This window comes from Zalophus californianus, chromosome 2 (genome assembly GCF_009762305.2).
Source record: "Zalophus californianus isolate mZalCal1 chromosome 2, mZalCal1.pri.v2, whole genome shotgun sequence".
Taxonomy (NCBI): Eukaryota; Metazoa; Chordata; class Mammalia; order Carnivora; family Otariidae; genus Zalophus; species Zalophus californianus.
The window spans coordinates 154,151,724-154,223,812 of NC_045596.1; the positions used below are offsets into that span (position 1 = coordinate 154,151,724).

At 39.7% G+C, this 72,089-nt stretch overlaps 2 pseudogenes; both read right to left on the reverse strand.

The window, feature by feature from the left end:
• Nucleotides 1-16,476: 16,476 nt before the first annotated feature.
• Nucleotides 16,477-16,745, reverse strand: LOC113925423 (annotated as a pseudogene).
• A 9,743-nt stretch (nucleotides 16,746-26,488) lies between these two features.
• Nucleotides 26,489-48,406, reverse strand: LOC113925422 (annotated as a pseudogene).
• Between the last annotated feature and the right edge of the window lie 23,683 nt (nucleotides 48,407-72,089).

A 72,089-nucleotide genomic window follows, 5' to 3' on the forward strand; every position in this document is an offset into this window, starting at 1 on the left:
ACACGCACAGCTTTCTCCTGGCACTGAACAGTGGAATGCGAAATGCTCTGAAATACAGATTGTAATTTCCATTAAGAGAGAAAAGAATTCATGTCTTTGAAGATAAGCAATCTGCAATATAAATCACAAGGTTACTGCATTCGGAATGCAATGCTACTGTAATTTCAGTGAAGAGAGGAAAATATTACAGCTTGCTTTCTCAGGGAGCTTGCACTTTCCAGCAGACTTTCACTTACATACATCAGCAGTTCATTTTAAGTCTACTAATATGTACTAAGTACCTATGATCTGCTGAATTTCACACCAGGCACTGGAGCTATGGACATAAACAGAAAATTAAAATACGATGCATTCAATGCAAGATATGTATGGTGTGTTGTGTGAACAACAGAAACACTTAGTCCAGGAGAACTTAATCTTTTGAAGTAATGTTGATATTTCTACTTAATAGAGAAGAAAACTGAAGCCGAGGAGTTCACGTGAGTACTTCCTAAAGAGCAGGGCCTACAGGGGAATCCATATGGAGATGAGTCCACACTCTTTGCAATGTCTCTGTACCAAATCTTTCTCACTTTCACTTTTCACTAAAAAATTACCAAATGCAATGAGCTCAATCATTTTTTAACAGTGAGAATCAATTTCTTTTCTCCTAAACTCCTCTCCCATAAGCTTTCTCGTCTCAACAGTATGCTCCCGATTGAAAAATCTCACCCATCAAGAAAATAGAATAATCTGAACATCTAACAATATTAGCTCTTCTCTGTATTCCATCAGCATAGAAAATCTTCTAAATGTTTTCCTCTGGAAATAGCAGCCTTGGGGCTGAACATCAGCAGTGCCCTAGTGTTCAACCTTGACCTGTGAGGACCTAGACTACTGAGTGAGTGTAAGGAACAGGTCTCAGCTGAAGTTTGAGGCATACATTGTGCCAGATGATAGTCTTTTAGGAGAAGACCCTTCACACTGGAAATAAGGGGACTTTAGTCAGTTGGCATGACCGGAATTTCTTTGACCATGAATTTTAGTGTGATAGGTGGGGAAAAGTAGAGATGTGCCTCCCATACATTGACAACCCAGCAGGTAGATGAGGAGAATTCCAAATAAAGGTCTATAAAGTGTATGAGTCCCTTGGAGCTAGAATGTATCTCAAGCTACAGTATTAAGAATAGAATAAAGCTTGTAGGAATCAGCCCATCCTGGGGCACCTTGGTAGCTCAGTCAGTTAAACATCCATCTCTTGATTTTGGCTCAGGTCATGATCTCAGAGTCCTGGGATGGAGAGCCCTCTGTCAGCTCTGTGCTCAGTGGGGAGCCTGCTTGTCCCTTCCTTCTGCTCTTTCCCAACCCTTCTATCTCTCTCAAATAAATAAAGATCCTAAAAAAAAAAGAATCAGCCCGTTCTGTATGCAGGCTATGGATTTTCAGATGGTAGCTTAAAAATATTGCTGTTTTAGGACACAAAAGGGAAGTACGGAATAAATTAGGAAGAGTAAGCAGAATTTATAAGTGTTAGTGCTAGTGTTAGAAACATGCCATGATCGTGCAGCCACTCTGGAAAACAGTATGGAGGTTCCTCAAAAAGTTGAAAATAGAGCTACTATATGACCCAGCAATTGCACTACTGGGTATTTACCCCAAAGATACAAATGTAGGAATCTGAAGGGGTATGTGCACCCCGGTGTTCATAGCAGCAATGTCCACAATAGCCAAACTGTGGAAAGAGCCAAGATGTCCATCGACAGATGAATGGATAAAAAAGATGTGATATATGTACACACACACACACACACACACACACACAATGGAATATTATGCAGCCATCAAAAGGAATGAAATCTTACCATTTGCAATGATGTGGATGGAACTGGAGGGTATTATGCTGAGCAAAATAAGTCAGTCAGAGAAAAACATGTATTACATGACCTCACTGACATGAGGAATTCTTAATCTCAGGAAACAAACTAAGGGTTGCTGGAGTGGTGGGGGTTGGGAGGGATGGGGTGGCTGGGTGATAGACATTGGGGAGGGTATGTGCTATGGTGAGCGCTGTGAATTGTGCAAGACTGTTGAATCACAGATCTGTACCTCTGAAACAAATAATACGTTATATGTTAAAAGAAGAAGAAGAAGAAGGAGAAGAAGATAGCAGGAAGGGAAGAATAAAGGGAGGCAAATCGGAGGGAGAGATGAACCATGAGAAACTATGGACTCTGAGAAACAAACTGAGGGTTCTAGAGGGGAGGGGGGTGGGGGGATGGGTTAGCCTGGTGATGGGTATTAAAGAGGGCACGCTCTGCGTGGAGCACTGGGTGTTATACACAAACAATGAATCATGAAACACTACATCAAAAACTAATGATGTAATGTATGGTGATTAACATAACATAATAATAAATAAAAACAAACAAATAAATAAATAAATAAAAAAGAAACATGCCATGATCTTTAGGGAATTTCTAATTGGATGTAGAGCAACTGGATCTGAACTAAAGAAAGGCACTCTCAGGAATTCTGGGAACTATCCATGTCTCAGTTTTTGCCAATGTTGAAAGAAGGAGAATTAATATCTACTAGTTTTAACTAGCAAACTCTTGGACTACAAATGAGAGTATTAATGTCTGGCAGTCACTGACTGATCTTTTCATTGTCTCTACAGTTCTGGGTATCCAGAATGTCATACAGTTGGAATTATACAATAGGTAGTTCTTTCAGACTGGCTACTTTCACTAAGAAATATGCATTTAGGGTTCCCCCATGTCTTTCCGTGACTTGATAGTTCATTTCTTTTCAGTGCACATAATATTCCATTGTATGGATATACCACAATTTGTTTATCCATTCACTCACTGAAGGACATCTTGGTTGCTTCCAAGTTTTGGCAATTATGAACAAAGCTGCTAAAAAACATTTGTGCACAGGTTTTCATGTGGACATAAGTTTTCAACTCATTTGGGTATATCAAGAAGTGCAATTACTGGTTTGTATGATAAGAGTATGTTAAGTTTTGTAAAAAGCTCTCCAACTGTCTTCCAAAGGGGCTGTATCATTTTGCATCCTCACCAGCAATGAGACACCACATCCACCACACCATTTAGTGGTGTCAATGTTTTAGATCTTAGCCATTCTAATATGCATGCAATAGTATATCGCTATTGATTTAATTTGCAGTTCTCTAATGACAGATGATGACATATGATGTGGAGCACCTTTTCAAATGCTTATTTACCATCTCTATGTATTCTTTTTTTTATTCGTTTCAGAGGTAGAATTTAGTGGTTCATCAGTTGCATGTAACACTCACTGCTCTTTACATCAAGTGCACTTAGTGATGTAACTGTTCAGATCTTTTGCCATTTTTCAATTGGTTGTTGTTGAGTTTTAAATTTCTTAAATATATTTTGGACACAAATCCTTTATCAGATAAATTTTTGCAAATATTCTCTCCCAGACTGTGGCTTGTCTTTCCATTCTCTTAAAAATGTCTTGGGAGAAAAGGGGTTTCTAATTTTAATGAAGTCCAAATTATCAAATTTTTCTTCATGTTGGTGGTGTTGATAAATGAGCCCAAGATAGTCACACTGGCTTAAAATGGCCCCAGGTTGTTACTGTTTCACAACAGGCTGAGACCATCAGCTCAAAGCCTACTGGCACAAAACACGAACTCTTACATATCCAATTGCTTTAAACACAATCCAAATAAACATTATTAGCCTTTCGGAGCCTACCTATTTTGCATACCCTGTGAAACTGCATCTAACATCTGCTAATCATAATTAAGACAAACCCTGTAGCTATAAAAGACCAAACACTGCTGCTGCCCTTCAGAGATCTCTGACCCAGAGACTCCCCACCTTGCTGCTGAGCAACATCACCTGGACATGTAGCCCCCTCTCTGATGTCCCCTTTACTCCCAGGAGGACCCTTGCCTCATTCCTTTTCTGGGTGATGACCTATGCCACTGGCTCTGGAAAGTCCCTTGTTGGGAAGGACTTCCTCTCTAAGGCTGTCTATGAATGACTTCTTGTGTGTCACTGCTTCTTATTACCCTGTCTCTTCCTTAATTACCCCAAATCCTCAAATTTACCATGTTTATCCAAAAGCTCCTTGTCAAACCCTAAGTCAACTAGACTATCTCTTGCTTTATTTTCTGGAAGTTTACAGGTTTGATTTTAAATTTAGGTCTATGATCCATTTCGAGTTAATTTTTATGGAAGGTGTAAGTACAGTCTGTGTCTACACTAACGCTTTTGCATGTGGATGTCCAGATGTTCTAGCACTCTTTGTTGGAAATACTGCCCTATCTCCATCAAATTGTGCTTACTCCTTTGTCAAAGATCAGTTGACTGTCTTCATGTGGGCTTATTTCTGGGCTCTTTATTCTGCTCCATTGATCTACTTGTCTCTTCTTGCCCCAGCGCCACACTGTCCTGATTACATTCTTGAAGTCAGTGTGAGTCCTGTGACTTTGTTCTTCTTTAGTATTATGTTGGCTCTTCTGAGTCTTTTGTCCTTCCCTATAAACTTTACATTCAGTCTATCATCCACAGAATACCTTCCTGGGATTCCAGTATGCTTTTGTCCACAACATCTCTCATAATGTGCTTACCCAAGCAATCAATACTCCAGTGAGGTGCAATCGTTTTCCAGTTACTTCTCAGGTTTTCCTGTTGTCTCCTCCTTTCTGATATTAACTGCTCTTTTTTCAATACCTTTGTCTTGGCTGGTCCTTCCAGAGCAATATTAAATACAAATTGCACATGTAGACATCCCTACCTTGTTTCTCTATTTGATTATAATGTGTTTATTATTTCACCTCTAAGTTTAGTGTTGCTGTTAGTTTTAGGCAGACCTTTTATCCTGTTTTGTCAGTTTCTTTTCATGCTTTCCTGAAAGTGTTTCTTCTTGATCTCCTCTACTAAATGTTGCCTTTTATCAAGTTCTGCTTTTGCATCTCTCAAAATGACTGTGTGATTTATGTTGTCATGTTAACATAAATCAGATCTCTCAACCTACCTCTCCATCTTGAATTCTCCTTGAATTCCTAGTTTAAACCTTTCTTGCATTAATCTGGGGGAGTTCTTTATTTTAGTAGACCCAACATTTAACTTGTTAAAGTTTGATTTAATATTTTTGCACTTACATTCATATGTGTGATTGAATGTTATTAAAAAAATAATCTTTGCCTTTGTCTATACTCTCAAGCACTTTAAATAAGGATTGTCTATTTCTTGATGACTTGGAAAACGTTGTCTATGAAAGTGTCTGGACTTTTGCTTTTGTAGGGAGTCATCCTTTGATAAAACTCTTCCAATTTATTGTCTGATTAATGTCTTATTTAAGATTTTAAGGCATGAGTTTGTATTCAACTTGGGGCATTTGTATTTTCTAAGAGGCTGCTCATTTCAATTTTATTTTCAAATATTTAAATAAGGAATTTTGTGGAGAATTATCCCATAGGCTAGAAAATCTGTTTTTATATGTTGTTACCCTTGCTGTTTCATTTTTTAATATTTAATTTATTTTTATTGGGGTATAGTTGACAGGCAATGTCATATTAATTTCAGGTGCACAACATAGAGATTTGACAATTCTACATGTTACACAATGCTCACCATCATAAGTTTAGCCACCATCTGTCACCATACAGAGTTATTACAATATTATTGTATATTCCTCATGCTGTACATTCTCATGACTTATTTATTCTCGTTATTCTTTCTATTGCTATGTTTACTGTCTCTTTTCTTGATGAAATTTCACAAGAACCAGATTTTATGACCATTTTAGGTCAATTTTAGTATATTTCCCCTTTAAATTCATTATAATTAGTCTTTCCTTTCACTGGGCTAGCTTCTTATTTCATTTTCTTTCTTTTCTTTTTTTTTTTTTTTTTGGTACCTGAGGTTGAATGTCCATTCACCTACACTCATTAGTTCATGTTTAAGAAGAAAAGCACCAAAAGCTATAATTTCTTCTGATACAACTTTATTAGCATTTAATTTTCTGTATGTAATGTTCTCATTGTGACTGATTTCTTTTTCAATATACACCAAAAAAGTGTATTCTTTGTAGAAATATGAGAAAAGGAAAAAAAACAAATCACTCGTAGTTTCACCAGATATAACATCTGTTACTTAGTTTTGACAACACATTTTGGTGTTAAAATGCCTGAATGTCAAAACCCATAATGAACAGGGTTAAGAGGGCAAAGTGGGAGAAAATGTCTGCAATATATATGAGGAAGTTGAATAGTTTTGGTATAAAATCAACTCTTGTAAAGCTCTAAGAAGGAGCAGAGTACCTGTCAGGCACTTCAAAAAAGAAAATGTATGTTGGTCTAAAATAGATTTTTAAAAACTCAATTTTATCTAGTAAACAAAAAAGTGCAAATTACAACCACAGTGGCACATCTTTTTTGCCTATAAATTAGCAAAGACTTTTTTTCCCTCTAGTTATAATCTCCAAAGTTGCCAAAGTGGTGGATAAATTGGCTGTTTGTCAACTTCTAGTAAAAGCTGAAAATAGTGGCACCTGGGTGGCTCAGATGGTTAAGTGTCTGCCTTTGGCTCAGGTCATGATCCCAGGATCCTTGGATCCAGCTGGCATCAGACTCCCTGCTCAGTGGGCAGTCTGCTTCTCCCTCTCCCTCTGCCCCTCCCCCAGCTCCTACTGGCTTTCTCTCAAATAAATAAAATCTTAAAAAAAAAAAAACACTGAAAATATATTTAAAAAACCTTAAAAATTGACATATCCTAAGAAAATTACTGCCGATGTACCAAGGATTTAGCTACAAAGATGTTTATTGTGGCTAAAAACCATAAACAACCTAAATGCTACATAATGCTAAACAATGAGGGTTGGCTGATTTCACTATGATAGACTAAATGAAGGAAATAGACAATTATTACAAATGACAGTGCAGAAAATATTCAAAAAGGGAAGGATTGTCATGATATACTGACATATCCAAATGTATTTGTTGCATGATTTCATTTTGGAAATATAAATATACTGTGACTTGTTTGCATTTGAAAATGCTTATGCACACATATATTATGGGTAATTTTTCTCCTCTTCTCTATTCCCTCCTCTTCTTCTGCTTAATGTAAAATTTAGGAAAAAGCAAAAATTAGGTTATATAAAAATTGCCCATGACATCTTTAAAAAAATGTTTTCATTAATATTCCAAGCTTTTTTTCCTGTTGTTATATATTATGTTTTGCTTGTTTGTAAAAAGACTTTCTTTTTTTACAGCAGTTTTAGGTTCACAGGAAAATTAAAAGGGAGGTGCAGAGAGTTCCCATATACCCCCTGCCATGCACATGAACGATCTCTTCCATTGCCAACATCTCCCAACGAAGTGGTACATTTGTTACAATTGATGAAACCTATTCCAGGCTTTTTCACATAACATCTTTTGTTTTGCCTTCAGATTTCGCAATTAGAAAGTCACTGTGATCATTTCTACCACAGATATTTCGGAAGAAGTGTGAGGACAGAGTCTGTTGGAACTGAAAAGAGCTCTGGACACACAAGGGCATACAACCCAAGAGCAGATAACTATTTGAAAAAGTTTAATAAGAAAAGATAAAGATGTAAAGATAGAATCATTGGTAGAGAAGAGTCATTGAAGGCAAAAATCATACCCAATTTGTTGCCTATGCAATTTTTGGCTCATTAAATGTTGACTTGGTTTAAGTTTATTTCATAAGACTTAAATGTCTTTCAAAAGACTTAAGCTAGCTGAAGGTAGGCAACATTTGCAGTTTTCTTTATAACCTCCCAGAATATCTACCATGTTTTTCTTTTTTTTTTTAATGAGTGCTTTTATTTTTCATTGAATTTTTTATCGATATAATTGCAGATTCACTTGAAATTTAAGAAATAATACAAAGGGGTGCCTGGGTGGCTCAGTTGGTTAAGCGACTGCCTTCAGCTCAGGTCATGATCCTGGAGTCCTGGGATCGAGTCCCACATCGGGCTCCCTGCTCAGCAGGGAGTCTGCTTCTCCCTCTGACCCTCTTCCCTCTCGTGCTCTCTATCTGTCATTCTCTCTCTCAAATAAATAAATAAAATCTTTTAAAAAAAGGAAATAATACAAAGATCCCACATACACTTCACTAAGTTTCCCCCAATGGTAACATTAGCATAAAATAATAGCATAATATCACAACCAGGATATTGACCTATACATAATTTGCTGGTTTTACTCAGATTTCCTCAGTTTTACTTGAACTCATTTGTGCACGTGTATGTGTTCTATACAACTTTATCATCTATTTAGCTTTGGGTATCCATAACCACAGTTGAAATACCATGAATATCCCTCGTGTTGCTTTTACAGCAAAGCCGCTTCCCTCCTGCCACCCCCCCATATGCCCGAAGTTCACATATCTGAAAGCCACTTGTCTGTTTTCCATTTTTAAAATTTTGTCATTTCAAAATGTTATATAAATGGAATCATACAGTATGTAACCTTTTTGGATTGGCGTTTTTCTCCTCCAGCATAATTCACCAGAGATTTTCTATATTATTGTGTTGTGCGTATCAGTAGTCATTCTCTTTATTGCTGAGTAGCATTCCATGGCATGGGTGTATCGCATGGTTTACTGTTTACCTGTAAAAGGACATCTGGGCTGATTCCAGTTTGGGACCATTATGAATTAACTGCTACAAATGTTTGCGTATGGGTTATTGGGTAAACATAATGTTTTATTTCTCTGGGATAAATACCCAAGACTGCCATCACTGGGTTATATGGTAATTGCATTTTTAGTCTTGTAAGAAACTGCCAAACAGTTTTTTCAGAGTGGCTATACAATTTTACATTCCTACCAGCAACGTGTGAGTAATTTAGCTTCTTCATATTCTCACCAGATTTTGGTGTTTTCATGATTTCCTATTTTAGCCATTCTGATAGGTATGTAGTGATGATATTGCATTGCAGTCTTGATTTGCATTTCCTTGAAGTCTAGGGATGTTGGGCATCTTTTCATTTGTATATTCTCTCCAGTGTTCATGAGTTCTGCCATTTTCTAACTGGACTTTTTTTTTAATGTTGATTTTGAGAGTTCTTTATATATTCAGGATATTAGTCCTTTTTCAAATAGATGTAGCTCATCTTTTCATTCTCTTCACAAGGCCTTTTGCATAGCAAAAGTTTTTAATTTTGATGAAGTCAAGTTTATCAATTTTTTTCTCTCATGAATTGTGCCTTTTGTGTAAAGCTTAAGGACTTTTTTACTTAGACTTAGATCCTGAGAATTCTCTTTTCTCTTCCCTAAGCATTGAATAGTTTCACATTTTGTGCTTTGTCCTAGATCTATTGTGACTTTTTGTATAAAGTGTAAGGTTTAAGTTGAGATTCATATTGTTTGCCTTTAGATGTCCAATTGTTCCAGTACCATTTGTTGAAAGGCTGTCCTTTCTCCATTAAATTGCTTTGAATTGATGTCAAAAATTAGGTGAGCATATTTATGTGGATCTGGATTCTGGATTCTCTATTCTGTTCCATTGATCTCTGTTGCTATTCCTCCACCAATACCCCAATGTCTTGATTACTATAGCTATACAATAAGCCCTAATTTTGGGGACAGTGATTCCTATACTTTATATATATATGTTTTTTTGTCAAGATCATTTTAGCTGTTCTAGAGCCTGCACATATCTATATAAATTTTAGAATAAACTTGTCCATAGCCAAAAAAACCTTGCTGGGACTTTGATAGAAATGGCATTAAACAGATAGACAATTTGGGGATGATTGATGTCCTTACACTGAGTCTTGAACTCAAGATGCCTTTCCATTTTTTTTTAGCTTCTCTTTGATTTCTTTCAATAGTATTTTGTTATTTTCAGCATACAGATTCTGTACATGTTTTAAGTTTATACTTAAGTGCTTCATGTACTTTGGAGCAACTATAAATGGCATTTTGTTTTAAATTTTTGGCAACTTCATGTTTATTGTAAGTATTAGAAATGAGATTGACTTTTGTCAGTTCAGCTTTTATTCTGAAACATTGCTGAGCTCATTAGTTTTAGTTCATTTTTTTTTTTGTAGATTCCTTGGGATTTTCTGTATTCACAATCACACCATCTGCATATAGAGACAGTTTTATTTTTTCTTTTCCAATTGTAAGACTTTCTTTCTTTTTTTCTGGCATTACTGGAATGGCTAAATCTTCCATTATATGTTAAATAGGAGTGATGAGACATCCTTGCCTTGTTCCTGATCTTAGGGGGAAAGTATTCAATCTTTCACCATTAAGTATGATGTTATCTGCGGGTTTTATCCAGTTGAGATAGTTCTTCCCCTCTACTTCTATCTTGCTGAGATTTTTTTTTTTTTTTTGCTTAAATTTTGTGTTGGACTTTGGCAAACACTTTTTCTGCCTCAATAGATATGATCACATTTCCTTAAAAACGTGATTTGGTGAATTACATCAGTTGGCTCTGAATGTTGAGCCAGCCTTGCATACTTATAATAAATACCACTAGGTCATGGCACATGATTCTTTTTATACAGTGTTGTATTCTCTTTGCTAATAATTTGTTGAAGGTTCTTCCAACTCAGATTATGAGGGATTTTAGTCTATAGTTTTGCCTTCTGTACTGTCTTTGTCTTTTTGTTATTGGGGTAATATTGACCTCATATAATGAGTTGAAAAGTATTCCTTCCTTTTCTATTTCGTGGAAGATGTGTAAAATTGATGTTAATTCTTTTTAAGTATTTGGTGGAGTTTCCCACTAAAATCATTAGGTCCAGGAGATTTGGGAGGCGGTTAATTACAAATTCAACTCATTTAATGGTTATAGTTATTCACATTACCTGTTTTATCTTAACTATGTTTTAGTAGTGTGATTTTTGAGGAGTTGGTTCATTTCTATTCAGTTGTCAAATTTATGAGTATAAAATGGTTTGTAATATTCTTTATTAGCTCTTTGATGTCTGCAGGATGTGTAGCATAACCTTACTTCAGTTTTTATATTGGTGATTTGTATCCTCTCTTTTTAAATTTTTGTTAGTCTTGTAGTAACTTATCAATTTTCATGATTTTTTTTGAGGAAACAGCTTTTTTATTTTTTCTATTATTTTCCTATTTTCAATTTCACTTACTAGCTCTTATCTTTATTTCCTTCCAGCTGCTTGCTTTGGGTTTATTTTGCTTTTCTGTTTCCAGTTTCAGGAGGTAGGACTTTGAGATATTGGCTTGAGATTTTTTTTACATTTTTTCATTTAAGCTTCTGTGCTATAAACTTCCCTCCTAGCACTGCTTTAGCTGCATCTCACATATTTTGATATGTTGTATTTGCATTTTTATTTATTTCTATGTAATTTTTATTTCCTTTGAGATGTCTACTTTGACCTGTAGATTACTTAGAAGTGTATTGTTTCATTTCCATGTTTTCAGATATACTCCTTTTTTCTTTCTGTTACTGATTTCTAGTTTGATTTCATTATGGTCAAAGGACCCACTCTGTATGATTTTAATTCTTTTAAATTTGTTGAAGTTTGTCCAGTCAGGTATGATTTATCTTGGTGAATGTTTCATGTGAACCTGAGAAGAATGTATCTTCTGCTGTTGTTGGGTGGAGGGTTCTATATATGCCGATTAGATTCTGTTGGTTGATGGTGTTGAAATTTCTATACTCTTGCTGATTTTTTTGTCTGATACTATTATTAGTTGCTGAAGAGAGCATTGAAGTTTTTAACTGTGAGGATTTTTATTCTTTTTCTGTCAGCTCCATCAGGTTTTGTTTCAATATTTTGAGGCTCTGTTTTTTGGTGCTTACCCATTTAGGATTATTACATTTTCCTGGTGGATTATGCTTTTTTTCATTATGAAATATCCCTCTCTACTTCTAGTGATTTTATTTACTCTGATGTTCACTTTATCAAATATTAATATAGCCATTCCCACTTATTCTTCTTAATATTTCAATATTATTATTCATTTTTATTTTAAATTATTGTTTATGTCATATATCTTTTTCTATCATTTTCCTTTCAACCTAACTATGTCATGGAATTTTAACTTTCCTTTACTAGCATATAATTGGGTAATTCTTTTAATTTTTTGTAACCGTATTTATATTTTGGTAATTAAACTATTTACTTTTAAGATAATTATTGATATGTCAATGCTTAAGTCTGCCATTTTCTTCTTTTTTTTTTCTTAACGCACCTCCACTACTTTTATTGGTAGAAAAACACACATGATGCATCACACCTTCTAATTGCCTCAGAAGGGATTAATCCACAATTCATCTTTTTTTTGTTGTTAGCAAAATGCATCTTTATTTTGTTAACAAAGCTGTTTCTATTGTTTTCTTTTTCCACTTTTTTTTATTATGTTCAGTTAGCCACTGAATAGTACATAATTAATCCTTGATGCAGTGTTCAATGACTCATTAGTTAAGTATAGCACTCAGTGCTCATCACAGCACGTGCCCTCCTCAATACCCATCACCCTGTTACCCCCTCCTCCCCTCTGAAACCCCCAGATTGTTTCTCGGGGTCCATAGTCTCTCATGGTTCATTTCTCTCTCTGATTTCTCCCCTTTTGGATTTCCTTCCCTTTCCCTATGGTCCTCCGTGCTATAGCTTATGTTCCACATATGAGTGAAACCATATGATAATTGTCTTTCTCTGTTTGACTTCACTTAACATAATCCTCTCCGGTTCTATCCATGTCAGTGCAAATGGTGGGTATTCATCATTTCTGATGGCTGGATAATATTCCATTGTGTATATGTACCACATCTTCTTTACCCATTCATTTGTTGAAGGGCATCTCGGCTCCTTCCACAGTTTGGCTATTGTGAACATTGCTGTTATGAACATTGGAGTGCATGTGCCCTTTCTTTTCACTACATCTGTATCTTTGGGGTAAATTCACAGTAGTGCGATGGCTGGGTCATAGGGTAGCTCTATTCTTAACATTTTGAGGAACCTCCATACTGTTTTCCAGAGTGGGCTGTACCAACTTGCATTCCCATGAACAGTGTCAGAGGGTTCCCCTTTCTCCACATCCTCGCCAACATTTGTTGTTTCCTGTTTTGCTAATTTTTGCCATTCTAACTGGTGGTAAGGTGGTATCGCCATTTTCTTATATGTTTTCTCTGGTGCTCATTCTTTTGTGTCTTTTTTACCTTTCATTGGGTTAGTTGAATATTTTTTAGAAATCTATCTTGATTTATACATAGTTTTTTTCTTAAGACTTAAGTTTTTTACTGTAGTCTAAGGTTCACCACAAAATTGAGAGGGAAGCACAGAGATTTTCTTTCCCCATTCCCACACAAGTATAGCCCCCATTATCAATATTCCTCACTATGGGGCACAGTTGTTATAATTGACAAACCTACACAGACACATCATAATAACCCAAGCTCCATAGTTTATTTTATGGCTTACTCTTGGTGTTGTACATTCTATGGGTTTGGACAAATATATAATGACATATAAATATCATTATAATGCCATGCAAAGTATTTTCACTGCCATAAAACTGCTATTTGCTCTGTTATTCATCCTACCTGCCAACTCCTAATTTCTTTTTACTGTCTCCATAATTTTGCCTTTTTCAGAATGTCATGTAGCTGGAATTATGTAGTATGTAGCCTTTTCAGATTGGCTTCTGTCACTTATTAATATGTATTTAAGGTCCCTCCATGGCTTTTCATGGTTTGCTAGCTCAATTCCTTTTAGTACGGAATAATATTCCATTGTCTGGATATACCACAGTTTATTTGTCCATTCACCCACTGAAGGACATCTTAGTTGCATCCAAGTTTTGGCAATTATGAATAAAGCTGCTATAAACAAATTTAATGTAGTTTTTTTGGTGTATGGACATGTTATTTGTTTGTTTGTTTATTTATTTATTTATTTTAGAGAGAGAGGGAAGGGGGAGGGGCAGAAGAAGGGGCAGAGGGAGAGGAAGAGAATCTCAAGCAAACTCCTCACTGAGCATGGAGCCTGACACAGGGCTCTATCTCACGACCCTGAGATTATGACCAGAACTGAAACCAAGAGTTGGACACTTAACCAACTGAGCCACCCAGATGCCCCTGTGTGGATATAAGTTTTTAATTCATTTAAGTAAATGCCAAGAAGTGAAATTGCTATATCATGTGGTAAAAGTAAGAGTATGTGGTAAGAGTATGTTTAGTTTTATAAGAAACTGCCAAACTGTCCTCCTAACTGGCTGTACCATTTTGCATTCCTACTATCAATGAATGAGAGTTCCTGTTGCTCCCTATCCACCACAGCATTTAGTGTTGTCAGTGTTTTGATTCTTAATCATTCAAATACATGTGCAGTGGTATTTTATTATTGTTTGAATTTGCAATTCCTTAATGACATATGATGTCAACATCTTTTCAAGTGTTTGTTTTCCATCCATATATCTTTTTTGGTGAGGTGTTTGTTAAGGTCTTTGGCCCATCTTTTATTTTTTAATTTTATTTATTTTATTTTTTTAAGATTTGTTTATTTATTTTGGAGAGAGAGAGTCCACACAAGCAGGGGGAGGGGCAAAAAGGGAGTGTGAGAATCTCAACCAGGCTCCAACTCCTTACTGAGTATGGAGCCCAATGCAGGGCTTGATCTCACCACCCTGAAATCATGACCTGAGCAGAAATCAAGAGCTGACTGCTTAACTGACTGAGTCACCCAGGTACCCCTGGCCCATTTTTTAATTGGTTGTTGCTATCCTTTATTGTGGAGTTTTAAGAGCTCTTCATAGGGGCGCCTGGGTGGTTCAGTCGTTAAGCACCTGCCTTCGGCTCAGTTCATGATCCCAGGGTCCTGGGATTGAGCCCTGCATCAGGCTCCCTGCTTGGTGGGAAGCCTGCTCCTCCCTCTCCTATTCCCCCTGCTTGTGTTCCCTCTCTTGCTGTGTCTCTCTCTGTCGAATGAATAAATAAAATCTTAAAAAAAAAAGAGCTCCTCATATATTTTGGCTAGCAGTCCTTCATCAAATGTGTCTTTTGGAATTATTTTCTCTCATTCTGTGGTTTGTCTTCTCATTTTCTTGACACTGTCTTTCATAGAGCAGAAATGTTTAATTTTGATGAAATCCAGCTCATCAAGTGTTTCCTTCATGGATCATGTTTTTGGTGTTGTATCTAAAAAATCATTGCCATCCTCAAGGTCATCTAGATTTTCTCCTATATTCTCTTCTAGAAGTTTTATAGTTTTGTGTTTTACATTTATGTCTGTGACTCATCTTGGCTTAACTTTTGTGAAAAGATCTGTATCCAGATTCTTTTTTTTTTGCACATGGATGTTCAGTCGTTCCAGCACCATTTGTTGAAGAGACTATCTTTGCTTCATTGTGTTTTGCTGTTTTGTCAAAGATCAGTTGACTATATGTATGTGGGTCTATTTCTGGGCCTTTTATTCTGTTCCATTAACCTATTTGTCTATTATTTTACCAATACCACACTGTCTTGATTATTGTAGCTTTATAGTAAGTCTTGAGGTTGGGTAGTGTCAGTCATCGAAATTTGTTCTTCTCCTTCAATATTGTTTTTCTATTTTGCATCTTCCACCCCTCTATATAAACTTTAGAATCAGTTTGTCAACATCTACAAAATAACTGGCTGAGATTTTAATTGGGATTACACTAAATCTACAGATCAAGTTGTAAAGAACTGACATTTTGATAATATTAGGTCTTCCTATACATGAATATGGAATATCTCTTCATTTATTTAGTTCTTTGATTTCAATCACAGGGTTTCATAGTTTTCCTCATATAGAGTTTCTACATATTTTGTTAGATTTAAACTTAAGTATTTATTTTTGGACGGGCTAATGCAAATGGTAATGTGTTTTTAATTTTAAATGCCACTGTTCAGTGCTGGTGTCTAAGAAAGCAATTGACTTCTGTATATTAACTTTATATTCTGCAAGCTTGCTACAACTCTTATTAGTTCCAGAAATTTTTTGTTCATTATTTTGGACTTTCTACATAGACAATCATGTCATCTGTGAAAAAAAAGACAGTTATAGATATTCCTTCATGATATTTATTTTATTTCATTTTTTGTATATTGCATTAACAAGGACTTCCAGTACAATATTGAAAAAGAGTGTTAAGACAGTCTTGTCTTGTATATAATCTTAGTGGAAAACTTCAAATTTCTCAACACTGAGTATGATGTTAGCTATAGGGTTTTGTATATATTCTTTTTTCCTCCAACAGATTTATTACTTTTTGAAAAGAATGGATTTTGAGTAGAAAAAACATGAGGAGAGAGGTATGGAATAGAAAATAAATATAAATGTAAGCTATTTTGCTAACTGTTTTATAATCACAACAAATTCGTACAGAGAATGTCCTATACAAAACAACACAATAAAGGTTCAGAGATCAAGGTATTCCCTTATGCAAGATTTCAGTATTTGAAATTTAGACAGCAGTCCTTGTCTTTGGATGGATCACTGGGTGTGTGACACAGTTCATGGTTTTAATCAGATTTGAACGGAAGAATGGCCACTTGGCCCAGATAGAAGTAGATGAAGCGTTTGGTTTCATGTGTCACATAACTACCAAAGTTTCTCACCATGATGCAATCCCAGGTGGAATTGTACTCCTTGTCAAACTCCTTTTTAATATGGACCACAATGTCCTTCTCTATGCTATATTTCTCCAATGCCTGAGTTGCACATTTCACCCAGTTCTGTTGCATCTCCTCAACATGTTGGCATTTTTTATCAGGGCCTTTTGTTTGCACATGCTTACCATGGAATAGGGGCTAGTCAACAGCAATGGTCTTGGGGGGTGGGAGGGTTGGTGACACTCAGACCCAGCAGAAGCTGCCCTCACTTGGGTCTTTGTTTATATTCTTTAATAAGTTGAGGAACTCCCCCCTATTCCTAGTTGACTGAGATTTTCATCATAAATATTTGTTGAAATTTGTCAAATGATTTACCTGCATCTATTGATATCATCATATGATTTTTCTTTAGCCAGTTAACAGGATGGACTATAATAGTTGATTTTTTAATGTTGGACCATCCTTGCATATCTGGAATAAATACCACTTGGTCATGTGTATAATTCTTTTTTCTACATTGTTGGATTCTCTTTACAAATATTTTATTGAGAATATTTTAGCTATGTTCATCAGAAATATGGGTTAATAATTTTCTATTTTTTTGCAATGTCTTTGTTAGGTAATAGGGTAATACTGGCTTCCTAGAATGAGTTAGGAAGGATTTCCTCTGTTTCTATCTTCTGAAAGAGATTGCAAAAAATTTGGTGTAAATTTCTTCTTTAAATATTTGGTAAAATTCACCAGGGAATGCATCTGGGCCTGGTGCTTTATGTTTTGGAAGATTAGTAATTCTTTTTCTTTTCAAGAGAGTGAGAGTGCATGAGTGGGATGGGGGGTGGGGGGTGGGGGGTGGGCGGGGTAGGGAGAGAAAACGAGAGACAGAGCATGAGTGGAGAGGGAGGGACAAAGGGAGAGGGAGAAGCAGACTCCCTGCTGAGCAGGGAGCCCAATGCAGGGCTTCATCTCAAGACCCTGAGATCATGACCTGAGCTGAAGGCAGACGCTTAACCAACTGAGCCACCTAGGTGCCCCATCTCAACAATTTTTTTTTTCTTTTAATTTATTTGACAGTGAGAGACACAGCGAGAGAGGGAACACCAGCAGGGGACATGGGAGAGGGAGAAGCAGGCTTCCCACAGAGCAGGGAGCCCCATGCAGGGCTCAATCCCAAGACTCTGCGATCATGACCTGAGCCAAAGGCAGACACCTAATGACTGTGCTACCCAGGCGCCCCATCATCTCAACAAATTTTAAAATGGATTGTTGAAGTACTCTTATGACGGATGCTTTAAAATCCTTGGTGGTGGTCTCAGAGAATTCCAACATCTAATTCATCCCCATATTGTAGTCAGTGGATTGTCTTTTCTCATTCAAGGTGTGTTTTTTGACTCTTAACACAACAGACCATTTCGTATCCTGGACATTTTGTCTAATACATTAGGAGTTATAGGTCCCACTTATATCTTTTATTTTAGTAGGAAGTTTGTTTCCCTGTTTATTTAGGTTTAGCATTCGGGTCTTGGGCTACTTTTGTGGGCTGTGGTTCCAATGGGTGTGCATTTGCAGTGTTCTTTTGGATTTTTTTTTTTTTTTTTTTTTTTTTTTTTTTGGCTTCTCTGATCCCTCTGGGGCTTCCTCAGGTCTCTGGCTATGGGGATAGAAAGGGTTTCTCAGGCCAGGGTTCTAGTGTCTCTATGTTGAGATCTCCCAGCTGGTGTTCTGTGTCTTCTCTGGTGTCCCTGAATATGGAAGGCATTTCTTGAGCTTGCAGGATCAGAGTCTTCTTAGGTTGCTGCTTATTTTGTTTCTGCATCCCTATAGCTGGTTCCAACCAGCTTGGTGGCCTCTGGAGCGTGGGATTGGCCATTTGCTATGGCTGAATCTTTCCCACTGGTTCTACCTGTTGACCTTGGTGGCTCCCAGTAGGAGAAGGAATATCAGGAGTATTAGGCTTGGGGTGCCCAAGCGGATAAAAGAGGCTTCCCAGACTAAGTCTCTTGTGATAAGTTTGTGCCTCATGTCAGTTCTGGCCCCCTGCCTCAGTGTATCTCACCAGTGCAGGCATGTGGGGACCAGTAGGGAGGAGCACTTTGCCTTGCCTTTTTTTGTTGATGGGGCTCTTGATTATTTTGTCCTGCTAATGGTGTCAGGCTCACTCATGTTGGCAGAGGGTCTCCCATTCAATCCAGGGAAAGAATGAGTTTACCTGGGCACATTTTGTTGCCAGTTTGGTGGTCAGGAAATGCTGGGTCTTCCCCTTTTGGTTGAGGGAGGATGCAAGACACCTGACCACCGCACTGTTCCTCCAGTCCTGGAGTTCCAAACCAGCTTGCCTTCTCCTTACTACCATTCAGACTTCTCCTTGCTTATTTTCATTATTATTCTTGCATTATTTCCAGGGTTTATAGTTGTGCTTGGGAGGATAAAACAGGGAAAAATAGATCTGTGTCATTTGTCAGGCTGGAAGTCCTACCATAATGTTTTTACTAACAACTTAGAAATTGACCTCTGAAAATATTTCACAAATGCAGTAGGTTAGTTTCTGTGCCTTATCACACCAGATAGTCTGAGAAATGAACATAGTGTAGAGATATGTATTATTTTAATGTGATTAATCCTCCATAGGTTTAGACACATTTATGGCTAGTACTGGTTTGTGAAGCAAACGTTAGAATTAAATAGAGAAAAAGCATTTTTCTCTACAGTCATGATATATGAGGTTTCCCTCCTGATGAACACAAGAAAAAGTAAGCTAAATTTCAATACAAACATATGTCTGTCCTCTCAAGACAATATAGCTAAAACAACTTACAGAATTTCTACAAGGTTTTTTAGATACAAAACTTCATTATTAAAATGATATACACATGGTAAAAATATGCAAACCAGTAATGTGATGCTGCATCAGGCTCCCAGCACCTCTTTTGACTGAAATTTACAACTGGAATTAATTGTAGATGACTTTGGCTCATGACTGTGTAATTTATTCCAGGCTAGAGGTTTCAGAAACAAAGCATCTTCATCTGTCTCTGTCTTCAGCCCTCCCGAGAGGAGCCCATTTATCAGCCTTCTTTATTGATTTTTTGTTTAGAGAAGTGATGCAACACATACTAGATATCCAGATAAATTAGTGATTATCGCCTCCTTTGCATAGTTCTGAATTTCAAAAACCCATATGCATGTATGACATATATCATTCTGTTATAGAGGAATACTTTATAATACCTAGCAAGTGTCTCATCACCTAAAACATACATACACAAGCACACGTATGCCATCCTACTGGCTTTATTGGTTTAGAAATGAAAATTATATTGACAGGTTATTTTTGATATCCCTTATGCAATAATTTAGTTAACATTAATTATCATTGTGATATGTAATTGTATTTATGCATAAGCTATTTGAATATTTTTCATATTGTCAATTAACATTTTTTCAGCACACTGTTATGTTCATGACCTTGTTTTGTTCTTTTCACAACTCTGCTTTATAAAGTATCTTCATTTTGCAGAGGTGCAAGCTGAAGAGAAGTGTAGAACTTATTTTTATTAAGGTCAAACAGTTAACTTTTAGCAGCCGGAGACCAGAATATAGATCTTCTGACTCCAGGCTCTTTGCAGTAAACATCAATCCCTCTGTGACTAAAGTCCAAACACAGGATAAAAGAAAACAGAACAGAATACAAAAGGAGTTATTTCATGCTGCATGGGGAGGTGCTGTTTGTAACCAGGAAGCACTGCTAATTACCAGCCTGGTGTTAATTACTGATCTGTGTCTAGTTTATGACTAAACATTATTCATACTGATTAATTCTGATATGAATCAGATCATTTCATCATTGGCTAAAATTCACACTTTGGCCATACCTCTGTGAGCCGTCTCCTAGTTCATACACCCCACATACAGAGACTGTAGTTAACTAAAAAAAAAATTATGGTTCATAGGAATCTAATTTCTAAATTGCCAAAAATGCATAGAAGATTATTACACAGAAAATGATGTAAGACTAATTAAATGCCAATTAATCCAACTTCCATTCAGAATCCTGTGCAGAACAAGAGACTAAATTTAGGACCAATTCTTTGTATGCTTAGATTTAACTAGAGAAACCATCTTCACTTTATATGAACAATATAATTTTCTTTGTTTATTCAACATGCTGCATTATTCGTTTAATTATAAAAATTGTCTACTCGCAAGGTTTTCAAATAATTGAGTCTATTTGTTTCGTTTCTCCTGATGTATTAATATTTTCTTTGCATGGTATTTTAGAAAATATATGACCTAGAAAGCAGCCTAATTCTTGTCACAGCTGCAACCTTACTGAGGCAGAAAATTTGGCATTTATATGAAATGAAACCATCTCTAATGCTTTGTCTGCCCTTCTAGAATCCCCTTTGTTTAATCACCATGTTTGGAGCTTATAAAAGGACTGCTTTCAGGAATAAGTAGATAGAAATGAGGGGATGCTGATGTGTGAATAAAACGGTGATATAAAAGAAAATTGATTTTGTTCCTTCTTCAGCTGAAGTCTGTGGAGGTTGCCCTGCCTTTCACTGATAGCTGTATGGGTTAGTCTCTGATTCATGAATTACAAGCCTGACACCCCCCCCCAACCCCCCCCCCCCCCCCCCCCCCCGCCGCTTCCCGTTCCCAGACCAGGATTGCCCTGCTCCACGTTTCCATGGTGCTGAGCTTCCCTATCATAGCACATTATTGTTATTGCTTATTGTGTCTTCCGAATCCTCTGATAGACATACGGAGTCAGGGACACTGTCTGCCTTGTTTCCCATTGTGGCACCAACATCTAGCACAATGCAGGCACATGGCAGCCCTTAATAAATGTTTGTTTAAGGAAAGAACGAACGCGGTTTAAAATTTGAGGTCCTGACCACTCTTACTCAGACACTGAAGACTTGGCCTCAATATACATGTGGATACTACCCTTCAGAAACAACACTTTTATGTTCCCTTTGGTAGTACCAGCATCTAACTCAATGTCTGCAATATGTTAACCGCTTGATAAATGTTCCTGAAGTACTGAATTAGCAAGCGCTCATCTTGGGAGGGAACCAGTTACTTGCGGATCAGATCTGGAAACCCTCTGGGCATCACATCACTAAGAGTTGTCTTCTGGACTGTGTCTGTGTAGGGAACAGGCACATCTACCTGTCAAAGACATTTCCCTGATTCCTAAGTTAAACAAAGTTTACATCCTTATACAATTTTCAGCCGAATATAAACTAGACACCCTAATAAATTCAATAGTTCAATTCTGATTTTCCTGGTACCCTATTTTTTGATGCTATCCGTGAAGAATGCAGTCCCAAGTTAATTTCTGAACATCCTTTATTTTGATTCTGAAACCCGTCACACAATGAGAAACAGCGGCCCCTTGGGCATGGTGGGTTTTATGTCTCTGACCTGGCATTTTTTAGTTATATTTTCCCCCTAAATTCAAATAGTCTCACTTGGCATTTGGAAGACTGATTCAGCATCCCCTAAGCAATAAAGATTTAAGTTAATTAAAAAAAAAAAAGAAAAGCCAAGCAGAACTGGTCTCTGACAAATAGAGCACCTAAGAATGCCATTAAGGAGACATTTATGTTTATATCACTACAGAGCTTTGAAAAATGTTTAATATTAGAATATTAATGTGTTGGGTTAGCCAGTCACTAACACCACAAAAAGCTCCTAGGACAGTGCATCGTGAATAGTAGACTTTTAGAAATTTTTTTGTCGAATTAATGAATACAGGTTATAAAGTATTCTACTTTATACTGGGAAAAATGTTGGAAACATGGAAAACATGGTTGAATCTCTTTAGCTGGTGCAAAACAAAAACAAGAAATGGGAAATACAAAAAAAAAAAAAAAACCTGAAAGAAACACGAGGGGTCTTAGTGGTGTATTTGATATTCTCAGTAAGAAATAGGAAAAATTAATTTGCAGAGCTAGCAAGGGAAATCTGGATGGGTTGAAAGAGTTCCTTCCCAGAGAGAAAAGGGAACAAAAGGCGGGGTGGGGGGGCGGCGGAGGGGGGGAGGTCTTAGTTCTTCATGATAAAAGGAGGAATGCATTCCATCTTAGAACATTCCATCTCCAGATATCTCCTGGGCTGGGAGATCAGGGAAATGTCTTTGACAGGTAGATGTGCCTGTTCCCTACACAGGTTGGGTCAGAACTGCAACAACTGTGAAACCACTTTCAGCTTGAGGCTGTACCACTCTGTTGGCCTGCTTTGGACTGGGATCGTGGTGCTGGCCAGGCAGCATCAGGAGGTGTAAAAGCTGGAAGCTGGAGTGAAGGAGCAGAGACCCAGCCTCAAGGGAAGAAGAGACTCAGTTCAGGTGCAACCTCAAGGAAGGTGGTGTTAAGACCATGAGGGGACAAGTCATGTTAACAAGGAGGGAGCCACAGAGAAGATACCAGCTGGATGCCCGGGTGAATGGCAAGTTATTTCACAGCTGGTAGTGGGAAGGAAGGTTCCTGAGACTCCAAGAATGTCTATCATAACATGGAGTGATTTGGGGATTTTCTTGGTCAGTTCCTGTTGCTACTAGCAAAATAGCATAGACTGAGAGACTTACTCAATGAACATTTATTTCTCCCAGTTCTGGAGGTTGGTAAGGGTGAGATCTGGGTGACGGCACACTTGGGTTCTGGTGAGGACCCTCTTCCGGGTTTACAAACGGCTACCTACTTGCTGTGTCCTCACATGGTGGGGAAGAGTAGGCTCTCATCTATTCCTCTTCATATAGAAACACTAATCCCATTATGCAGGCTCTGTCCTCATGACTTTATGGAAATCTAATTACCTTCCAAAGGCCTCTCTCCAAATACCATCATATGGGCATTAAAACTTCAACAGATTTTTGGGGGGGATACATTCATTCTATAACAGGGATTAAAGGAAGGAATTAATGTACCTCTGGGTGAGTGTTCAGAGAGAGAAGTATTTTTATGCCTGAGTCACATGATCCAAACCTCCTCTTGACCTTTCCTGTGAAGATCTTCAGCTGTCAATACCATATATCAGATGACAAGTCATGTGGTGGCTCTGCGTGTGCCCCTCTGACCCTCACGTCCCCTTTAGCTTCAAGCAAGGCACTGCATCCATCAGCAGAGTTTGGGGCTAGAGAGGAGTGACCTTGCAGTAGACATCCATTCACATATAATCCATTAATCATGTGTAAGCATCCTTGAAGTTTGTAGAAATACAAATGCAAACAAGAGATCTAGTTTGGGTTCTCATGAAGCTTACATTCTAGAGAGGAGGCAGACAGTGTGCAGGTCAATCAATATATTAATAAGATAATGTTGAGAAGTGACACTTGCCATGAAGAAATGAATAGGAGAACTTGACGGAGTGGCTGGTGGGGGGGTGGAGGGATGTACTTGAGATTAGGAGTAAAGAATGAATTTGAAGTAGGTCATATTGGAACTGAATCCAAATGACAGAAGGATAGAGGCATGTCAGGATCTGGAAGCAGAGTGTTCCAGGCAGGGGTCACAGAGCATTTTGTGGCACAGTGAGTTAAATATGTGTGAGAAATAGAGCGAGGGCCAAGATGACTGAAGACTATTCTGTCCCTCACCATTGGCAAGGGACTGAATGCTTGTGTCCCCACCAAATGCAGATATTGAAGCCCTTACCCCCAGTGTGATGGCATTTGAAGATGGGGCCTTTGGGAGATAATTAGGGTTGGATGAGGTCATGGGAATGGGGCCCCATGATGGGATTAGTGCCCTTATAAGAAGACACACTAGAGACTTTGCCTTCTCTCTATCCTCACATCCCCACTAAGGAAAGGGCCTGTAAGAAGGATGCCACACCTTGAGAAGGAGACCATCTCTAAGCCAGGAAGATGGCTCTCACCGGAACTAGTGGTGGTCAGCTTGATCATGGACTTTTCAGTCTCTAGACTATGAGGAAGAAATTCCTGTTGTTTTGAGCCACCCCACTCTCTGGTATTTTGCTATCACAGCCCAAACAAACTAAGACACCATCAGAGTAACCCTGAGCAAATTCGAGCCGAACTAAGCCTTGTTAATCTCACCTGTAAAATGGCAATATATAGGCCACCACATCAGAGTTTATTGAGAGAATTAAATGAAATTATGCATTTCAAGTGTTAAGCACCTTATCTGAGACATAGTAAATACTCAGAAAATCTGTTACCATTAATGAATTCTGTAGGAATAAATGTGAGTGATGATAAAGACCACTAGAAGTTTTTTGAGGAATTGTTTTATTGTGTGTTGTGCTATCAAAACCATTCTTGCTGGAGGCCCACCAGGTGGAGGGGGAGGTGGCATGAGTCATGGGATCTTTGGGATGTGAACCACAGCTGTAGCTTTGCCAATGGGGAAGCAAATCAGGTGCCAAGAATTTCTTTGGAAAGGGAAAAATAAATACAAGAATGATTGACTGAAAATGATTGGATTAGAAAATGATCCGAAGAAGGAAAGAAGTTGAGAAAAAATTTATGTGCTTTTCTTTTTTTTATTATAATTTTTTATTATGTTATGTTAGTCACCATATGTGTGTTTTCATTGCCTTCCACTGATTTAGATAGGACACACAATCACACAAAGTGGTAATAGTGTGTTCATTTGTTTCTCTTAATCAGTTATTTGAGTTTGCATCTGGTGAAAGAAAAATAGAAGCACTGAGCATTATGGGAGGAAAAGGAAGCCATCTCATGTAAGGTTGAAGAATAGTATTTCTGTATATTTCTTAGATTGCCCTTTTATAGTTTGTAAACCCAAATATTAAGGGAAAATAGCATGACTATCTCAAGCATAACATGCTCTGCTGTGTAGACATTTATTCAAAAAACCTTTCATGAGCTCTACCATGTGCCCAGCACTCTCTGAGAGGCACTCAGTGCTCAGAACGTGGTTCTTGTCCGCAGAACAGCAGCTGCCGAAGTGCATCTCGTTGAAGAACAATGAGGTGCTATGCCATTTTTTCTTGGCAAACCCACAGCTAGGCACAGGCCATTCAAAATAGAAACTGAAGACTCTCCTTGCCAGTGAGATGGTGGGCAAGTTATCCAGGCTGACTCTCTTGCTGAAAACGAGGAAAAATCCTGGTTGGAATGGGAGGCAAAATCTCATAGCCTCGATACCCCAGCAGGACAGGAGCTTCCGGCCAAAAGTTAAGTGAAGGTGGCTACCTAGAGAAGCACACTGTAGCTCCAAATTTGCTCACCAAGATCACACTGAGATTTGGTTTTCATGAACACACAGGTACGGGGGACTAGAGCAATGCTCAGGGCCCACCTACGGTGATGGGTCTAATAGAAATCCCTCACCCATAAAGCTGGGATCCCGGTAGCCATGTCCTTGATGGGAAGGTGAAACCGAAACAAACACATCGATGTGGACACATGGGTAACAATTATTCACTCAGAGTCACAATGACCAGGATTAACAGTAATAGAAATTCCACATCATTTCTTCTGTTCGTCAGCAATTGATTTCTGAGCAGATGAAGTATCTGTTCTGACAGAGAAAAAGAGAGGGTATTCAAAGGAGATTAAAAGTGACACAAGTCAACATACCAGCCTTTGTTGCTTTCAGGTTCAGGTTGAGGTATTTTGGAAGCAAAATCTAGTCTTTTTCTTTTTTGGCACTTCTTAAGCTCCCTGTGTGGTCACGTGACAAAGTTCTCTCCAATGGAGTGTGAGTAAAAGTAACATGGCTCTGCAAGGGACTGCAGATCTGGCCCATAAAATCTCTTGCACACACTCCTCCACTTCTGCCTTTGGGCTGAACAGTGATGAACACCATCGTCCAGAGCGATCGAGTGTCAGGATGGAAGAGTCTCCATCAGCCCGAGTGCCTGAATGGCTGTCAGTAGAGACGACCCACAGACGTGAACAACTGTGAGGAGGTAATAAGCTGCGGTTGTGTCAAACTCCCCGACACGCCAGGGTCTGGTGGTGGCTTCCAGCTTGCCTAATCCAGCCAGTGCAGAATCCAAGCACCAGCCGTTCTGCAGAGTAAGGACCTGCAGCTGCAATATCCCCAAACCACAAAGAAATTGGGGGCTGGAGCAGAGGGGAATAGTGCATCCTGAGAAAGGCAGGAAAGAAGGGAAAACCAATAAACTAACTACTTATTTTCATTGTTTTATTATGGAGATCATTGCTGATGATAAAATCCATGTTGAGATGAAGAATAAAGCAAATCATGGTAATGTCCCCTTCCCGATGACGTCCCTTCCACACCCTGAGAGGCAGCCCCGGTCCTGACTAAGCATTCACTTGCTTTTCTTCATAGTTTCACAGACATATATATGTAGCAATAAACATATTATTCATGCCTAATATTTTCTTTAAAATTTTTAAATAAGTGATACATAGTTTTACTTAAGAATCATTTTGTACTTTGTGATGGTTAATTTTGTGTTAACCGCAGGGTGCCAGATAAAGCATTGTTTCTGGGTGTGTCTGAGGGTGTTTCCAGGTGAGATTAGCATCTGAATCCGTAAAGGATGCCTTTGGGCATCATCCAGTCCTCTGGGGGCCTGAATTGAACAACAAAGTTGAGGAAGGAAGAATTTGCCCCTTTTCCCTTCTAACCTACAAGTGTGAGTGGGGATATTAGTCTTCTCCCGCCCTAGGACTGGGATTTGTATCATCAGCTCGCTGGTTCAGAGGCCTTTTGGAGTCGGAGTGGAAAGACGTCACGGGCTCTCCTGGGTCTTCAGCTTGCAGACAGCAGATTATGGGACTTCCCAGCCTCCACAATCATGTGAGCCAATTCTCTACAGGAAACCAGTATATATATTGGTTCTGTTTCTCTGGAGAACCCTGACTAATCTAATACATATATGGTCTATGATTGATTGTTTTACCCAATATTATATTTGTGAAATTCATGAGCATGGATGCATGAGGTGTCAATTTCATTTTTTGCTGTTAAATCATATTCTATCTTGTGAATACAATAGTTGCTGGGTCATAAAATATATGCATGTTCACATTTATTTAATAAAATTAAATTGTTTGCCACAATAATATACTAATTCCCAGACACACAACAGTGTAAGAAGAATTTCTTTTGCTTTCCATTCCTGCCAACACTTGGTCTTGTCACATTTTATTATTATTATTGCCAAACTGATGCTTTGTCCTGTTGCTACGTCTTCTCCCGCATCATAGCTTGTCCTTTTAGTCTCTAAACGCGGGCTTTCCGCAAAGAGGAGCTTTAAATTTTAATGTGTTTGCATTGTGTGTCTTATTGAAGAAATTTTTCTTCCCATCAAGGTCAGTGGTAACTTGAGCCTCAAACCACAAGAAAGCTGACTGATGGATCTAAATCTTCAGGTGGACACTCCCCACCATAACAAAAGCTGAGAAAAGCAAGTTGACCCCTGTCTTTCTTTGCAAGGTGCATTCAGCAGTACCCCCTTCCCCATCATTTATTTTCTCACTGATTCTAAGGTCCTTCAGGGGTTTTATACCTCCATGAAAAGGTGTCCTCTACCTTGTATGAACTCTTGCATTTATAGTTCTACTAATGTGCTTCCATTTGAACTGAACTTCTCAGTATATAAGACTTGGAAGTCACTTTTAGCAGCCTTGGGCTTCAGCCGAGCTAACTTGCTGGATTGTACTTTAGCTTTGTTTTCCACTCTGAGGATTTTCCTTGGTTTCTTACCATCTCTGGCATGTATTCAACAGAGTTTTTAATGATTTATCTAGACTTTAAGATTGTTTTCCAGTGGGAGGATTTTCCAGGGTATTTTGTATGACTTACTGGCCATGAACTGAAGTCCAAACAATACATTTTCAGACAAGAAAAAAAGAACCCACTTATCATTGGGTGAATGGGTTTAATTGATAAGGGAATATAAGGTATAGCAGTGAAGAATAGAGCCCAGTTCTTGAGCACAAAAGGGAAACAAGAGCCAAGGCAGATTTTACTCCAGTTTCTCTCTGAATAAGTGGGAAGCTCTTTACTCCCCAAATCTGACTAAAGTTCCTTTAAAATAATTTATCAGCCAGAGGATCACCAGTGTTATTTAAATTATAGCACAATTCCTGACAAGTAAACAAACAAACAAAAAATTACCTTTTTAAAATTTCAATTTAATCATTATCATTTTTTTAGTTTTTTTTAATTTTTTTAAAGTAAGCTCTATGCCCAATGTGGGGCTCAAACTTGACCCTGAGATCAAGGGTCTCATGCTCTACTGACTTAGCCAACCAGGTGCCCTAAGAAACTTTTTTTTTTAAGATTTATTAATTTATTTGAGAGAAAGAGAGAGAGCCTGTGCATGAGTACGTGAGCAGGGGGAGGAGCAGAGGGAGAGGGAGAGAATCTCAAGCAGACTCTTCTTCGATGAACGTGGACCTAATTTGGGGATCAATCCCACGACCCTGAAATCATGACCTGAGCCAAAATCAAGAGTCAGCACTTAATTGATTAAACCAGCCAGGCACCCCAAGAAACTTTTTTAATGGAAATTTAAAAATATACATATGGTTCTGTCATCCTTTGCTAAACATACATCAATATCAAAGGCTTTCCATTGTTTACAAATTTCTTAGCACGATAAGGCCTTCCACTGTCTGCTCCTTTGCCTGTAGTGTTCTCTCCACCCAGAGTTTCAGTTCTCTTGTTTTGTCCACCCAGTTTGCTCCTGCTCATCCTTCAAGAATACATACACTGCACCACTTCCATAACAGTTTCCTCCTTCACCCTCAATTCCTTCTACACAGATGGTTTCTTCCTCCTCCTCATTCCATTGAATGATCTACACAGAAAATTGTGTCACATCACACCATATTGTTATTTGTTAAGTTACTGTTTGGCCACTGAGTACACTATTAAGTTATTTGGGAATACTGCCAGTATCCTAGACAGTTCCTTATCTCAAAACACTCAATTACTGTGCCTAGAACAAAGAAGGTGTTCAAAACATTGATCAAATGACTAAATGGAGTGACACAATTTCCTAATCAGGTTGGAGGGTTGTACATTTTAAAAAATAAAATCAGGAATGCCATTCAATATGAAATCTGGGTAGCATCCCCATTTCGGCTTTTTCTTAACTCCTGTTAAAATAAGTGAAGTGGGGCACCTGGGTGGCTCAATTGGTTAAGTGTCTTCCCTCAGCTCAGGTCATGATCCCGGGGTCCTGGGACTGAGCCCTGCTTTGGGCTCTCTGCTCCGTGGGGAGCCTGCTTCTCCCTCTCCCTCTGCCCCTCCCCGTTGCTCGTGCTCTCTCTCACACATGCTTTCTCTCTCTCAAATAAGTGAATAAAATCTTCAAAAAAGTAACAGTGAAGCTGGAGAAAAATGGAAACTAAAACCTGTGTCTCTAAAAGCTAAGACTAACAGACAAGCTAATGACAGAATGTGATGGTACTCTCTACCAGCAATAAAATAGATATAACTGGACTAAAAATTAAGCACATCTAAGGCTCACATTACTAGATTTTGTCTTGAGTCACACAAGATTTCTGGAAATAAAAAGCTGAAGGACATAGCATGCCTGTCTGGAAATCCACCATCTTTATTCCCATACTGAAGAGACACAGGGATTGTACCAGTAATAATAATATGCTAATTAATCTTCAACACTTCGGGCACGGACTTCAGATAATAAGAGGAATTCTCCCATCCTCCTCTGCTCTAACATCTATCAAAAAGAGTCCCACAAAAAACAACCCTGCAGGAAATGAAAGAAAAGTATGAGCTCCTCATAGGAGTGGGGGCTTGCAGTAGTGCATTCTGTTCATATAAGCACAATTCCCAGCAGTGAAATCAGTGTAGTTTGTGTTCTTGTGTATGTAGTGGGGAGGGGCAAGCAGAACATCTTCGCCAGTGCTCTCTTCATTGGATCAGAATAACAGAGGTCCAGACAGTGAAAGGCAGAAGATGCCTGTGGCCTGAAGACTTCAGTTAAGAACCCGTCCGTTCACTCTTCGCATAGATATCTGAAAAGCAGATGAAACCATGAAACAATGGGGTGGACCCATTTATAGTTTATATATTTTACTTATTGGTAAGCATACAGTGTGTGCAGATTTCTTAGGAGTATGGGTAAAGATAATAAGACCAAAATGAAGTATATGAATATTTTTTTATAAAAAAGAAAAGAGGATAGCATCAAGAAGACTCAAAGAAAAATACAGCTACCAATGACCCGAGAAGCAAAAATTCACAAGGAAAGAATAAACTGAAGCCAAAAGGAAAAAAAAAGAAAGATAAATTGATGAGATAAAAAGAGAAATAAATGAAATATAAAAAGACTGGCATTTAAATGAGCACTCATGAGTGACTTCTGGGAGGCGATGGCACTTGACATGGCTCCTGATGGCTCTTGAGGGACATGTGGAATTTTATGTTTGCAGGAAGGGAAGAGTAAAGTTTGTTCAGGGAAGAGTGAGAATTTGAGTGTCTTGGAAAGATGAGGCTGGAGAGTCAGCCTGGAGTCTGATTTCAAAGCAATATTAGGAAGCTTGAACTCTTTCTTTTGGATAATAAAGAGCCAATGAAGTGTCACTTGGAGGGGGTAGTGTGATTAGATTTGACTACTGAAATGGGCAAGGTATATTCTTCCTGTCCCTCACCTCCCCAGCTGTGCCTCTCACTTCCCTACAGATGGCCAGGAGCATCCTGGAGTTTTCAGCTTCCCTCTGTTTTCAGGAAAGTCTCACTCTTAAATCGGTTACTGTACATTGTGTTCCCCCCAAATTCATATGTAGAAGCCTAACCCATGATGTGATATTAGGAGGTGGGGCCTTTGGGAGGTGATTAGCTTAGGAGGGTGAAGCCCTCATGAATGGAATTATCGCCATTATAAAAGCGACCCCAAAGAGCAACTTTGCCCCTTCTGCCAGGTGAGTACACCATGAGAAGTTGTGACCCAAGAAGCAGCACATCACTAGACCTCAGACTTCCTGGCCTCCAGAACAGTGAGAAATAAATTTCTGTTGTTTATAAGTTCCCCAGTCTATGGTAATTTATCATAACAGTCTCAATGGACTCAGACACACTTTGTTATTTAAATGTGTTTCTTTTCACTAGCAATTGGAATGTTCATCACTTCCCTAGCCCTCTTAGAAACGTTTATATCATTTATATTTACACATATACTTTTGCATCAATTCATTAACATGATTATATCAAATAAGCTTTCTAGTGCATTTTTATAACAAATTTGATTTGATTCATTCCAGAGGTTTTTTTTCATGCATACATAAACATATAGTGTCATGCCACACCTAAACCTGTGTGTGGGATCTTTGTCATCTTTAGCTTTACAAAAAAATAGAAGCATATCACACATGCTTTATTGAAGGTGCATTCCTTTCTTAGCAGTAACTGGAAATATCTTCAAATTAATTGGTATAAGGCTAAGTCATTCCTTTCAAAACTGCATATCTTGTTGTTTCTATGTAATATATGTTTAGTCATTTTCTTACTGATAGATTACTTTGTTTCTAGTTTCTTATCACTACAAGGTAATAAACAGAGCATACCCTAAAAACAGTGTTTCTGGGTCCAAGGGTATGTGTAATTATTATTGTAATAGGAAGTGGCCAGATCGCTTTTCCAAAAGGCTGTAACACTACATTTCCAACGGCACTGGAAAAGAACACTCTGTGGTAGAGATCTCCACCATGATAAATGTCATAGCTCTTTTTGACATTATTGTTGCCAGCCTGATGGCTATAAAATGATATCTTATTATTATTTTAATTTGCATTTCTCTGACCACTAGTGAGGAGTGGTTGGATCTGTACTTCAAGAGTTATTACTTATATCCTGCTTTCCAAATTCTTGTGCCTTCATCACCTTTTTTGATAGAGGGCTAGCTGACTGGGTCAATTTAGATTCTCCCTGGCCTCCATTGACACAGCGTCCCTAAATACTGTTAGAATTCACATTTTAAGACATGAACTGATTCCTCTGTACAAGTCTCTCCCTCAAGAGAGTTAGTATGCCTTTCCCAAGCTAGATAAAGTCCAAGCAGGAGGAATCAGGAAATTCACTCACATCCCTCCTCCGGGGAAAAATGGGTGAACACTACACAAAATCCCTAATTCCTAAAACACCTAAATGAGTGAAGTACCTTATCAAAAAACACAGGTCTGTAGTTGTGGGATAAGGTCTCTCTAACACCACCTCTGCAGACATGAACTAGCCTGCAAATAAAGCATTTCTCTGAGCATAACAGGATTTCAGAATGACAGATGTGACTCTGGGCAGTCTTGAAGGATACTCTGATAGGGTGGCATGTATCTCTCCCGTTGATTACTCAGTGTCTGTGCTCACCATTCTAATCTATCCCAGCCAGCTGCATGTGGCAGATTATTACCTAGTCAATATGGAACACGGCCAACTGCTGAGGTGGTGTTGGTCATTATGCCAGCAGGCTGAGCAGTCACTGAGACCAACCCTTTCCCCCGGAGCCCATTAATAATTAAAATGATGTGGATTGCTCGATCTTCTATACGCTACAATAAAAAAAATTGACAGAACTCAGTCTTGTTTTTATGACTAACATCATCTGAGTTGCAAGATGCCCAGTAGGACTTCTCTGCTCCTAGATGCCACCCAAAAATATCCATCTGGCCATGGCATCCTCGTCCAGTGTTAGCTGAGAGCATGGGTTATTCCGGCTGATTCTAACCCATTTGCTCCAAAATGATAATATTGCTGCTTCCCTTTTAAAGCAATAGTCTCTTGGATACCAAAATAATTACATAACCACAGACATTAAAGAAGAAAAGACCATCCCTGTACATTTGACAGGTCCCCAGGTCAAATCAAGAAAGATTAAATGCCTTCCAATTACAATTAGCCAATGTCAGGATCAGGACCCTAACACGTGTATCCTGACTATAACATGAGTATTAGAATGCTCATGAATGATTTTCAGGGAACCTGCGAAACCTCTAAAATTGTGTGAAAATTTTGTGTCTCCTTTTGTTTTTGTGGGAAGGAGTCCATGGTTTTTATCAGATTCTCAAATGGGTCTCGGGTCAAAAATGAGTTAAGAGTCACTATTCCAGGGAAGTCCTCATTCCAGCTGCTAGGAGGGACTCTCAGAAGGACCAGACCAAGTTAGAAATCTTGAAGATAGATAACATGACCCAGGCAGCAGAAGGCACAGTACTTTGGGTGGAGAAGCCAAGATTGTGATTCTCTTTCAACTTTTGGGTTTATTCTCTATGTGCTCTGTTTTGTTTTGTTTGTTTTTCATGAGGCAGATGTGATCACATGGAGCTCTGAGTGTTCTCTGTTTGGGACCTTTCTTCATTTTTGATGGCCGAGGGACCCTACGGTCAGGCTCAGTGGACAGAAGCCTGGAGAAATGAACTCCACAGGCTCCATCCAAGGCTTCTCCAGCACTTCTCAACTATCATTGTCTTTGGTGAGGAGGAGCCAGAGGACCAGCTAGATCAGAGGGGACCAAAGAACAGAAGGTAGAGCTGATTGGACATTTGTCCAGACCTTCCTTGACCCAAAAGAGTAGCAGAAGCTGAGACTTTCCTGCTGTTCAGCTCAATTCACCAGAGCAAGAGATCAGACCTGAGGGTCACATAGGAGCCTAATTAGTAATAAGGCATGTAATGACTAATAAGCCTAATAAGTAATAAGACGTTTACCTGGAGGGGCCACTCTGTGCAGCTCGTAGAGGTCCAGCTCAGGAATAAGTGGCTCCATGGAGCTACAGAACTAGAGACTGGCCACTTCTGACACGACTAATGTAATTTACTATGAATTATCCACGGCATCTAACTGCATTCAGGCTTCCAACAGACATCATCAGCGGATTGTGTAGGGGAAGAGCAAACTCACTTTTAGAGCAATGTCATGGAAACTAGATTTACAAAGTAAGTCTGACATACATTGCTCAGCATACTTTTATATACATACATGAATATGCATATGTACACAGGCACACATTTGCATGTGTATGTGTCAAACACTTGCCTGTGGTAAACAGAAATGACTTTCAACAACCACTTCTTTAGATGATCCACACCACTGGTGTTCTTAATAATGCACATACTGAAGAGATAGAGATGATCCTTATACTTTCCTCTTTCATCATTTGTGGCTTAAGGTTCAAATGGCCCACATGGCTGAGAACAACATGGTACCTCCCTCCAGCAACCAGCAAATAGTGTCTACTGCTAAGCCTAGACTAAGTCTCAGGGGTCACAGGCACAGCATAGCTCCAGCCAGCTTTGGTTTGAAAGCTGCTGCATCAGTGTCCTGTGCCTTAAAATGTTCATTTATTCTGTAAGTATTTATTAAGGGTTCACTCTGTGAGAATCCCTGTTCTAAGAGCTGGAGACACAGAAAACTAAAACCACTGCCTTTTTCAGAGATTGCATCTTGGTGGAAGGAGACAAGCAACCAAATAAAGCAATCATGTGAGATGATGATAATGCTATTGGAGAAAAATCAGGAAAGAGGGATGGGGCTGCAGAAGTGGGGCAGGGAGGGCGTGTGCATGTCATTGAAGAGCAAGAAGGCCTCACTGAATAGGAGACATTTGAGCAAAGACCTATGGGAGGTGAAAGTGTGCCATGTGGCTGTGTAGGGGGAAAGAGCTCTAGGCAGAAGGGATGGTAAATGCCAAGGTCCTGAGGCAGGAACGTGCCGGGAGACCAGTGTGGCTGAGGCACAGTGACTGGAAGGTTGAAGAAGTGACAGTGGGCCATGATCTGGCACCCAGGAGTGGAATCTGACTCTGATGTTTGATTTGATTAGGTTTTTTTTCCCCTGAGCTGCTGAACAAATAACTGCATTTTTTTTCCCCAAAGAATTTAAACTTGAAAAAGGTAGTTTCTGGAAAAGAGGTTCTATAGTGGTCCCTTCATAATCTCTCTCTGTTTCTTCCAATTCTTGTGTCCCTCAGACCTTCTTTAGCTCTCTAGCTGCCCCTACTTTTGTTGCACGGCTTAAGTTTTCACCTTCAAACTCGAAAGCAGGTGAGAGCCAGCGGCACCTGTATGTCACCAAACCAGGATCACGAAATACATGCTTCGAGAGAAAAGTACCAGTCGTTGACCCATTGCCAGATCCCTGGGGGAAAGCCCGGGGACTGAGGTAGTCACGGCTCCAGGCACAGAACAGCCCAGGATCCCATGTCTGGCATCCCAAGAAGGACCCGTTGGCTTGTGTTCACTCCCTGCTGCCGCTGCCCATATCCTGCAGCCACAAGCAAATAGGATAGGATATCAGCCCTGCCACAACTTCTGGGTTTCTTTTCTAGCCTTGGTTGAATTCCAATAGGTTCACTGCCCACCTTCCTCCAAATCTGCTTGTCCCCCCCATGTCCTAGTATGCCTTGGTCACTGGTTGAATGCCATCATCCCCTGTGACAGTTACCTGATCTAGACCCTGGGTGGGCATGACTATGTTGCTTTTCCCCCTAATTACAATTTTTTTTAGTTTTTATTTACATTCCAGTTAGTTAACAGTGTAATATTGATTTCAGGTGTACAATAGAGCGATACAACACTTCCATGCATCACCTGGTGCTCATCACAACAAGTGTGCTCCTTAATCCCATTACCTGTTTCACCCATCCCCCGACACACCTCCCCTGTGATAACCATCAATTTGTTCCCTATAGTTAAGAGTCTGTTTCTGGATTTGCCTACCTCTCTCTTTTTTCCCCTTTGCTTTTTTTGTACCTTAAATTCCACATATGACTGAAATCATATGGTATTTGTCTTTCTGAATTATTTTTAGCATAATCTTCTCTAGCTCCATCTATGTTGCAAATGGCAAGATTTCATTCTTTTTTATGGCTGAGTAATACTCCAGTGTGTGTGTGTGTGTGTGTGTGTGTGTGTGTGTGTGTGTGTGTGTGTGTGTATCACATCTTCTTTATCCATTCATGTGATGGACACCTGAGCTCTTTCCATAATTTAGCTATTGTAGATAATGCTGCTATAAACATCAGGGTGCTTGTATCCCTTTGAAGTAGTATTTTTATTTTCTTTGGGTAAATACCCAGTAGTGCAATTACTGGGTTGTATGGTAATTCTATTTTTAACTTTTGAGGAACATCCATCCTGTTCTCCAGAGTGGCTGCACCAGTTTGCATTCCCACCAACAGTGTAAGAGGGTTCCCCTTTCTCCACATCCTTGCCAACACTTGCTGTTTCCTGGATTGTTGATGTGAGCCATTCTGACAGGTGTGAGGTTGTATCTCATTTTAGTTTTGATTTGTATTTCCCTGATGAGCAGTGATGTTGAGCATCTTTTCATGTGTCTCTTGGCCATCTGTATGTCTCTTTGGAAAAATGTCTATTCATGTCTTCTGCCCATTTTTTAATTGGATTATTCATTTTTTGGGTGTTGAGTTTTATAAATTCCTTGTATATTTTGGATACTAACCCTATCAGATATGTCATTTGCAGATATTTTCTCTCATTCCATAAGTTGCCTTTTAGTTTTGTTGATTGTTTCCTTCGCTGTGCAGAAGCTTTTTATTTTGACGAAGTCCCAATAGTTTATTTTTGCTTTTGTTTCCCTTGCCTCAGGAGACAAATCTAGAAAGAAGTTGCTACGGCTGATGTCAAAGAGGTTACTGCCTACGTTCTCCCCTAGAATTTTTTATGGTCTCAAGCTATTCCAAAAAATAGCAAAGGAAGGAAAACTTCCAGACTCATTCTGTGAGGCCGGCATTACCCTGATACCAAACCAGATAAAGACTCCAATAAAAAAGAGAACTATATAGGCCAATATCCCTGACAAACACGAATGCAAAAATTCTCAATAAAATACTAGCAAACCAAATCCAACAATACATTAAAACAATCATTCATCAGGGTCAGGTGGGATTTATTCCTGGGTTGCAAAGGTGATTCAATATTAGCAAATCAATGTGATACACCACATTAATAAAAGAAAGGATAAGAGCCATATGATCCTCTCAGTAGATGCAGAAAAATCATTTGACAAAGTACAACATCCATTCATGATAAAAGCCCTCAACAAAGTAGGTTTAGAGGGAACCTATCTCAATATAATAAATGTCATGTATGAAAAACCCACAGCTAATATCATCTTCAATGGGGAAAAACTGAGAGCTTTTCCTCTATGGGCAGGAGCAAGACAGGGATGCCCACTCTCACCACTTTCATTCAACATAGTACTGGATATCCTAGCCACCGCAATCAGACAACAAAAAGAAATAAAAGGCATCCAAATTGGCAAGGAAGAAGTAAACCTTTCACTATTTGCAGATGACATGATACTCTATATAGAAAACCCTAAAGACTCCTCCAAAACACTGCTAGAACTGATACACAAATTCAGCAAAGTCCCAGGATACAAAATCAATATACAGGAATCCATGGCATTTCGATACAGCAATAATGAAGCACCAGAAAGAAAAATGAAGGAATCGACCCCATTTACAATTGCACCAAAAACCGTAAGATACCTAGGAATAAGCCCAACCAAAGAGGTGAAAGACCCGTACCCTAATTAAAATTTGAGTCTACCTGCTCATCTCACCGTCCCCTGCTGTGCACCTTGGCCCTTCGGTAATTGCCTTTCTAGCCAAGTGACTCATGTGGCCTCCAGCTGTCCTGCCCGTTCCATTCTCTGCAGAGTAGTGAGATGAGCATTCTCCAGGGCAAATCTGATCCCATCACTCTTCTGGGTAACTTAGGATAAAATCCAAAATTCTTCCTATGGCCAGCAAGGGCCTGTGTGATTTTTTTCCCTCACTTGCTTCTAGAGCTTAACATGGTTCACTTGTCTCCCCCCTGTTTCCTAAGCTTCAGCAGTTCTGCCTTTTTTATCTCTTAAAATATACCGTGTTACTTCCCACCTGAGACTGCATTTGCTGTATCCTCTACCTGAAACACGCTTTCCTGGGTGTGTCCTTCTCTCCTCAGTAACTCCTACACACCCGTCTGTCTTAGCAAGTGTGGCTTTTCCTCAGGAACACCCTTCCTAACACTCAACTAAGTTAGATGCCTCTCCTCTATGGTGTTTTTGCACCCAGAACTTTTATTTTATGGCACTTAGCGAAATGGTCATTGATTCATTATGTGATTGTTTATTGTTTAGACCATAAACCCCCCAAGTGCAAAGATTCACTCTTTCCTTTTACCATGTGTTCTCAGCTCCTGTTTAAAAAAAAACAAAAAACAAAACAAAACAAAAAAACAAACTGTAGAGGCTCCTGGGCGGTTCAGTAGGTTAAGTGTCTGCCTTCGGCTCAGGTCATGATCCCAGGGTCCTGGGTTCGAGTACCACATCGGGCTTCTTGCTCAGTGGGGAGCATGCTTCTCCTTCTCCCTCTGCCTGCTGCTCCCCCTGTTTGTGCTCTCTCTCTCACTATCTCTGCATGCTCTCTTTCTCAAACAAATAAATAAAATCTTAAAAAAATAAAATAAAAAATTTTAAAAAGTTGTATTCATAACACTTGTTAAAGATGGTAAGGGAGACCTTTTTCAGGGGGACTAGTACAGTGAAGTTTTGTAGTAGCATCAGGCTCAACTCTGAACATGAATGCAGGTGGGGATTTACAGCCAAGCAGCAGGGAGGGGGGCAGTGGTTGGAGTATCAGTTAAGCGGAAATATCAGAGCTGAGGGATTATTGCTGGACCAGCTCAACAAGGTTCTTGCTGAAGGCAGGCCAGGGCAGTAAAGGATCAAGAGCATGGAGATGAAGAATTTGGTCAGAGTTTTACACTGACCCACTAGGATTCTTACCTGCCCAACAGAGTCCAGGGTCGGGGCCTTGAGGACTTAGCAGGCTTGACTAGGTTTGGAACACGGTCACACCTAGCACAATGCCTAGCACATAGTAGTAGGTGGTCAGTACATATATGTAAAGTGAATTAAGTGGCTTAGAATCTGTTGGTGTAGGAGAGTGTGATTCAGAAACAAAGCTGCCCACTCTAATTTTACCCCTAAAATAAGCTTACAGTCAAGCTCTTCTCAAAAACTGAAAAATGAATTTAATAATTTAAATTGGCCTTAAATTGGAATTCTTTTTTTTTCCCCATCCCCCCACCCCCTCCCCTCTAGAACCCTCAGTTTGTTTTTCAGTGTCCATCGTCGCTCATGGTTCGTATCCCCTTCCGACTTACTCGCCTTCATTCTTCCCCTCCTGCTATCTTCTTCTCTTTTTTTTCTTAACGTATATTGCATTATTTGTTTCAGAAGTACAGATCTGTGATTCAACAGTCTTGCACAATTCACAGCGCTCACCATAGCACATACCCTCCCCAATGTCTATCAACCAGCCACCCCATCCCTCCCACCCCCCACCACTCCAGCAACACTCAGTTTGTTTTCTGAGATTAAGAATTCCTCATATCAGTGAGGTCATATGATACATTTCTTTCTCTGATTGACTTATTTCACTCAGCATAACATCCAGTTCCATCCACATCGTTGCAAATGGCAAGATCTCATTCCTTTTGATGGCTGCATAATATTCCATTGTGTATATATACCGCTTCTTCTTTATCCATTCATCTGTCGATGGACATCTTGGCTCTTTCCACAGTTTGGCTATTGTGGACATTGCTGCTATAAACATTGGAGTGCACATACCCATTTGAATCCCTACATTTGTATCTTTGGGGTAAATACCCAATAGTGCAATTGCTGGATCGAATGGTAGCTCTATTTTCAACTGTTTGAGGAACCTCCATACTGTTTTCCAGAGTGGCTGCACCAGCTTGCATTCCCACCAACAGTGTAGGAGGGTTCCCCTTTCTCTGCATCCCCGCCAACATCTGTCGTTTCCTGACTTGTTAATTTTAGCCATTCTGACTGGTGTGAGGTGCTATCTCATTGAGGTTTGGATTTGATTTCCCTGATGCCGAGCGATGTTGAGCACTTTTTCATGTATCTGTTGGCCATTTGGATGTCTTCTTTGGAAAAATGTCTGTTCATGTCTTCTGCCCATTTCTGGATTGGATTATTTGTTCTCTGGGTGTTGAGTTTGATAAATTCTTTATAGATTTTGGATACTAGCCCTTTATCTGATATGTCATTTGCAAATATTTTCTCCCATTCTGTCGGTTGTCTTTTGGTTTTGTGGACTGTTTCTTTTCCTGTGCAAAAGCTTTTGATCTTGATGAAATCCCAATAGTTCATTTTTGCCCTGGCTTCCCTTGCCTTTGGCGATGTTTCTAGGAAGAAGTTGCTGCGGCTGAGGTCGAAGAGGTTGCTGCCTGTGTTCTCCTTTAGGATTTTGATGGACTCCTGTCTCACGTTTAGGTCTTTCAACCATCTGGAGTCTATTTTTGTGTGTGGTGTAAGGAAATGGTCCAGTTTCATTCTTCTGCATGTGGCTGTCCAATTTTCCCAACACCATTTTTTGAAGAGACTGTCTTTTTGCCATTGGACATTCTTTCCTCCTTTGTCAAAGATTAGTTGACCATGGAGTTGAGGGTCCATTTCTGGGCTCTTGATTCTGTTCCATTGATCTATGTGTCTGTTTTTGTGCCAGTAGCATACTGTCTTGATAATGACAGCTTTGTAATAGAGCTGGAGGTCCGGAATTGTGATGCCGCCAGCTTTGCTTTTCCTTTTCAGTATTCCTCTGGCTATTCGGGGTCTCTTCTGGTTCCATACAAATTTTAGGATTATTTGTTCCATTTCTTTGAAAAAAGTGGATGGTATTTTGATGGGGATTGCATTGAATGTGTAGATTGCTCTAGGTAGCATTGACATCTTCACAAAGTTGGTTCTCCCAATCCATGAGCATGGAACGTTTTTCCATTTCTTTGTGTCTTCTTCAATTTCTTTCATGAGTATTTTATAGTTTTCTGAGTACAGATCCTTTGCCTCTTTTGTTAAATTTATTCCTAAGTATCTCATGGTTTGGGGTGCAATTGTAAATGGGATCGACTCCTTGATTTGTCTCTCTTCTGTCTTGTTGTTGGTGTATAGGAACGCCACTGATTTCTGTGCATAGATTTTATATCCTGCTACTTTACTGAATTCCTGTATGAGTTCTAGCAGTTTTGGGGTGGAGTCTTTTGGGTTTTCCACATACAGTATCATATCATCTGCAAAGAGTGAGAGTTTGACTTCCTCTTTGCCGATTTGGATGCCTTTGATTTCTTTTTGTTGTCTGATTGCTGTGGTTAGGACTTCTAATACTATGTTGAATAGCAGTGGTGATAGTGGACATCCCTGCCGCGTTCCTGACCTTAGGGGAAAAGCTCTCAGCTTTTCCCCATTGAGAATGATATTCGCTGTAGGTTTTTCGTAGATGGCTTTTATGATATTGAGGTATGTACCCTCTATTCCTATACTCTGAAGAGTTTTGATCAAGAAAGGATGCTGTACTTTGTCAAATGCTTTTTCTGCATCTATTGAGAGGATCATATGATTCTTGTTCTTTCTTTTGTTAATGTATGGTATCACGTTGATTGATTTGCAGATGATGAACCAACCTTGCAGCCCAGGGATAAATCCCACTTCGTCGTGGTGAATAATCCTTTTAATGTACTATTGGATCCTATTGGCTAGTATTTTGGTGAGAATTTTTGCATCCATGTTCATCAAGGATATTGGTCTGTAATTCTCCTTTTGGATGGGGTCTTTGTCTGGTTTGGGGATCAAGGTAATGGCGGCCTCATAAAAATGAATTTGGAAGTTTTCCTTCCATTTCTATTTTTTGGAACAGTTTCAGGACAATAGGAATTAATTCTTTAAATGTCTGGTAGAATTCCCCTGGGAAGCCATCTGGCCCTGGGCTTTTGTTTGCTGGGAGATTTTTGATGACTGCTTCAATTTCCTTAGTGGCTATAGGTCTGTTAAGGTTTTCTATTCTTCCTGGTTCAATTTTGGTAGTTGATACATCTCTAGGAATGCACCCATTTCTTCCAGGTTATCTAATTTGCTGGCATAGTGTTGCTCATAATATGTTCTTATAATTGTTTGTATTTCTTTGGTGTTGGTTGTGATCTCTCCTCTTTCATTCATGATTTTATTGATTTGGGTCATTTCTCTTTTCTTTTTGATAAGTCGGGCCAGGGGTTTATCAATCTTGTTAATTCTTTCAAAGAACCAGCTCCTAGTTTCGTTGATCTGTTCTACTGTTCTTTTGGTTTCTAGTTCATTGATTTCTGCTCTGATCTTTATTATTTCTCTTCTCCTGCCAGGTTTCGGCTTTATTTGCTGTTTTTTCTCTAGCTCTTTTAGGTGTAGGGTTAGGCTGTGTATTTGAGACCATTCTTGTTTCTTGAGAAAGGCTTGTATTGCTATATACTTTCCTCTCAGGACTGCCTTTGCTGTATCCCAAAGATTTTGAACAGTTTTGTTTTCATTTTCATTGGTTTCCATGAATTTTTTTAATTCTTCTTTAATTTCCTAGTTGACCCATTCATTCTTTAGTAGGATGCTCTTTAGCCTCCATGTCTTTGAGTTCTTTCCGACTTTCCTCTTGTGATTGAGTTCTAGTTTCAAAGCATTGTGGTCTGAAAATATGCAGGGAATGATCCCAATCTTTTGGTACCGGTTGAGACCTGATTTGTGACCTAGGATGTGATCTAATCTGGAGAATGTTCCATGGGCACTAGAGAAGAATGTGTATTCCATTGCTTTGGGATGGAATGTTCTGAATATGTCTATGAAGTCCATTTGGTCCAGTGTTTCATTAAAGTCTTTATTTCCTTGTTGATTTTTTGCTTAGATGATCTGTCCATTTCAGTCAGGGGGGTGTTAAACTGCCCCACTATTACTCTATTGTTGTCAATGTGTTTCTTTGCTTTTTTTATTAATTGCCTTATATAATTGGCTGCTCCCATGTTAGGGGCATAGATATTTACAATTGTTAGATCTTCTTGTTGGATGGACCCTTTAAGTAGGATATAGTGTCCTTCTTCTTCTCTTATTACAGTCTTTGTTCTAAAATCTAATTTGTCTGATATAAGGATTGCCACCCCAGCTTTCTTTTGGTGTCCATTAGCATGGTAAATGGTTTTCCACCCCCTTATTTTCAAACGGGCGGTGTCTTTGGGTCTAAAATGAGTCTCTTGCAGACAGCATATTGATGGGTCTTGTTTTTTAATCCAATCTGACAGCCTGTGTCTTTCGATTGGGGCATTTAGCCCATTTACATTCAGGGTGACTATTGAAAGATATGAATTTAGTGCCATTGTGTTGCCTGTAAGGTGCCTGTTACTGTATATTGTCTCTGTTCCTTTCTGATCTATGCTGCTTTTAGGCTCTCTCTTTGCTTAGAGGACCCCTTTCAATATTTCTTGGAGGGCTGGTTTCGTGTTTGCAAATTCCTTTAGTTTTTGTTTGTCCTGGAAGCTTTTGATCTCTCCTTCTATTTTCAATGACAGCCTAGCTGGATATAGTATTCTTGGCTGCATATTTTTCTCGTTTAGTGCTCTGAAGATATCATTCCAGTCCTTTCTGGCCTGCTAGGTCTCTGTGGATAGGTCTGTTGCCAATCTAATGTTTCTACTATTGTAGGTTACATCTCTTCTCTCGAGCTGCTTTCAGGATTTTCTCTTTGTCTCTGAGACTCTTAAGTTTTACTATTAGATGTCGGGATGTTGAACTATTTTTATTGATTTTGAGAGGGGTCCTCTGTGCCTCCTGGATTTTGATGCTTGTTTCCTTCCCCTCATTAGGTAAGTTCTCTGATATAATTTGCTCCAATATAGCTTCTGCCCCTCTCTCTCTTTCTTCTTCTTCTGGGATCCCAATTATTCTAATGTTGTTTCGTCTTATCGTATTGCTTATCTCTCGAATTCTGCCCTCGTGATCCAGTAGTTGTTTCTCTCTCTTTTTCTCAGCCTCTTTATTTTCCATCATTTGGTCTTCTATTTCGCTGATTCTCTCTTCTGCCTCATTTATCCTAGCAGTTAGTGCCCCCATTTTTGATTGCACCTCATTAATAGCCTTTTTGATTTTGACTTGGTTAGATTTTAGTTCTTTTATTTCTCCATAAAGGGTTTGTCTAATAACTTCCACGCTTTTTTCAAGCCCCGCTAGTATCTTTAAAGTCATGATTCTGAACTCTAGGTCCGACATCGTACTAATGACCGTATTGAGTAGGTCCCTGGCTGATGGTACTACCTCTTGTTCTTTTTGCTGAGGTGATTTTTTTCATCTTGTCATTTTGTCCAGAGGAGAATAGATGAATGAGAGAACAAAATGCTAACAGGTTAACAACGTCCCCAGCAAATATACTCTATACAAATCAGAAAAGACCTGAAACCAGGGGAAAAGAAAGGGAAAAAAAGAAAAAAGAAAGAGAAGAAAAAGAAAAAGAAAAAGATAAAAACAAACAAAAACTGAGCAAAACAAAAAAAAACAGAATATGATCAAATATGACCAGGCTGGTGCATAGATCAGTGCCACACACTAGATTTTGGGTGTATTTTGGTGTGTTAGAAGAATGTGTCTCCTAAAATTTTAAAGGATGAAAGACATATATGTACAAAATAAGGGTTGATATGATGAAGGGATGGAAGATGACTGTAAAGATGAAAATTATACAAGATTTTATAAAACGAATTGATAAGATAAGAAGTTGTTTGAAAAAAGAAAGAAGATTAAAAAAAAAAAGGGAGAGAATGTGATCAGGCAGGAGACTAGAACAAAGCCATACACTAGTGATTTAGGGTATATTTTGATCTGTTAGAAGAAACTGTATCTCAAAATTTTAAAAAGAGAACAACATATATATGTATATATATATACATATATATGCCAAAAATAAGGGTAACTACTATGAAGGGATAAAATATGATTCTAAAAATGAAAAATAAAAAGTTTTTTTTAAAAAGGGATTGATAAGATGGTTGAAAAAGGGAAAAAGAAAAATTCAAAAAAAGCCAGTTAAAAAAATTAACTTTGAAAAACTAATGAATCATGGTAAAAAAAGCCATGAATTCTATGTGCAGTATTCCCCTAGCGCTGGAGGTCTCCCGTTCTCCTTGATTGGTAAACTTGGTCTTGTCTAGCTGGCTGTTCGTGCTGATCTTCTGGGGGAGGGGCCTGTTGCCGTGGTTCCAAATGTCTTTGCCAGGAGGCAGAATTGCCCCACCCTTGTCGGTCCGGGCTAAGCAATCTGCTCGGGTTTGCTCTCAGGAGCTTTTGTTCCCTGCAAGCTCTCGGTACAGCTTTGGAGGACCAGAGTGAAAATGGTGGCCTCCCAATCTCCGCCCGGAGGAGCTGAGAACTCAGGGCCCTGTTCCTCAGTGCGCCCCCAGAGAAAAGCAGCAGTCACTCCCGTGTCCCCGGTCTCTGGCTGCACTCCGTGCTCACCTGGCCTGTGACTGAGTTTTCTATCTCTGGCACCCGACCTGTGTGGAGTCTCCAGCAGATCCCTGCGGTGCACTCCCGCACCGCTCCTCCAGGGGGAAGAAGGGGAATCTCCCGGGCTCTGCTGCTTGTTGGGTCCCTGCTGCAGGAGCAGTGGCCCGACTGGGCTGCGGATCACAGTTTATGGCAACCCCGAGCTGAGAGCCCACTCCTCGGCTCCGTCTCTGCACCCAGCTTCTCCACTCCGATACCTGGGAGCTCTACTGCACTCAGGCACCCCCAGTCTTTCTGTGACCCCGAGGGTCCTGAGTCACACCGTCCTGCAAGGGTTGCACCCCCAGCTTAGTCACTGGAGCGACGTCCCTCAGCGGAGCCGGCTTCTAAAAGTTCTGATTTTGTGCACTGCAGCTCTATCACTTGCCAAAAGCGGCCGACGGAGGCTCCCTTCCCCGCCGTCTATCCTCCCGAATATCGCCTCGGATTCACTTCTCTGCACATCCTACCTTCCAGTAAGTGGTCGCTTCTCTGTTCAGAGAGTTGTTGCTACTCTCTTCTTTGATCTCCTGCTGAGTTCTTCTAAGCCGATATGAGGAATTCTTAATCTCAGGAAACAAACTGAGGGTTGCTGGAGTGGTGGGGGGTGGGAGGGATGGGGTGGCTGGGTGATAGACATTGGGGAGGGTATGTGCTACGGTGAGCACTGTGAATTGTGTAAGACTGTTGAATCACGGATCTGTACTTCTGAAACAAATAATGCAATATATGTTAAGAAAAAAAAAGAAGAAGAAGATAGCAGGAGGGGAAGAATGAAGGGGAGTAAGTCAGAGGGGGAGACGAACCATGAGAGATAATGGACTCTGAAAAACAAACTGAGGGTTCTAGAGGGGAGGGGGGTGGGGGGATGGGTTAGCCTGGTGATGGGTATTAAAGAGGGCACGTTCTGCATGGAGCACTGGGTGTTATATGCAAACAATGAATCATGTAACACTACATCAAAAACTAATGATGTAATGTATGGTGATTAACATAACAATAAAAAGATAAAAAAATAAAATGGCCTTAACTGTCTCTGAAGTTGAGTTTTCTTTGAGTTCGTTTTGCTATATAGCAAAATAAGGCGCCTTGAAAAAGTATCTCTCCCACAATAGAAACAATTCTCTAAGTGATTTTTTAAAAAACCTAGTTATAGATTTAGAAAGCAGCGTTTCCTTGTAGGACAGTATTATTTATGCCATGTTCCACACCAGACATTTTCCTTCTTGAGAGCCAATAGGAACAGATGCAAGCATCCAATGGAAACCTGAAATATTAGCAATTGTTCCATTAGTCACTTAAACATTCTAGTCAGCCTTGATGCCAGTTGCTTTGCCCGATAAACAAGAAAGTAATTCCTCTTCCTACTTAAAATCATGGCTACAAATTTTAAAGTCATTTCATGGTGTGTGGACAACCAAGTTATTCTGTAAATGTATTACTATAAAGGCACAGGGGGCCTTAAGCTAATTCTCAAAACAAAGCACATTAGATCAGCTTCTGGATATTTTCTGTTTTGTTTTGCTTTTGGCTCCTATTTCAAGCCTTAAAAGGCTCTGGGCCACACAGCTTGGGTATCCCTTATGGCTACTAAAATCAATGGAAGTTCAACTGATTTACTTTGCCTTTAAGTAGATAACATGCGAAATGACCTTCTGTGAATGAAAATGTGATTCCCTCAAACACTCTCGTCTTTTTGCAAAAATAAAAAGATTGTTTTGGAAAGAGAACTTTTTATTACTTTCCCATACAGAAAACTCAACAGCGTACACATAGTCCAGTTTGGTGGCCAGTTGTTTAGCCTTTGCCTTTTCCAGCTTGGTAATGCGGCCCCCGACTTTGGCCCCAGGACGCTGCCTCCCCAGTGATGCCTCACCAGGGTCTCATCTTATCTGTCATTGTCATTGGTCCTGACAGCTTCCACCAGCTATGCTGAGCTCCACTGTCTTCCGAGTTAACCTGTGTGAAGACAACAGTGGTGCAGGTCTTCCTGGGGACCAGATGCCCCAGCATGGCCTTCCCCTTGATAATGCAGTAGGGAACCCCCATCTTGTGACCCAGGGCAGGCAGGAGGACAACCCACTCAGTGGGACCTGTATTATGTGCAGTCATTCCCAGCTGTGCCTTCCTGTTTTCCACTAAGGTGGTAGCAGTATTACCGCCCCCCCCCCCCCGCAAAGGACGGGCAGCTTCTTAGCGGGGACAGCCCCCTTTGCCCACAGCTTTCTTTTCATCCTAGGCCAACAGTCTCTGCTTCTTCTCTTGCTTTTTCTCTGGTCTGTATTTGTGGGCTGGCTTAAGCAGTTGAGTAGCTGAATGAACTGGTTCATCGCAGGAGACACTTTCAGATGTTTATGGAAAATAGCCCTTTGCTGCTGCAGCCGGATGTAGCTGGACCATTTGACAAAGAGCTGGATGTCCTGCTCGATGCCGAATTTCTTGGGCTTTTTCTCAAAGGACTGATCACCTTCTTGGTCTGCTTTTTCACGACAGCGGGGGGCCGGGCCCACCTTCTTCCCCTTCGACTTCTTTCCTTTCAGCATCTTGGATGGCTGGGGGAGAGAGAGAGCCAAAAATAAAAAAGATTTCATGATTTTTTAGTCAGGGCTCTGCTTATTTCTCAAACATAGCAACTATTCTCACCTTACCCCAGTGTGCCTGCCATTTCCTTTTTCTTTTGTTCTGATTTCATGTTTTTTTCTTTTATTGAGCTTTTTCTTTGGTTGAAAAAAATGTCTTGGGCGCACCTAGGTGGCTCATTCGGTTAAGCGTCTGCCTTCAGCTCAGGTCATGATCCCAGGGTCCTGGGATAGAGCTCCGGGTCGGGCTCCCTGATCAGCGAGGAGTCAGCCTCTCCCTCTCCCCCTGAACCTCCTCACTCGTGCTCTCTCTGTTTATCTGCTTCTCTCACAAATAAGTAAGTAAAATCTAAAACAATTTTTTAAAAATGCCTTAATGTCAGGCTCAACTCTGAACATGAATGCAGGTGGGAATTTACAGCCGAGCAGCAGGGAGGGGGGCAGTGGATGGAGCATCAGTTAAGAGGAAATATCAGAGCTGAGGGGTTATTGCTGGACCAGCTCAACAAGGTTCTTGCTGAAGGCCGGCCAGGGCTGTAAAGGATCAAGGGCATGGAGATGAAGAATTTGGTGCAATGAGTTAAATTTAATGCAAACGAGTTAAATTTAATAACACTCAGTATATTAAAAAATGTTAAATTTATTTTATAATTACAGTAGGACACTATGTAAATTTTAAAAACACAAAATGACACTAAGTAATGCTTGTAGAAGTATTCATAGGAAGTAAAGTTACAAAACACATGTGGGAGTGACACCCTAACCTCAGGATAGCAGAGACCTCCCAGAAAAGAAAAAACAAAACAAAACAGGATGGGCCGGTGGTTGTGATTTAGCTTTAAAATTTGTCACATTCTAATGCAGTACACAAAGTGAGATTTGCAAAATTGCAAGCAAATAGAGTTAGTGGCTCACTCCCAGAACCCAATCTGGAAATGCTCCAGAGTGAAAATGAAATTGATGGACCTGACTAATTAACTTAAAGACTGTCAGAATCCCTTGGGACGCCTCAAGTGGGTTGGTGTGCCTGGGAACTGCACAGCAGACAGAAGGAGGACTGGAAGCCACAGCAAGCCAGAGGCAGAAGGAGATCTCTTAACTGTGCACTCTTCTCTTCCCAGATCAGCCCAAACTGGTCAGCCAAAGTCACCACACACAGGAGGAAAACCTGAGGGACAGCCTAGTGTCGGAGCCAGGGACGGTAACTCGTAAGTGGAACCAGAGCTCAGGAAGTGTGGGAGAACAGATAGCAGCAAGTCCTGGTGGCCACCTGAGGGAGGTGACGACCCTCTGGTAACATGAGCTCACAGTGAAATAAAATGAGTGCCCAGAATTTAGCTGGAGAATCAACATAAAGCAAAGCACAATTAATTGATTTCACTTCTATGTGGAATCTAAAGAAACAAGGCAAAGTAAGGAACAAAGAAACAGAAACAGACTCATAAATTGTTCGGGAAGGTCATCGAAAAGACATGACAGCCAGTTGACCTGTGAGATGCCCCCCGCCTCAGACGTTTCTCATCCCCCCTTTCCTGCTCCCAAACACTGTTCCTAGGACATGGGCTTGAGATAGTGATGTAGTGTGGAGAACACCCGCACAATTTACACGACTAAACCCGGTTAAAACCTCTTTACTTTTAGGATTTGGTGGGCAGGTTCGGGGATCCATTTGTCTTGCTGCTCGAGACAAGCCTCCTTTGTAAGTTTCCTTTGCTTATTAAAACCAGCCCCTACCAACCTGGAGTGGCCTGTGTCTTTCTTCAGTCTCTCCCAGTTTCAGATGACACCAGGAAAACTCCCAAGAGGATTGTGAACCAATACAGAGAACAAACATGGTTGCCGAAGGCGAGGGGTGGAGGGATGGGTGAAATAGGTGAAGGGGATTAAGAGGTACAGACTTCCAGTTATAAAATACGTAAGTTACAGGGATGGAAAGTACAACACAGGGAATATAGTCAATAATATTGAAATACTGTCTTATGGTGACAGTTGGTAACCGCACTTACAGTGGTAAGTAACGTGTAGAAGTGTTGAGTCACTATGTTGTCCACCTGAAACTAACATAACATTGCACATCAACTCTAGTTCAATTTGTAAAAAAGTAAACAAAAGAAGTATTTTTCAGGAGGATATTGGTAATTTGAAGCAGGAACAAAGGGTTGTGACGGAGAGGCAATTGCAAGTTATCATTACAATAAGAAACTCCATAAATGGATTGAATGTCAGAAGGGATATAGCCAAAGAATGAGCTACTAAACTGGAAAAAAACACGTCAAGGAATTCTCCCAGAAGACAACAAGAATGACAAAAAAGTTCAAACTATAGAAAGAAATGTTAAGGAGGATAAGAGAAACTTCAGAAGAAGAGAATGCAATCAATGGAGGGGAGAAAATATTTGAAGAAATAATGACTGAGAATTTCCTATAATTAAAGAAAGAAGGAAGATTACAGATTGAAGGGGTTTAGAAAATGTAAACAAAAGAGATAAGAAAAGCCCATACTTTTTTATAATATAGTCAAGTTTAAGACCATCAAAGTCAAAGAATCCTGACACAAAGAAAAAAAAGTCACGTTGATACTAGATTTTACTAGATTTTTCAGGAACAACATTAGATGAGACTAAGGTAATATTTTCATGTTGAAGGAGAAAATAATTTAGAATGTTTTAGAATGCGTAGAATGTTTTCATCCAGCTGAGTTTTTGTTTAAGTGCAATAAAGATATTCTCAAGCATATTATTGCCTCAGAAACACAAAGACTCTCTTTGAAACCACTCTTGGAGGAAGTATTTTGGCAAAAGAAAATGCATCCAGAAGATACAAAGAGATATATAGAGGAAGTAAAGGTGAGTAAACCTGAATTCGGATTTCACACACATGATTCATATATTCTTTTTTGTGTCTGGATTCTTTGCTTAGCATAACGTCTTTGAGATTCATCTACGTTATTATATATGTCATCTCTGATACTTTCAGTTATTCTAAATTTTAGGGATCAGAAGGAAGAGAGTCAAAAGGGCAAACAGCATAGATGTGAAAGACCTGAGCTGAAATTCTGACTCTTTTTAGTTGTGTGACTTGGCACAAATGATGTAATCTCAGGGCTGGCTGTTTGGATAAATCTCTAAACCTCAACTTTCTTAACTTCAAATAACTATAAAAATACTCAGCTCATAAAGTTGCTGTCAAGATTGATATAAAATAAGTGAGAACATGGTGCTAGACACATAATAGTTGTTCCAGGAAAAAAAAAAAAGATTTGTTCCATCTGAATATAGCAGGCTAGTCACAGATATTGACTAATTACACCTCCTTAATGACCAGCCACAGAGGGGATGAAAAGAAGGAAAATTGTTTTGTTTTTTTTTTCCCCATCAAACATGACAACAGAAACCTTATTTTCTCCCTTGGAATACAATTTCAACGTTTAAAAGGGATTATATATAATATATAATTTCAGTTTGAAAACAAATGAGCGAGCAATTAAACACAGGGAGCCAGCAGCAAGGCTTGGGGGTGGGGGTGGGGGGGCACTCTTTTCCAAGTCTTGAACTTCAGAGTGTGGATCCCAGCCATTTCCACTGTCTTTCCTCGGGGAGTCTAAACTTAATTTGAGAGATTTAAAGATGGTCATTCCTGTTAGGTTAAAATATTCTGTGATGTTCTTCAGCAAGATGCTATGACCCAAACACAAATCTTTTTCATGAGAATAAAGCGGAACCAGTATATCTTGTGGCATTAAAATGAAATGATAGACCGAAAAACCCCATCATTCTCCTGGCTATGTTTCAATCAGCTCAGAGAATTTCTTCCCATACACATTAATTATTCCAAAATGTAGAGAATTAAAAATGTAACAACCATTTCCAATTATCTGAGCTGTTCTTCAAGAACTATGGGGCGTGAACCACTGTAAAGAGCTAATTTAGGAAGGAAGGCAGTCTTTGAATACATTGAACATGCAAACACCTTAGAGTACACTGACACTTTGTTATCATCGGGTTTGATGTGACAGTTGAAATTACCATTTAGCCGAGGCATTTCTACATTGGTAATTCTTAGACTGGGCTTTTTACAGTGGAAAAAAAATACTAAAACAATCAGTTTTCTTCTTGTGGTTAATTTACATGAATAGAAAGAGATAATACAAGTCAGTCCTTTTTCTAATACTTCTGAGTAGGGTTGACCTTATAGAAATTTAATTATAAAATACATGTATGAACCTGGATAAATCTATTAGGAGGCTGTAGTACAGACAAAGGATTTGAAGTCATTTGTCTCAAATAAGAACTACAAAGTTAGGAAAAATAAATATGTCATTGCAAAGAATACGTTTTATGGTGTTTTTTTAGATTTCATATATATTTCTTCATTTATCTATAAATAATTCTATAAAACAGGAAGAATGAGGGTTATGATCTCCACTTTCTAGGTAAAGAAATTTTAGACTGAGAGTTTTGAGAAGACTAACAGTAGAAGTGATGATGCTTTTCCCCAGATGTCTTCACTGCCTCAAATTTTTATGGGTCCTTTATCATTTATGAAGCATTTACAGATAACATGTTAAGGCAGAAATTCAAACCAGGTTACTCCAAACCAGGGAGAGAAATGATCCCCATAATGAGGAAAACCAGGATGACTGAATGCCCACAGACTCAGACTCTCATTGTTGATGTTTCTTCCTTCCTCTCCTACCTCAGCCCTGCTCTGTGTGTGGCCGTCTTTCCTTCCCTCTGCAAGTGGGCTTCCTCCACGTGGCTCAGTAGGTAAGTACAAGCAGCCCCAATACCACTTCCTCCCAACACCCACAGTAAAAAATGCCAGGGCCAATCTTCTTCATTTGGTCCAGTTGAAAAAGCTGGGGGGCGCCTGGGTGGCTCAGTTGGTTAAGCAACTGCCTTCGGCTCAGGTCATGATCCTGGAGTCCCGGGATCGAGTCCCGCATCGGGCTCCCTGCTCAGCAGGGAGTCTGCTTCTCCCTCTGACCCTCTTCCCTCTCGTGCTCTCTATCTCTCAAATAAATAAATAAAATCTTTAAAAAAAAAAAAGAAAGAAAAAGCTGGGGACCCAGCTTGGGTCACATGCCAAGTTTTAGCCATTCCCTGAGATCAGAGTTGTGAGAGGCTGTGAGTGACACAGTAGGACCCTCTCTCTCATGTGCTAGTTGGGAACAGAATACGTGATTGACCACACACGATGGGAGAGGTTGATGCCCCAAAGAAAAGGATATTGGCAAATATTCACTGTCTCCTGTATACTGGCATAGAAATAAACAGACAGGCAGCTTAATGGGTCAGATTAGAACATTTAGAAACAGATACATCTATATGTAAGGATTTATTACAAAATTTTTCTGGAAATTCAAATAGGTGGGGAAAAGATGAGTTATATAATTAATGCTGCAAAAACTGAATTGATAATGTTGTGAAAACATCAGTATTTGTTGAATGAATGAATGAGTTAGAGTCTCAATTCTGCCACATATAGTTCTGGGATCTTGAGATACTTTTCTCTCATAACTTCCATCTTCATTTTGATTATTCATTGTTGGAGGATTAAATGAGCTCTTAAAACCACAGAAGCCACAGTGGAAGTTTTGGCAGAGGACACAAAGACATAAATAAAAAATACACAACCCCATATAAAATAAATGCAAGTATGCTGGAAAACATTAACGCTAATAGTCCATTTTGGTGAAGGGGCAGACATACATAGCACTGATTTCCAATTTAAGTTGGCACAGTCTCTTCTGAAAGTGACCTAGAATATTTTGCCAAAATTCTACAAACTTTGTACGTGTTCTCATGCTGACATTTCACATCTATGAATTATAGCTCTATCGATTACAGATGTGACATTATTATGCTTGAATTACAAAGATCCCTTTCTAGTGTTGTTTCTTAGAACAAACAATTAGAACTGACCAGAATATCCAATAGTAGGGAATCACTGAATAAATGATGGTGGATCAATAAATAGAAACTCTATAGTCATTAAAATGAATTTGTAAAACAATACCGAATGACACAAAATGTTCACTGTGTAATTTATATTTTACTTTAATAAAATACTGTATATATAATATATAACATATATTATAAAATAAAATATTTTAATATTTTATGTTAAAACAGAGAATTTACAAATAGTAAAGGAAGTAATTCCATGTGAATAAATAATATGTATTTAGGTGACATTTTTATTTTTTAAGAATTGAAGGGTGCACCAGTGTAACATGGACAGATATTGCCAGATAAGGACAAAGCCTTCACAATCTCACCAACCTTGTTCATTCCCAAGTCTGTTCTTTTTAAGCCTCAATTTCTTTTGTTCAAAATGGAAATAACCAGACGTACCTTACTGCAAAAACTGTGCACTTTAAATGAGATAGTACATGACCAGTGCTTAGAAGAGTGGTGTGCAGCGCATAAGCACTCACTATATAGGATGGAAAAACTGGTACACCCTCAGAGGTCAACCACGGTGCTTCTGTGTGGTTGGACAATGGACTGTTTTCATTTTGTTGTTTTGTTTTCTATAAATTCTTCATAATTCACATGTTAGTTTTGAGACAAACACAAAGATAAAAGTAATTTTATAAAATCTCTTGAAAATGTGAAGAACATTGTAAAAAGACTGGTGGGAAAGAACCAACGTGAAAATTGTAGTTGTCTTTGGAAGGTGAATTTTTAGCAATTTTTTTTTCTATTTTTCTCCATTTTCAAAACTTTTTTTAACTAGCATGTATTTCTTTGTTAGTTTCCTATTCTACCTCCTTTTTGTTTTACCCTCACCACCCTTTCATTTTCCAAGGTAAGGGTGGGGAATACAAACCTGAAGTAATGGAAATCGTCTTCTTTGCCAGCAAAGAGATTCTGTTCCACCTTCTGCACATTGCTTCAAGCATAACAAAGTCATAATAACTGTGGATTTGTTTTTAATTCCCAAATTGGACGTGCCATTTGGTATGTGGCCTGAAACATAGTGTGGCTGTGGGACTTAACATGTGAATTTAAGACTTGCCTGAAAATCAGAAATGAAGCTCTCTCAGGAGTCAAGACCTCTTTCCATGTGGCACCCGCAGGCATGATGTTCAGAGCCCTCTCTGATGATACCATGTCTTCAGAGAAGACTGATTATGCTTTTGTCCATTTTTTCATTGGTCTGTAATGTAAGAAGGATCCAGACACTTTCACACACCTACAGGGGAAAAGTGTTTGCTGTCACTGTCACTGATACATTAAAGTATGAATCAACTTACTATTATTTTATCAGATAGATTTTCTTCTGTAAGATGATCTGCTTTCATTTACCTCCAGAGCACTAATTTTTTAAAAATTTTATTTACTTATTTGAGAGAAAGAGAGAGAGCAGAGCTAGAGAGAGAGCATGAGGGGGGACAGAGGGAGAGCGAGAAGCAGACTCCCTTCTAAGCAGGGAGCCTGACACGGGGCTTCATCCCAGGACCCTGGGATCATGACCTGAGACTAAAGCAGATGCTTAACCAACAGAGCCTCCCAGGTGCCCCCTTTTAAAAGATTTTATTTATTTATTTATGAGAGAAAGAGAGCACAAGCCGTGGGGGAGGGGCAGAGGGAGAAGGAGACTCCCTGCTAAGCAGGGAGCCTGACCTGGGGCTTGATTCCAGGAGCCTGAGACCATGACCTGAGCCAAAGGCAGACACTTAACCAACTGAGCCACCCAGGAGCCCCTCCAGAGCATTAATTTTTAATTTGATCTTCTTAGAGAAGATCATAAAAGTTATTCCTCCAAAAATACAAAGAAATATCCATGCCTATACAGTATTAAGATTGTAACACAGGAATAAAGAAAAATTTGATTGTGCCCTAAGTGTCCCAATGTTCTTGTTGCTAAAGAAAGTGAATGGGCTGGAGGCCAATGTAGCTCTATCTTATTCGTTTAAAAATGTTGTTTTGATTCTTATTAGCTTAAGAGCCATAAGTATTCACCTACTTTTAATTTTATGTTGGATTTCTCTGCATGAAAGTAGGAAGACAGCCTAGAGAAAACCAAAATAGACCCAAACAAAATCCACTAGTATGGAATACATGAACATGTTTCTTTCTGCTGGCCTTGCTTTCTCTCTCATAATCTGAAAACAGACTAAATGACTCCATAGGAAAAACAGGCATTGCCCAGTAGTAGGTATATGAGTGATTTTTAATTATGCAGGTGATCTACCATCCCCAACAAATAGACTAAAAGTCTGGGTTGAAGGGAATTTTCCTAGCTTGACTTGTTAAGATTATTTCCCAGTGGATGACTTTTGGCCCCAATGCCTCCCTCAGCTCTCACCTGTACAGCACCAGGCTGTGTAGGAGCTAACATGTTGTTTTGATATAGTTTGACTCTTTAAAGAAATCTTTAAAGGACAGAATAGCTCAGGGTAAGAAACATAGGTGGTAGACAGAGATCATCAGCTCAGTATTAATAAATGTGCTGAGTGACAAGATGAATAAACTCTAGAAATCTGTACCACATTGTACCTGCAGCCAACAATAACTTTAAAGTGTGTTAAGAGAGCAGATCTTGTGTTAAGTGTTCTTTCCACAAGGAATGAAGGAAGGAAGGAAGGAAGGAAGGAAGGAAGGAAGGAAGGAAGGAAGGAAGGAAACTGAATGAATGGATGAAGAAGTCTGAGTTAGAGTCTCAGGTCTGTCATTTACAGTTCAGGGATCTTGGGATAATATTTTTCTTCACGTAGCTTCCATCTTCATTAGATTGCTGGAGGATAAAATGAGACAACAAGTGTGTAAAGCACTTAGTAAACAATATATGTAAGTGCTCAATAATTACTTCACTTTGAGAGGATGGTCATGTTACCTCTGGATTCATAAACACTGCAAGAAAAAGTAATGTCAGCCAAGACACAAAAATATCTTCTCTGGCTAGTGCCTTACTCCTTTAGACTTTGGCAAACTTTCTCACGCTGCAGAGGGCGTGGCACCGAGACTATTGGAAAAGCTAAATGACACAAGCAAAGGGAAAACTTTTCCCCCAGAACAAAAGACTAGCCTCACTGAAGTTGGAATTGTACCCTCGCTACAAATCAGCTCAAACAAAGGAAGGTTATTTGTTGTGTGCCACTTGCCAAGAATAAAAAAAGAAAACTAGGACTTGGAAAATAAGAAACATGTTCACATTCTTTTCACTTTAAAACTGTTACTCACTACATTTGCATGTACTATAACAAGCATCCCTTTCATTTATCTTGAAAAGATGGTTGATTTGCCCCCTGAAAGATGATTATTCTTAGAACTTCTGACTCTTCTAGGCCCAAGGAAGTCTGCAAGTTCTACAGGAAGCTGTTTTCTTCTTTATGCGTTCCCTTCCCCCACTTTGTGGCTTGAGAGCTTCTAGGGTAATTGGTCCACACGGAGCATGCAGCTGAAATGTAACCCACCGAACTGTTCTATCCTGTTTTGAATTCATAGCCCGTTGCACTGCAGCAAGCAACAAGCTCATGTTTAGGAAAGGAAATGAACAAACACAAATATCCTGGCTTCCTTCTGAGCTGAAGAGTTGAACAGGGCAGCCAGCTCAGCCAGCAACCTTCAGTCCTCAGTAGCATAAGAACTTGGCCTCCATCGCTTACACTGCAGCATATATATGAGACTGGAAAACATGAAATGATGGCTGCAGTGCATAAAGAGAGTGTAGCCATCCACTAACAGTAGCAATTCCCCAGGCCCAAAGCAATTTCTGGGAGCAGGAAAAAAAAAAAGCACGCTTAGGCTATTGTTGCTAGTGTTTGAGGCTGGTGGGCAGCTGCTGGTTTGCTCTCCTTATTTGCACATTTGCATGACATGTGAGGAAAGATAAGGCAACATCAGTGGAGACAGAGTTTAGGAGTCAAAACTGAATAGAGCTGGGATCTCAGATTTCAATGCATACGGGACCAAGCAGATGACCAGACTGTGTAAAGCAGACCAGGTATGAGCACTTCCTGGGGTTTCGTTCATAATGTGCTTTAAGTTTCATTCTTGACAAAGTTACATTCAGTTTGCATGTGTAAATGTGTAACGGTGTTCCTCACTTCCACCAAAACATGGATTAGCTCCCAATTTGCTTGGCCCTGACAGTGTTTCTTGCATATCGTCACTTTTGGAAGAGACATAGACTTAATCACTATTTTATTTCCTTTTATTTATGCTATAAGAAATCAGCAGCCCATGTGCAATGACAGAGGGCAACCGATACTAGTCGGTGTGCAGCAGACAATAAGGAGCGGTGGAGACTGTGGACAAGTGGAGAGAACGTGCTTTGTGCTCTGGACTGAATTGTGTCCCCACCCAAATTCATGTGGTGAATCCCTAACCCCCAGTGCCACTGGTTTTTTTGGAGATAAGGCCTTTAGGAGGTAATTAAATGTAAAGGTAATAAGGGTGGGGCCCTAATCCAATAGGATTAGTACCCTTGTGAGGAAAGGCTCTTTTTTTCCCTGTCCCAACTGCACAAAGGACAGGTCATGTGAGCACAAGGTGAGAGGGCCTACAAGCCAAGAGAGAAGGCCTAAGAATGAAACCTACCTTGCCTGCATCTTGACCTCAGACTTCTAGCCTCCAAAACTAGAGGAATAACTTTCTGTTGTTTAAGCCACCCAGTTTATCGTACCCTGGCATAACAGCTCCAACGGACTCATGCACCTTGTCAAAAGTAGGCAGTTGCTTCTTAGTTACAGATTATTATTACCAGGCAAGATGAAAGCCCAGGCTGACTAGATTTTCCATTTTTATTATAAAACAGAGACCTAGGTTTTTACATGAACAATTTCCTGGTTTTCTAATGTTAAGGAACTAATAAATGTAAACACAGTGAAATTACAAAATGTAGTATATAAAGTTCTTCATTATCACATTGTTTGTAGAAGTAAAGTGTTGGAAATAACCCAAGTGTCCATCAACAAGAGACTGGTTAAATAAACAGTGGTATATTTGTGAATGGATTCAGAACAAGTATACCCTTTCTTTAACAATGTTTTGCAATATGGGGCACCTGGGTGGCTTAGTCTTTAAGCATCTGCCTTCGGCTCAGGTCGTGGTCTCAGGGTTCTGGGATCAAGCCCCGCATCAGGCTCCCTGCTCAGTGGGAAGCCTGCTTTTCCCTCTCCCTGCTCATGTTCCCTCTCTCGTTGTGTCTCCCTCTGTCAAATAAATGAATAAAATCTTAAAAACAAAACAAAACAATGTTTTGCAATGCCCCTTTGCAATGAATTCATTAATAATATAATCCCCAGGCACAATTTTTTAAAAAATTAATTGTGTTGGGGCCCCTGGGTGGGTGTCCAACTCTTGGTTTTGGCTCAGATCTCAAGGTGGTGGGATCGAGCCCCAAATCCAGCTCTGTGCTCAGCTCAGTTCACTTGAGATTCTCTCTCCCTCTCCCTCTGCCCTGCCCACTCATACTCTCTCTCTAAAATAAATAATCTTTTAAAAAAAAAAGTTACTCACGTCTTAACTCAAATATGAAAACTCTGTAATTTTTAATTAACTATAAAATAGACATTTCAATGTAGAAATGTTCAGACTCAGCTACTCTAGCTGCCTTAACAGTATGATCAGGCTTACCAGTCCATAGAACCACTGTGAATGCAACAGCTAGACATGCAGACCAATACACATGTTGCCCCGAAGGAAATCGTGAAGAAAGCTAAGTACCCTCTACTCTCAATTTCTACAATCTGGCAATTTCCATGTAAAATACATTTCATGTTTCTAGGTAAACTAGAATCAAGTTCTAGACTTGGATAATTATAAACAACCTCACGAATGTGAGGGGTGAATTTGAAAAAGTTATATCACCTACAGGGAAGACATCCATCAGGTCCTGTTAACGTCCCCACTAAGTGCCAGTAGCACCTCTAGTCTCTGTGACAACTAAAGACACCTCAACAAGCTCTCAGTACACTTTCTAGGGGTGGGCAGTATTGTCTTTTTTGAGTGCTGCATACCGAGTGTTTGTTTTCAAATGTTGAAGCCCTAATTCCCAATGTAATGATATTTGGGAGGTAATTGGTTTGTGAAGATGGAGCCCTGATGAAGGGAACAGTTTCCTTATAATAAGAGACATGAGACTACTCTCCTCTCTCTCAACCATATGAGGAAACAGCAAGAAGGTGGCCCTCTGCAAACCACAAAGAGGGCTCTCATCAGACACCCAATCCGTCAGCACCTTGATTTTGGACTTTCCAGGCTCTGGGACTGTGAGAAATAAGTGTTTGTTGTTTAAGTCATCAGTCTATGGTATTTTGTTACAGCAACCTGAGCTGACTAAGACCTTAAGAATAATGGGGACAGATCATTTCTCGTGTTTCTTCCTCTCTTTAACATGTAATAAACCTATAGCTCTTACTGCAGTGTTTAAGGAACTAGAGGTACACGTTCATAGTGAATTGAGGTCTAGGTGCCTATGGAATCGCCTCTCCAAGGAAGCGAAGATTTTGTGAGATTCCAGGTCTCTGAAGACAAGACAGAACACATGTGGGATGGAGAATATAAAATCAGTCATGGGGGGGTTGGGACAGGGGGTGCAGAGTGAGAACTGAGAACTGCTCATGAAAAAAAGCTGTCAGCTCTTAGGTGTCGGGAGAAGCTCTGGGCTTTCCTGAGGCAGACACCACGAACTTTCTGAGTATCAGCCGAAGGATTTTGAGTGAGAGTGAAAAATGAATGAGTTCTAAGGCCTCTGAAGGTCCTGATGGTGTTAGACTGAGGTCACAGGCCAATACCCAAAGGTGACAAGAAAGGAACTGATTTAAGACTGAGTGAAAAGTACCACTTTTACGGACTTCTTTATAAAAATACCACCAATAAACCTTAAAAATTAAGATCTCAACAATTATTTCATTCTGCCCCTTTTTTAGCAAATAATTCTTTCATCAAAAGTCCCTAATTATCGGTTGCTTTAAAAACAAACAACAAAATGTTTCAGGTGCAATGACTTGGGGCCACATCTGGATCAGCTCATCTCGAGATTGCTGTTTGCATACCACCGTCCCCCCTGCCCCCTGCCACCATTCCCTCATGTGTGTGATGGTTAATGTGCTTTAAAAATACATTACCCAAATTCTGCATTCTCTACAGGGTGTGATTACATGAATAATCTTGTCAGAACAAAGTAGATGCTCCCTCTACCATCCACTCGTCCACCCCCTCTTCCTCCGTGGCAGTCAGCCCTCCTCCCTCTCTAGAGTTTATCCCAAAGTTTCTCATCATCTGGAAATGGAGTCAGGGCCCCATGAAATAGATGTGAGTGAAGGAGCATGTTTTAAAGACAGGAAGGATCTGGTTAGGAAGGAGAGGTAGCATACACAAGAGAGAGGGTGTAGTCTTTAGTGTTAAGTTTCTGGGAGGATGCGGGAGAATCCTTGAGTGGGAGAAGGAGTTTTCAGTCCTCCCCTACTTCCTTTTCCCTCCTCCCCAATTCCTTACGAGTCCAATTACTTACGCTCCTCTGTGCCTGGTTTTCTCAACTGCAAAATGGTTGTAATAATGGTATCTTCCTTCCTCCCCCCCCATTTCCCTCCCTTCTTTTCAGGTCCAAACATATAGAATATTTGGACCTAAGTTGGCCATTATCTATCTTATTTTTTTAGTTTTCAACGATTTCAATAGAGTTCCTAATCTGTTTGGCAATGATCCTAGGCTAGATTGGAGTCATTAAGAAAATCTTATAGTTCTCATAAAATAATTGGGAATACAATATTCTCCTTAACTTGTGTGGGATAGATTCTATTACAGTAGATTCAGTCTATTATAACTGGACTCATAATGTCCAGCCTTTTAAAACAAAATACTAAGCACTTTCCATCCCCCCAGCTCCCCAGCCCCACCCCCCACCTGAATACCAAAGACTGGTGACTTCCCAGCAGATAGGATGGAATGGGTCTTTCATAGTTTTCTGAAAAGTCTGTCTCCAGGAATCATGCATCCTGAGGCGACCCTGAAGAGCAAGGTTGAGTCTCCTGGGCTGTGCGATGACCAGACACGTTCTCTGCTTCAGCCCCTGCTGCCTGCTTTGGTGTGGAGGCTTCACACTCTGATAGATGAGTCTTCAGCCCACATAGGTTATTGAGCAAATCCTGACTCAAGTGTGTCTATTAAAAGCCTCTGTTATACATTCAACAGGAGGTCTCTGGGTTTTTATTGCATCTGACAGTGACGTCCCAGGCATTGGTGTGCAGGCTGCAGATGTACTTGCCAAGGGGGAGACCTGGGCTGGCTGTGGGTCCTCTCTCCTGCACTGCCATGCCCAGCTCACCCCATGGGAATAAATGTCTCCAGCCTCAGAGGCTAGTGCTGTTTTGTAAAAACGATCTGTTCTCATTTGCATCCTCTTTAATTTTTCTTCTTTTGAGAAAGCCAAATTTCGATTAACTTCAACCGACCCATATTGGATACTAATAAATGTAAGGTATTGTTATAGGTACTGCAAGGAATACAAAGTCACATTTACTAGGCTGTATGTCCCTCAAGGGCAGAGCCCATGTCTTATTATCCTTGTATTCTGCATAGTGCCCAGCACAAAGCAGGGGCTTCATAAATATAACTTGAACCGAACAAAATGAATGTCTCAGCTGTCATCTTTAGGTACTCATTATCAGATAAAAGAGGATAAGGCAAATGCGAAAAATTAATTAAAATCAAGGAAGAATGTACTAAGCCCATAATACAGAGATAAAGTGTTATGAAGAATAACAATAGAGCAATCACATATTTTAGGGGTTAATTAAAAGGAACTTCATGGAGTAGATAATAATGTGGTCCATGAAGAGTGGTGGTGTTGGGTGGAAAAACAGAGCTAAAAAATCAGACAAAGAACATTGAGGATGGAGGGAATAATATGAAAGAAGGTGCTGAGGCTCTGGGAGATGCGGAAGGTCAAGCCTATATAGGTGACATTGCATAGTAATGACACATACAGGCTCTGAGTTCCAATCCCTGTTCTGCCACTTACTAACTGAGCAGCTATAGTCCATTTACTTACGCTCCTCTGTGCCCCCATTTCCTCAACTGCAAAATGGTGATAATAATGGTGTTCTTTTCCACAACGCCACTGAGAGGCTTATATTTGCTCCTACATTGTCTGGCACAAAATGAGTACTCAATAAATGTTATTTATTATTATGACTATAGTAGAAATTTGAACACGGGATAAATATTAGAAAGCTGCTTTCTAATTTCAACTATTCCACTACATAGGAGTCTAATCTTGGGAAGTTTTACTCAGTTAACAAAAAGATATGTCCATCAGTTAGCCTCACTGGGATTCAGCTTTTTCTCTACTAAACAAGAGGTTTGATAGGATTACCACTACGTCCATTTTAGCTCTAAAATTCTATGAGTGTATTTATCATACATGGATTAAAATGCTAGACATTTGTAGGAGAACCAAAAGGAAACACAGATGCAAGCAGAATGCCAAGTTGTGAGAGGCTCTAAGGGCCAGGCAAGAAGTCTGGTATTACAGCGAATGGAGAACTTTTGTGCAGTTCTGAATAGAGGAACAATCTATTAAGTTTCTAGTTTGAAGAGGGGATTTAAGGAATACAGATGTATTTATTAGAGCCATCTCTCTCACCTTACTGCAACAAACCATCCCTGTGTAAATGATTTAACTGGGGGAGGACATAGTTGACAATTTGTTGTGTCAATAAATCAGTGCTAAATAAACAGTATAAAAAAATCCTGGGATTTACTTTACACTGACAATGAAGAAATCCAAATGTGAATTCTAACCATATCATATAGCTAGTCATATCTACAGAGGGATCATGGGCATTAAACACACAATTACTTGTGACTTAAAAAAAAAAAGTGCTCCATGAGAACCATGACAATTTCAGTGATACACTGAATCAAAGTTGTCCAGATACATTCTTTAATGTATTTAATTCAGGGATTTTAAAGTGGAATATTTATTTATTTATTTTTAGAGATTTATTTATATTTATTTATAAATATATTTATTTTATATTTATTTATATATTTATAAACATTATAAATATTTATTTATATATATTTTAGAGAGAGAATGAGAGAGAGGGGAGGGGCAGAAGGAGAGGGAGAGAGAGACTCCTCAGGGAGAGAGAGACTCCCTGCCGAACGGGAACCGGGACGCGGGACTCCATTCCAGGACCCCGATCTCATGACCTGAGCTGATGTCAAGAGTCGGCTGCTTAACAGATTGAGCCACCCAGGTACCCCTATTTATTTATTTTTTAATGGAATATTTAGATTTTGATTTCATATGACCCCTTTAAGATCTTAGAGTTTAAGTTTTTCAGTGAACAGATTGAGCCACCCAGGTACCCCTATTTATTTATTTTTTAATGGAATATTTAGATTTTGATTTCATATGACCCCTTTAAGATCTTAGAGTTTAAGTTTTTCAGTGATCCCTACTTTAGATACTTCCTTGATAAAACTGTTTCATTTAAAAAGTAATTGTACTTCTTGTAATTTGAACTTGTTACTTCTTGTATTCTGTCAACAAATATTCACTGACTGCCTACTCTACCTACCCAGGACTCTCCTAGGCTCTGTTGAACAACATAGACCAAGTTCATATCTCAGAGCTTATAAATTAGCAGAGAGACTAGATACTGAACAAGAAAACAAACAATAGCAATATATGTACTGTTTTTGAGAGTGAATGAGTTTACCAGATCTTTCCTAAGAAAAGGTTTTCCAGAAAGAGGGTGAAGGGACGTGCAGAAAGACACTGAGCTCCTGACCAGAGCCGCAGGCTTAAGAAGTAAGAGGCAAACAAAACAGGGAGATGAGGCACATGGAAGACACAGGCAGCTCCTGTACAACTAGGCCAAAAGGGCCTCAGAAAGCTGGAAGTAGGCCCCAGGGACCAAGGTGTGTAAATCCAGGCCTTGGTGAGGGAGAGACATCCCAGGCACGTGGAGGCACCTGCTGGGAGCAGATCACAAAGGTGACCCTGAAGTTCTTCAGAGAGAGCACCTCCCTGGTCCTGGAAGTGGGCAGGAACTAGAAGCCAACTCTGAACAGGATGTGGAGGCCACACAGTGCTGACGAGAGCCAGTGCTGTGCCCTGGGCTGACACTGGGTCCTGGGATCTGCTGTGCCTGCAGTGGGACGAGAAGGTGCCAGGGCACACCTGCCCCCAGACACTGGGCTGTGAAGGAGCTGGCTGGGTCTCCCTGACACTCTTGACCCAGGTCCAGAGGCATAAAAGGGAGCAGGGGCAATGAGAGACAGGATTGCTACTGGAGGATGGCTTGCGGACTGGCCCTTGAGCTGGAAAAGAGCTTGACTTCCTGGAAGGGCAACAGGAGATCAGTGTGGCTGGAAGGGAGTGCCAGCAGGTGGGTGAGGCTGGAGGGCCTGGTGGGGCCAGGTAGTTGGAGGGCATACCAAGGATTCTGGATTTTCTTCCATGCACAATGAAAAGCCACTAAAATGTTTTTAATGAGAGAATGTATGGTCTCATTTACATGATATAAATATTACTCTTATTGCTGTATGGAGGAGAAGCAGGTATGAAGTTGGGGAAGCAGTTGGACAGTATAGTTTGTGGTATATTTTACAGGTAGAATCTACTTATTTGGAAAGGGAACAAACAATCAGTCTTACAGGGTAATACAATTTAGAGTTGAAGGGAATTTCAGTTAAAGCCCTGATTTTCACATGCTCTTTAGAATTTAAACACATTTTCAAATGAGATTTTATTCAAGAATCCCACAATCCAAAGTTGCATTGGGTGAAGTAGGTACGGGAGCAAGAAACCCAGAATCCACCCTAAAACTGGGCGACTAGCTTTACCATACTGGTGGCCCCTTCAATAGAACCTGAGGAAGAAAGTGGTACACAGCTTGAAAACCATGTTATAACCATTTATTGGAAATGTTTTATTTTATAGCTACATTAGTTCAGCAAGTATTTATAGAGCACTCCCCATCTGCCAGGCACTGTGCTAAGCTCTCATAAAGCTTCATGTTTTAATTAGGAGGCAGATGAGAAAAGAACAAGCAAATACATCAACAAGATAGAGAATGTGTGATACATGTCATGGATGGTAACCTGGAGGTGAGCCCACTAAATTGGGTGGTAGGAGACAAATGCTACCTTTCGAGGAGGTAGCATTTGAGCTGGGTCTTTGTGGTAGATACTTGTTCAAATCTGTGGTTGTCTAATACTTTGTGGATGTCTGCCTAGATTTTGCAGAATTTCTCACCTTCTCCCACTTGCCCAAGGTAAAAGTGAAATCTTGCTTTGCCAGCCTCCCTGCTACCAGAGCACGTTCTTAGGGCATAAGCTCCTCCAACCAGATGTACTCTGTTGTTTAAGTACCTGACAGTTAGCTTTTTAAATTGTAATGTAAGTTCCTGACATGAACCTTTTGGTTGTTGAGGCATCCACTTCAAAGACATCTATCTTGAATAAACACATTGCTGGCTACCCAGCTAGATAAAGAAGAGCCAGGCCATTCTACCCATACATTCCCCTTTTTAGAAAGTTCTGGTTGGCCCAAATAACTGATGATTTGACCATTCACTTTTCCCTGCCCATACTTTAATCCCTGCCCTTCTGTTTTATGTTCACCAGTAAAGAGTGAATCCACAAAACCCTAGATGCTCCACATTTGACTCCAAAAGAGGCAGAACCCCAGATCCACTTTCTCTCATTGTCTCTCTACCTGTGACCTCACAGGGTGGCCCTGGGTGTGCCATGTATCCTCCAGGATTCATGAGTAATAAACTTTGTTTTTTTCAAAGTGCTCTGATGGTTATTGCTCAGGTGCATCTTCCAATCACAAGGGCCAGTCCAGCCACAACATTGGCTCTGGTCAAGAAAAGGTCTAGGGGGGCTTGCCACAAGTAGTACAAGCTCAGGTGAGGGCCTCCAGGCACTTCTAGTCTATAGCATCACCACTGATGGCTGAGACAGACATGAAACACACCCACTAGAGATTCTGACTCAGAAATTGTGATGTGAGGAGAAGTGGTACCTTTAAAGCATTCCAAGAAGGGTGGTGGATCTTGCTTGAGAATCAGTAGGCAAGAGGTCTTGTTGGGGGCATCCCTCACCCAGCATCGTAGTGTGGGCTGTGTGCCGTGCTTCCGTGCTTCATGGCGGCACCAGTCAGATTTCCAATGGAGTAGCTGCTTATGGTATCATACAGGCTGCTTCCCGGCTCATCTGCAGATCTGGGAACCCCTGACCTGACTTAATAAATTACTTTCCTGTTTGAACCAGCTTCAGTGAGTTCTGTTCTTTGTGACTTAGAATCCCAACCGAAGCAGTAATTGATTCTAGGAGTGTCTGCAGTCAATGGGTCTGCAAGGAAATAGAATACAAGGATGATGGGGTAGTCTGTCTGCTTCTGAGCTGAAGAGCTTATAGAAAGAAAACAAGTTCAAAGTCTTTATTTTCCCAGACTGAGGCATAATTAGAAAGCCAGGGAATTTCTCTGATTTCTAAGGCAGTATTAAAAGAATAACTTGTCTTTGCTGAGGACACGGAGCTCAAGTAGTCAAAAATCAAAGTCAAGATTTGAGCCTGAGGGTTGCCAAAATTCAGAGTGAGAGAGTGACATCACCAAAGTAGAGTGCAGGAAACCCCAGCTTCCATACTGCCCAAAAGATAAATAATTAGGCAATTATCCATGAACATAAACAACTCTGGGAAAGATCTGGAGTCCACTTAAGAAACATCATCAACTCAGTGGAACAAAAAACCTGAGACTAACTGCACAAAAAGGGAAGGGAGACAGCTTCATTTTGCCTGCATGATCTTATACCCCATGGTAGCACTGCTTAGCACCAAGAAGGAACCCCCCAGCTAGAGTTTTCCTCATAGGGAAAGGAAGAAGAGCGTGAGCAACGAACTTCCCCAGCCTTTTGGGGCTCCGCACAAAGATCCTACCAGCCTCCTGTCTCCCTTGCTGCTCTCTTCTCCTGTCCCATCCTGCCACCTCCACCAGGTAGCCAGTCCTTGCCTCTATGATTGTGAGTCAGGCTCCTGGAGGTGGTCTTGCAGCTGCATGTGTGCACACAAAGTGCTCTGGCCACCATCACTGACTGCTCTGGTCTCTAGCCACTGGACATGGACGTGCCACTGAGGACTCCAACAGCCCTTCCCGCTACTGCAGACACCCTGCAGCACTCACCAAGGACCACACAAGTTGTTCATGCTGTGGACCCCAATGGCCTGAGCCAAAGAGACATCATGCCTTCAGATCTGGTGCTGTCACATGCCCCCATATTTGGCACCCTGCACCACTGGACCTGGGGTCACAGCATGCTCCAGCATAAAAAATTCAGCATGCTTTCATGATATGCAAAAATACTCAGCAAGCTAGGAACAGAAGGGAACTTCCTCAGCCAGGTTAACAGCATCTTTGAAAAATCTACAGCTAACATCATACTCAGTGGTGAAATGTTCAATGCTTTTTACCTAAGATTAGAAATAAGCAAAGATATCCACTTTCATCACTGGTATTTAACATTATAGTACTGGAGGTCCTACCCAAAGCAAGAGGTAAGAAAAAACAAATAAAAGGCATGAAGATTATAACATAATAATTAAAATTGTTCTTATTTTAAATAATGATCACATAAGTAAAAAATCCTGATAATTTTCTGGAAAACTACTAAAACTAATAAATGCATTTAGTGAGATTGTGGGATATAAGTTCAATATTTTAAAAAACCAATTGTATTTCTTTACACTAGCAATAAACATTAAAAACTGAAATTTTAAAACTATTTATTATTGCATAAAAAAGGAACAGCAAAATACTTAGATTTAATAAATGGTATGCGAGTCCTTGGACCCTATAAACTGCAAAGCAATGTAAAGAGAAATTTAAAACATGTAAGTAAATGGAGATCTATAAAATGTTCCTGGATCATAAGACCCAATGTTGTTAAAATGGCAATCTTCCCTCTATAGATTTATGTAATCTCAACCAAAATTCTAACATAATTTAAAAAATGGAAATTGACACGCTGACTTTAGAATTGTTATAAACAGGCAAAGGACCTGGAATACCTAATACAATTTAGTAAAAGGGAAACAAAATTGAAAGGATTGTGCTGATTTACATATTTACTGCAAAGCTACAGTAATTAAGACAGGGTGGTATTGGAGAAAGGCTAGCTCTATATAGAATAATGAAACAGAAAAGGCAGTCCAAAAATAGACCCATATTTTAAGGTCCATTGATTATCGACTTAAGTGTCATGGTGATTAGGAGAAAAGATAGTCTTTTCAGACACAAGGTATCAGATTGGATAAAAAAGCAAGACCCATTCAGATGCTGTCTACAAGAGACTCATTTTAGACCTAAAGACACCTCCAGACTGAAAGTGAGTGGGGGGAGAGTGATTTACCATGCTAACGGATGTCAAAAGAAAGCTGGGGTAGCAATTGTCATATTAGACAAATTCAATTTTAAACCAAAGACTATAGTAAGAGATGAAGGCACTATATCATACTTAAAGGGTCTATCCAACAAGAAGATCTAACAATTGTAAATATTTATGCCCCCAAAGTGGGAGTAGCCAATTATATAAACCAATTAGTAACCAAAGTAAAGAAACACATTGATAATAATACATTAGTAGTAGGAGACTTCAAGACCCCACTCACAGAAATGGACAGATCATCTAAGCAGAAGATCAACAAAGAAACAAGGGCTTTGAATGACACACTGGACCAGATGGACTTCACAGATATATACAGAACATTCCATCCTAAAACAACAGAATACTCATTCTTCTCGAGTGCACATGGAACTTTCTCCAGAATAGATCACACACTGGGTCACAAATCAGGTCTCAACCAATACCAAAAGATTGGGATTATTCCCTGCATATTTTCATACCACAGTGCTTTAAAACTTGAACTCAATCTCAAGAGGAAATCTGGAAGGAACTCAAACACTTGGACGTTAAAGAGCATCCTACTAAAGAATGAATGAGTCAACCAGGAAATTAAAGAATTGAAAAAATTCATGGAAACTAATGAGAATGAAAACACATTTGTTCCAAACCTTTGGGATATAACAAAGGCGGTCCTAAGAGGCAAGTACATTGCAATACAAGCTTCTCTCAAAAATTTAGAAAAACCTCAAATACACAAGCTAAACTTACACCTAAAGGACCTGGAGAAACAACAGCAAATAAGGCCTAAACCAAGCAGGAGAAGAGAATTAATAAAGATTAGAGCAGAAATCAATGAAATAGAAACCAGAACAGTAGAACAGATAAATGAAGCCAGAAGCTGGTTCTTTGAAAGAATTAATAAGATTGATAAACCTCTGGCCAGACTTATCAAAAAAAAAAAAAAAAAGTAAAGGACCCAAATCAATAAAATCATGAATGAAGGGGGAGAGATCACGGCTAACACCAAGGAAATAGAAACAATTATTAGAAATTATTACCAGCACAATATGCCAACAAATTAAGCAACCCGGATGAAATGGATGCATTCCAGGATGCTTATAAACTACCAAGACTGAAACAGGAAGAAATAGACAATCTGAACAGCCCAATAACCAGTAAGGAAAGCAGTAATCAAAAACCTCCCAAAAAACTAGATTCCAGGGCCAGATAGTTTCCCAGGGGAATTCTACCAAACATTCAAAGAAGAAATAATACCTATTCTACTGAAGCTGTTTCAAAAAATAGAAACGGAAAGAACACTTCCAAACTCTTTCTATGAGGCCAGCATTACCTTAATCCCCAAACCAGACAATGTCCCTATCAAAAAGGAGAATTACAGACCAATATCCCTGGTGAACATGGATGCCAAAATACTCACCAAGATACCAGCCAATAGGATCCAACAGTACACTAAAAGGATTATTCACCACGATCAAGTGGGATTTATTCCTGGGCTACAAGGGTGGTTCAACATTCGCAAATCGATCAGTGTGATAGATCCACTAATAAAAGAAAAGACAGGAACCATATGATCCTCTCAATTGATGCAGAAAAAGCATTTGACAAAATACAACATCTTTCTTGATTAAAATTCTTCAAAGTGTAGGGATAGAGGGAACATACCTCCACATCATAAAAGCCATCTATGAAAAATCCACAATGAATATCATCCTCAATGGGGAAAAACTAAGAGCTTTTCCCCTAAGGTCAGGAAACGACAGGGATGCCCACTCTCACCACTGTTGTTCAACATAGTACTAGAAGTCTTAGCCTCAGCAATCAGACAACAAAAAGAAATAAAATGCATTCAAAATGGCAAAGAAGTAAAGCTCTCACTCTTCCCAGATGACATGGTACTTGATGTGGAAAACCCAAAGATTCTATCCAAAGATTGCTAGAACTCATTCAGCAACATGGCAGGATACAAAAATCAATGCACAGAAATCAGTTGCATTTCTATACACTAATAATATGACTGAAGAAAGAGAAATTGAGGAACCAATCCTGTTTACAATTGCACCAAAACCATAAGATACCTAAGAATAAACCTAACCAAAGAGGTAAAGGATCTGTACTCTGAAAACTATAGAACACTTATGAAAGAAACTGAGGAAGACACAAAGAGATGGAAAAATATTCCATGCTCATGGATTGGAAGAATAAACATTGTTAAAATGTCTTTGCTACCCAGAGAAATCTACACATTCAA